This window comes from Stylophora pistillata, chromosome 5 (assembly GCF_964205215.1).
Source record: "Stylophora pistillata chromosome 5, jaStyPist1.2, whole genome shotgun sequence".
Taxonomy (NCBI): Eukaryota; Metazoa; Cnidaria; class Anthozoa; order Scleractinia; family Pocilloporidae; genus Stylophora; species Stylophora pistillata.
The window spans coordinates 7272101-7343813 of record NC_142523.1 but is presented as its reverse complement, the minus strand read 5'-3'; the positions used below and the strand labels follow the sequence as shown (position 1 = coordinate 7343813).

The window sequence follows — 71713 nt, the reverse complement described above, 5'->3', positions numbered from 1 at the left end:
TATATTTCGGCTGGCCAAACCAGCCTCCTTTAGTGGGGGACCTGAAGAAGGCTGGTTTGGCCAGCCGAAATAAAGTGCTCCGTCTTAAAACTTATCTACGTTGTATTGGTCTTGCCTCTATATGTAGATTGGTTGTGCACGTGTCCGCTGCACAAACCAGGATTAGGACCTAGACTCTTAAATTGGCGAAAATTAAACTTTGTACAAAGCAGCCTACGCTTCCAATCGCAGAAACACGGTGAAATTTAACGCAATGTTTTTTTCTGTCAAAGTTAGTCTTTAATAATTGAGTTCAATTCTCTCAAATGCACAAGCACATGCAAATACTTACCCTTGGTGGTTGAAAGGGGGGCCTTCTTCTTCATCGAATGATTCCCGCTCTATGAGTTGAGCAGCTCTTTCCTTCCCGCGTTTACCAACTAAAGAGAGATAAGAAAAAGACAACTTAAGGCTTTGCGTGAGTATTAGGTAAAACACAGCTGAATTCGTTTCCGAAGTTGTCTACTTTTAGCATCAACGAAAACGGGTAAAAGTATTTTCGCCTTCGATAAATCATGATTTCAAACTTCCCTCATTTTAATTTCTGTTATTGTCTTACCTTGGTATTTTGATCTACGATGTCGGGTGTATAGCACAAGTGTGAGCAGCACAAGGAGCAGCATAGCATTAAGAACCAACAAGGCAATAAACCAAGCACTCTGGAGTATCGGAGTATATGTTCTTTGGCCAGCTGTAGTGATCAAGAGAGAACAAGTTAGCACCAAATCATTCACAACTTCCTGTTGTCTCCTTCTTCTAAGGCGGGGGGGTGAGGGAAGGGGGATGAGGAAACGGGGGGCGAAAGAAGGGGGTGAGAGAAGGGGGTGAGGGAAGGGGGTGAGGGAAGAGGGGTGAGGGAAGGGGGGTGAGGAAACGGGGGATGGGGTAAGGGGGGTGAAAGAAGGGTGACGGAACGGGGGGTGAGAGAAGGGGGGTGAGGTAAGGGGGATGAGGGGATGATAGGAGCCTTTAGAGGAACAGAGGATGTCGGTCGATAAATTTCGTGGGAAGAGGAACTGTCAGGTTGTAACATTTCGAGTAGAGAAACCCGTATTCCCCGTCCCAAATCTCTCACAATGTTCCTATCATAACAGTGTTAAGGTCAACACTCGAGCTAAGAGGCGCAAACAACCGGAACATATCCCACCTTCGGTAGCACGAAGCAACTACAAGCAATTCTACAGCCCCTGCATGAGATGTCAGTCAATCGCAAGTGAACCCCTCCCACCCGCCATTTTGTTAGATTTCTCTGACAGTTCGCTGGTACCCAAGTCTCGAACCCGACTTCTTCTACATAAACACAAAGTATTAGTAGCACTTAACGGCCTCCCGGTTAGCTCAATGGATAGAGCGCTGGACTGATGTGCGGGAGGTCGAGGGTTCGAGCCCCGGCCGGACCAACACTCAAGGTCTTAAAATAATTGAGAAGAATATGCTGCCTTTCTATAACATCAAGAAATGGTTTAGATATCCTATTCTTCTCGGATAGGGATGAATAAATGGAGGTCCCGTCTCCTGCAGAGTTAGGGGTAAGAGACGTTAATTTCCCACGCACGAGAATACTGTGTGATGGATGCCCTCCCCTGGGGTGGGATGAGTGGGTTGTTGTCTTGCGTTTCATACATGAGCCTCTGGCTCGGGCAATATAGGTAACCATGCCCCACGTTAAGACATTAAACTTTGATTACTATTGATTACTATTACTTACCCAAAATTCCCGGCATGGGCCTGGCTTCAGTGATTTCACTCGGCGGACTTTCTCCCTGATCGTTTCTTGCGATGATTCTAAACTGGTATAAGGCAGACTCCAGACCACCAATCTCCAGATCAAATTCATCATTCAAGTAGTTGACCCACGATGAGTTAACAAACTCCTCATTTTCCACTAATAACAACAACAACAACAACATGAAGAAATCAGTCTATTATTCATGTAAAATGGAAGTACCTTTCTATGTGTTGCGATGGTAGAGGTGTAAAAAGACAATTTAGTTCATAATGTAAATTGGCCACCGTGTATAGTCTTCGAAGCTGACGTTTCGAGCGTTGGCCCCTCGACACTTAAGCAAATTCCCCCAGTCAGAATCCTAAAAAATTTGTATAAGGTAAACTGCGAAGAAGATACATACTAATGCATGGGTGCAACTTACATTTCTGTCGGTACTGAACAAGGAATTCATGAATGTATCCTCCACCAATACCAAAGTTGTAAATAACCCTGACTTTGTCAATTGCTGTTGGTTCAACTGTGATAGCTTTGGGCTTGGCAGGTGCTGTGGATGAAAAATATAAATAAGATTGTGTGAAGATGTTATCCCCGGGTTCAAACCATTTACTGCATTAAGATAAGTGTGTTCATCATCGTGCAAGTGCAGTCATTACTCCGCTCATGGACACGTAAGCGGACAGTTTTACTTACGGACAATTTAAATGCCTCTCAATCAAATTCTGTATCTACACAGGCGGACACTCTCTTGTGAACGGATGCAGTCATTTGTGAAATTTAAAATTGGTCTTTTCGTTTATTTAAGCTCTCTTCTCGTGAGCGTACACCCCATGGGTAATAATGAAAACTAGGCAATAAAATTTTTCTTGAATTTTCAAATCGACCTTATGACAAAGCAACACAACAGAGAGGATAGGTTTTGTCAAACCTCCATTTGCCCGCGAGAAAGCAAGCTCTCCGTTCCTTTGACATTAAAAAGAGTCAGACATATACTCTTCCGTAAGCGGACATCCACCTCTTTTTCTTTGGTGTCCGCTTATGGAAATAATTCTTGTAGACGGTCAGTTCTAGTAACGGACACTTTTTCCAATTCCTGAGGGTGTCCGCATACGAGAGGGTTGACTGTAATCGAAATAATTTTCCAAATTTGTCGTGACTTACCAGAAACTTTGACTGTTTTAGTGGGTATTCTCACACTTGCACCGTAACCCGCTTCGGTCTTGGCTTGTATTTCTACAACATAGTTTGTCAGCTCTTCTTGCTTTACTTCCTTGCCAATAAGGTACCTCCTCTTCGACGTTTCTAGCTCGGTCATCTCAACTGGAGTGTCTTTAGGCTCTGAACCCTTGAATTTAGCAGATCCCGCTTGGTAATTTTTAATGATTCCATTGGGTTCTACAGGCGGTTTCCACGTGACCAGGATGTACAACGCAAATGGGTACACTTTCACATCTGACGGAGGTCCAGGAACTAAAAATTAAACACACGCCAAGTTGCAACATAAGTAAAAAAAATAGTGAGATTTTAGTATTAGAAGTGGGTGCAGTAAAAACAAAGCAAAAGGGGTGCACCTATCCCGCGAGCAGGCCGACATTCTAACGCTTACAATGAAGGCACGGATTGAATACCTGCTCAAATGCGATTGGAAGCGGGGAACAAAGGAAGCAATTTCAATGCCTCTCTAGGCCTTCCAAGAACCCTCATTTGTAAAACCGCTGCATTGCATTTGCATTAGTTGACTTCAGTCTAATTTGACTTCACCTTTTCATTCGATGATCTTACGGTACCTAAAATTGAATAAATTCCCTTGTTCTGTTTCCTCATTCCAAATTCCAACAGTACCACTCAGATATATGTTAACTGTGCAGTCGCGCAGATGCAATGTAAACAAATTAAGCTACTGCAAGATTGTTTAAACATACCATCCTGCAGTGTGTCAAAATGTGTTACATAACTTGCTGGGCCTTTCCCTCCGCTGTTGAAAGCCTTTATTGCTACTGTGCAAGAGGTGTAAGGTTTCAGGTCTAAAACTGCCGTTGAAGAGGTAGTTCGCCCCTTTACATCGGTATAGTTCGCACAGCTTGGAATGGATCGTCTTCTTCTCCTTGTTTTCGCCGAAAGGATTGTGCACCAGTAAAAAATCTACAATTTTTGCACACAAGAAAAGATAAGAAACCTTCAGAGATTATCAGAGGAGCTCGACTCGACTCGACTTGACTCGACTTGACGTTTCGAGACTCAAAACACGATCCTAGTTACTTTCTCCACGGAAATACGATTATCGAGGCTTAAGTAGAGTTTACAAACGTTTGGAGCTGTTAGCTGTTTGAAACATCATCAAATCAAGATACAAAGTACAATTAACTTTTTCTCAGCCAAGAAAATTGAAGCTCGCAACTTAATCTTCGATTCTCGATTTTCTTCACAATCGAGGTTGGGGTTTTGAAGTCGACATTACCAAGTTACGTTTAAACAATACAGTAAATCTATGTGTCTATGAATCTGTATTTAAATTGTTTAAATTTGTTTTACTCTATCCACATCACCGCGCTCGTTCCGACGGTCACATATAGAAATGTTAGTTTATAGTTTGTTAAGTAGCTCGTCCCCGGCTTTCAGTTAGGAAAACGGGGCGAAATAGTGAACGGCGCAAAAAACTCAGATACGAGTCGACCGACCCAGAGCTCTCTCCCTTTTTTTACTTCTCCGCTTCAATCGCTCAGTGTACTAACGCGCTTCGTTTAACAAACTAAAAGACACCTGGACCATGCTAAGAGTAAGTTAGCCCCTGACTCCCATGAGTGACCAAGAGAGAATTTCTCCTTACAATATCAATACAATATCCAGCAGAAAAACTATGAGAATAAAGAAAAAATCAGGTGATTAACTGTCTAACGGACTATCAACTGATCCAGCTCCAAATTCTCCATACTAACACCATAAGAATTGTGTGGCAGACAGTAAGGAGAATTGCTAATGAGATCTTGGGAGTGAAAGAGTTAGGTCCCTTACCCTATATCCATCGACACTTCCTCTAGCCGGGGCATCAACAGGCTGCCATAAAAGCTCCACATTGCGCGCTTGTATTTTCCCCACCTTCACATCTTTCGGTTGGCCTTCAGGTGGTTCTTGGCCAGAACGGGATCGTTCGATGGCACTAAAGGGTCCTGGGCCCAAATTGTTCCCGGCGCGAATCCTAAACTCCCAAAGCTCATAGTGCCCAGGATTGTCGATTTTAAAGGAGGACCCTTCAGCAAGGATTCTGGTATCTTCCCATTTATCAGGAAAATCTTCATTCGCCGGTTCTACGACTTTTTTGTACTCCAAGAAATAGTGAAATCCGGGTCCGTTCCAGTACGCCTTTGGCAATTTCTGTCAAATTAAAAAAAATTCTTCAATCAATTCAAATGAAAATGGTCCAAATTCTACAGAGCGTTTTTCGATCCAATGTCGTCAAACTAAAACCAAAATTATCACAGCAGCCAGTCAGAAGAAAGGAAAATACGTCCAAGAGCCAATGAGAATTCAAATTAAAGATGATCACATGGCCGAGAGCGCGGGAAAACGCGGGCGACCAAGTCGTGACTGGTTTTAGGTTTGCATTTGATTGGTTGAGAAAGTGGCGGGAGTTTCCTGGACCAATCACAGAGCAAAGTAAAGCAATGCCAAAGCAATCCAGGATTATTTTTAAGTCACGTGGTGAGCTTCGGCAAATCAAAAGGTACTTACCGTCCAAGCAATAGCAAGTTCATTGGCCCCCTCTGGTACTCCACGCAAGCTCTCTGGGAATCTCTCTGGAGCTGTAAGGAATGCAGGCAGAAGTCACGAATAAGCTTTGTGTTCGAAAAATCTCGAGTTTTCCTTCTCCCTAGTTTTGTTTCCTTTTACGGATTTCTAAGGACGTTTCAATTTCTTTCGCTTATTTTGCGAGACAGAGTTGGTTCCTATGAAATGCAGGAAATTGGCGCATGGGCACCCAAAATTGATCCCCTCGCGCAAGCATTGCGTTTGACCGCTGTGTTCGCACACAGAAACACAAACACACCTGACTGAGATGTTCTACAAATTCCAGGCTCTGTGGATAAACTAGGACGACTTGGGCCAAAACTGTTTACAGCTCTCATGCGGAAGCGCAGAGTCGACCAGCCGGTAAGGTTAAGCAAGACGGATATTGCATTGGGGTTTGTCTCATTGTACAGGAGATAAAACACATCCGGTTCATGGTTCGATTCTTGTTCAACCAGGAAGTGCAAAATGGGAGCATCATCGGAGGGGATGGTAATCCATTCGAGTACTGTTGTCCGATCGATGCACGTTTTCTCGTTTACTTTCAGGCCCACTGGAGGGAACGGAACTCCTGAAGAAAAAAAAAAGGAAGATGCGGTTAAATACTGCAGATAAGTTAGTGAACAAGGGTTGACCTAATTAACCACTTGAGGACTGCGATTTGTTTCTCTCTTACTTCTATTTCTACTTCCAGATCTGTCAATAACTACCTCTTACAAGCTGTGTTCAAGTACCCACAATTGCAATGAGACGATCTTCAAAAAGTTCAAATGCTCGTTGGGGATGGGAGGGGAAAACGTTGAAACTTTGAATTACTCGATGAATTAATAAGAACAAACCTTTAACATAAACTTTAGCTGACGCCTGGTCTTCCGACTTCCTAGGCTCAGGCGTGTAAGCGACACAAGTGTAAATGCCAGCGTCGTTAACACTTATATCGGAGATTTTTAAAACGTTTTCTTCTTCCAACCACTCTATCTTTGAGTTGTACTGAACAACTGCATTATCTCTCCTCCAGTAATACTTCAGTTCCAGTCTTGAATCGGCCTCAGCCCGGCAACGAAGGTCAATATTAACGCGCTCGAGAACAATCTTGTCGTCTGGTTTAACTGTAATTCGTGTTTTTTCTGTGGCAAAGAAAACAATAGACAAACCCGCCCTTGACTCCCATAACTAACTTACACAGAATTTCTCCCTAATAACAAATTCTTAATACTAACATCTGAAGAATTGAATGGCATACAGTACGGGGATTTATTCATGAGATCTTGGGAGTGATATGGTTTTTAACTCCCATGAGTGACCAAGACAGAATTTCTTCTTGCGATATCAATACTATCAATCATTAATATCAAGCAGACAGTTGATGAGAATAAAGAAAAGCATCACTTAGGGGATTATTAGTTGGATCCAATACCAAATTCTTAAAACTACCATCGTGAGATCTTGGGAGTAATACAGTAAATCCAACAGAACCAAACAATGCTTTTATTCTTTCTATGGAGAGGATGTTCCTGTCTATACTATAAAATATGACTTTCTAACCAAAAACAGTTGCTGCCCCAACATCCTCGGTCGTGTTGAAGATGTTCCTGGCTTTACAACGATATTCGCCCCTATCATTCTCAGTAACAACATTGATCAACAAGACGCCATCTTTCTGAACTATGTAGCGTCCACCAGTTGTGATCTTTTCTCCATTTCTGAACCACTCAAATGTTGGAGGAGGAGCAGCTTCTGGTTCGCATTTTAGAACGCCTTGACTATTCTTGAACAAGTAAAAGGGACCCAGAGGATTGTTTAAAAACGTGGGTGCTTTAGCTGAAAAAACAAATGCAAATCACAATCACTAAAATGCACTAAGTTGTTTGAATTAACCCTTTGATCCTCTATGCGTGACTAGCATCTAATTTCTCCTTACAATATCACCCCTGAATCACACATTAAGGTCAGGAGAATCAAGGAAATGATCACCAACTAGACATGCTCTAGAATAAGAATAAGCAAGCTGACGCTAGGGTGTAAATGAGAAACACTTCAGTTACTCACCGCGGATATAGATCCAAGTGGATGACACAATCATTCCATGCTTGTTTTCTGCAACACACTGGTAAACACCATCCTCCCGCAGTCTAGCATTTTGGATCCTCAACTTCTCATCATCTATTACGACATATTGACTGTGGAATTTAAGATAGGGAATGATTTGACTTTTTTTTCCCAGCAATCTGATCACTTCTTCCTACGAGAATAGTCCAGTTCTATGCCTTAGGCCGAAAAAAAAGCCCCAGCAGAATGTCACCCACATTGCCAATTCGCATTAAAAAAAACAGAGTTACAAAATTGGCCGTTATAATGGTAGGGAATGTAATCTAGCAGCGCTATCACTGAGACAGAATTCAGGCTCTTACTGAAATATGAGCATTTATTAGAAGTATAGGAGTGCTTATTATAACATGACCAAAGTAAATTGCGCGCTCTGATTGGTCAATTCAGCGTCCACCATTTGCCCATGGGTGTTCGCTGCTGACGTGAGCAAACGGCAAAGACTAGTTTTCCGCGCGCTTGTTTTTTCTGGTCACACAAGATTTGTTTCATAAAATTAAAACTCTATTGCTACAATGTATCAATGTTATGTTATAAAACAAATGGTAAACGCCACAGTGTACACTATTGAGTTATGGATGCACTTGGGAGGTTTACTAAGCACTCAAGAAGCTAGAGTCGCTCTCGGCTACGGCCTCGCGAGACCCTTACGCTTCTTTCGTGCTTAGCAACCCCCCGCGTGCATCCATAACTCAATAGTGTACGCTATGGTGTTTACCATTAATTTTCTTAGTTGGGGTGAGGGTGCTGACTCAGTAGGGGCGCAAACTCAAGCAGGGTGCACACCAGAGAGAGAGAGTGCTTATTGTGATGTGGCTGCTAATCAAATCATTGCAGCATACTCCATATGTACCGGTTAGAGAGGCTCTACCTCTAGACAGTGCATGCTAATGAGTACAAAAGCCACCAGCTCAGCCAGTATTTACTTACTTTGATGAGAGAATTCTCTTTCCATCTTTGTACCACTTGAAATAGGGCACAGGATCAGCATATACATCGCAAAGCAACGAGCCATTCCCTAGAATGTCTACCTCCAACTTCCAAGTGGGAGCTTTGATTCGCCACCGCGGAGCGACTAGCCAAAAAAAAGGAAGATATTCTTTAGCTTACAGTACTGACAGAAATTTTCAACTTTCATGTCAGCATTAACCTTTTAGCCCCTAGGAGTGATTAACATCTAATTTTTCCTTGCAATCTCATCCCTGAATCACATATTAAGGTCAGGAGAATAAAGGAAACGATCAACAACTAAAGAAGCCTTTGATTGTTAGACAAATTCTCCTTGTCAGCACCTTAGGAAATGTATAGAGAACAGTATGGAGAATAAAGGCTGATAGTTTCGAAAGAAACTGTTTGGGGCTGCGTCGGTGGGGGTAACGAAATAATTTGGATATATCAACAAAGTTGAAATGGTAAATTGGCCACCGTAACGATTACAAAAGCCGACGTTTCGAGCGTTAGCCATTCGTCAGAGCGAATAGACGAATTGTGGGTTGTGTGTGCTTTTAAAGGCAGAAAATGGAGCTACGTTATTGGTGGGAACATGGCAACGAGAAAAACAAGTATAAATTAGTGGAATGAAAAGCGTTCGTTGATCCCTATGGGATTTAGACTGCCGGTTTGAAAGATGAGCTTTTGTTCAAGATTTTTACGGCTTTCCGTGCTACCTAAGTGTAAGGAAAGACCGCAGATTGCCATATGTTGCTTAGAATGATTAGGTAAATTAAAATGCCCAGCGACTGATTTCGATGTGTCCTTGTCATTCCTTTCCACGTCTCGAAGGTGTTCTCGGAATCTTAAAGTGTATCTTTTTGCAGTAATTGCAAGTTATCAGAAATTTCCCAGGTATATTTCAGAGTATGGAGAATATGCATACTGATGTTAAGTACTTTTTTTCTATGTTTCCAGGGCCTTGTTTAACTCTTTCACTCCTTGTGAGCACTTATGTCCAGAAATGCACACATTAACAAAAATGGCAGATTTGACAAAATTTAATCAAACCAAGTGAATGTTCATGGATTTGACGATTTTGGCAAATTGTTGTCGAATTTGTCACATCGAAATTTTGGCTCAAAATCTAAGGAGAATACTTATGTGTAAAAAAAAATGGTTAAACTCCAGAGGGGGGAGGAAAGGGGGTCCTAAAATTCTCAAAGGTATGCTCTCTACCCCCAATACATTTATATGCTTAGTTGTGCCTACAATACCTGTTGCTTACACTATTTTAAATGTTTAAGTCTAGTAAGTATTTACACATTCCTGTAAGCAGATAATCTCTCATGAGCCGGCAGACTGGGGCATTTCCGAAAGTAGAAATTGGATTTTTCTTTTGCTTATGCATGCTCTCTCATAAGCATGCAGACACACAATACATAATAATTTACTTTTGCACTGAAATTTGTTTTTAAATTTCCAATCAACAAAAATACCACCTCTCGCAGAACACAACAGTAGGGACTGTTTCTATCAAATTTCCACATCTCAGCAAAGCAAACTGTCCATTCATTTGGTATTATCAGTAGTCCAATATAACAGTGGTAGTGCCACATTTATTATAGCCACATTCATCATGGTGGACATCCAATTCCTAAGGGTGTCCCCCAGCAAAAGAGTTGACTTTACAGTCAAACATACATGTACCATGTACATTACCATGCTCACCTTCAACTTTCAGATTTATTTTGTGACTCAGAGGGTTCCCACTGTTCAGTGAATTCTCTGCCTCACATGTGTAATTGGTAGATTCATGTTTGTCTTTCTTTACGTCAATGATTTTGAACTGCCGTCCAAAGAAAATGTCTGGGATGTCATAGCTATTTTGCCCTTTTGCAATTTGCTGACCATCTTTCTTCCAAGTTATTTTTGGAGCAGGCCTAGGAGTTTTTAAAGATAAAGTATCAAGTATTAGAAATAGTAAGTCAATGGATACTTGTCCTCACCCTTAAACTATTGAGATCTGATTGTTACTTGTAATATTATTCTCCTCTCTAACTGTTAGACATTACTTTGTAGATAATTTCTACCTAGTAAGTACAAGTATTGTCATCACCTGTTCGATGGATAATTTTTGGATATTTAAGGGAGAATTTACATGTTCCATCACTTCTGGGACTTAAAGAGTTACGAACAGTATGGAAAAACTACACGATAAAGAGCACAAAAATCATGGACAATCATGTCAGAATAAAAGATGGATTCCTAAGGGGAAAGTGGTTCAGGTTAAATCAAATTACACCGTACGGCTCTCAATGTCAACAAAACAGAGAAATCCACCAAATTATTTCTGCATGATACTTTTTGTTCCACCTTTACCCGCAAACAAAAACAAAACGCAACCAATTCGAAAACTTCAACCCTGAAATAAGTGATTCACAAATCTGTCAGGAAAAAAAAAACATTCCGCAAAATTACATGTACAAGAACATACCAGTGCCAATGAGAGTACAAAATGATTGGATATAACCGATATCAAGATCTTGGGAGAGAAAGGGTTTCAATTTCTTTTGGCAAACCATCAATAACTAGATCACCTTCCAACAGCCAGGCAGTAAAGAGTCTTGTTTCTTCCCTCTACAGCTGTTTCAAGACTTTTCGACAGTGAATTTACTTCCCAGGAAGGTGCTCTTTGCATCCCAGGGTCAACTAAACATCAAACATAAAAGAAATAAAATACAATAATATAAACAGTAATAACACTAGACCTATACACATAGATGTACACATAAATGTATGCTGACAAATTTAATGATAGAAACTATGATCATAATAATTAGCGACAGTAATGATAATAACAATGACAAAAACAACAAAAACAACAATAACGTAAATGCTGATGTATTCAGAGAATAACACGGGCATGCTCAGAGAAAAAAGAATGCCAAGTGCTCCCAATAGGAATCAAACCTATACATGTACTGCGACCTTCTAATTGATACTTCAGATGCTCCACCACCTACTCCACAGGAGGCTCGTGGCAGGCTATAATTATATCAAGTGTTTGTTTCTTTCTCCATCATATGCTTTAAAAAATTATCCATTAATTGCTTAATATTAGTATAAATTAGCTTTACTGTAGTTTATGTATTTGTTAACGCAGCAATGTGGTTGTAACATAAGATACATATACAAGTACAGTACTGGCATCAGGAACAGCAGTATTACAGACTGACATGTTTTATGACTGTAAATGTGCCATATTGCATGCAATTGACATAAATTATGTGCATGTCATGTGCAAGTAAAAGAAATACACAAAAATATGTGTAAAAAATACATGGAAATTCTTCATAGTGCATGTGAAATTTTACTCGCAGAGTTTCGTGTAAAAGAGGACAGAGTATTTACCGCTGAACATCAATTACTAGCCAAAGTGGTAATAATTAAGTGGCTTTTTCTTGCAGAAAAATGTTGCATGTCTAACAGCACTGCTGGTTTTTGAAGAATGCATACAATTTCGACTTTGCATTTCAAAATTTCACAAAGAGGTTTTGTCATCTGAATATCACAAATTGGCTGGCTCACCTCATGTTTGGATTTGTTTACATTTCACTTTCATTTCGTGTTTAGTTTGAACAAGTGGAATTAATTCTGAAAATGATAAGGCTGCCACAAATCACCACTGCCAAAGCGACTATACCTATAAGTTACATGTAAGAGTAAAGACATACTACCCTGATTTTCATTCGTTTTCCTCTAACCATTTGAATTTTTGTTGGTGAATGAGCGCATTGCCAAATCTACTTTAGGATCATGCTAAAACGCATGATTGTGTGTTCGCCTTTTTCACCCGCCCCTTGATCTGAATGTAAGACCAAGACTTTTGTACCCACAGCATATTACCTTCATGGTAAAAGGCATCGATGTTTTTGCCCAAACAAACTTAAAATATCCTGCCAGCATCGATGAACAGTGTTGTGGTTTTAAAAACTTGCTACTTCATTCCACGCAGCATCCAGTTTCACCTTTAAACGCTTGATTTTTTATGTTTAACCAGAGAAAGATGTGTTTTAAATTCTCATGACACTTGCTGTTGAGTTTGTGTTTTACACACACCATAAGTACATGTATCACTTTTTAACATGTAATTTTTAGAATATTGAAAACATGTGGGTCTTACTTTACAGTAGTCCAGCTTTACTAAAAGTTTTACTTTGCTGTTGTTAAAATACAATTCTGTTGATCTTTACTGTAAATGCTGGCAGGGTAATATTTTTCACCAACTGCATTTTTAAAAATGTGAAAACAATCACGGGAACAGAATCCAAAATAACACACATTTGACCCTACATGCATGAAAGTGTGTAAAACTTCCTTCTTGAATATAAATATTGACATGTATACTTGAAGTACTCCCATTTACAGTGGAATCTAACCTTTTGCTTTTCTACTGCGTGCCATCGCTCAAACCGAGCTAGCATATTGAATGTCTAAATCAAAGCACCACAAGTTCTGATTTTGGTTATTTTTGGTTATGTCACATGATCTCAAGCATTTCCATCGATCGTTTGCTCATTACAGGTAAAACTTTTGATTTTTAATCAATCGAATCTGGGATACCCCCATAAAGGAAATTTCACTTAACGTGGTTTGAAATGAGGGGGAAAAGTTTAAAAGATGAAAGCAATCCGATGATAAAACGTCATTCTAAGAACACATATGCAAGGCTCAATTTCTTAAACATTAAAATACAGACTGAATGAGATTCTAACTTCCACTGTTAAATTCATGTTCACAGCTAGGTAGAAAATACACGCAAGCTGCATGTAATGGACATAGAAATTTTTACTTGACTAAAATTAAAGCAGACTGCGTGAACAAGTTATGTGAAATAGTTTGTGTAAAATTTTACACGCGCATAGCCTGCACATAAATCCGCCATCTTGCACGCAATTTATGCGTGTACAGGTGCTGCTATTCCTACAGCCAGTACTGTATGTATGCTCATCTGAGGCATCTGGGTCTGTAAACAGACTAGTTTAAAAACACCTCTGCTCTTTCTCTGAGATACTGACAGCTCCATGGTAAGCTAGGACACATTTTGTACATGACTTGTACATAGATTAAAGCACTGTGAGCATAAATAAAATTAGAAAGATGTAAAATATTATAATAACTATTTTCACCTTGACTGCTTCGAGTCACAGTCAGAAAGCCAGATTGGTAGATGGTATTTGCTGCAACAATGGTACAAGCAATTCCTTTCAATGCTGAGATTTTGTCCACATCAGTTTGATTGATGAACATGATGTGTAGTGTTCCAACTGGGGTAATGGCTATATGTTCATCTCTGTTAAGCTGGACGTTTTCCTTATTTGCCCAAGTATAAGAAGCACCATAACTGCCACCATGTGGTGGGCAATTGAAAGAAAAAGGATCCCCAAGATTCACTGTCTTTTCAATGTCTGTTTTATTGACAAAATCATCAACATCTAAAGGAAATGAAGAATATTAACATAAATTCCAAAATTAACAGATCCACAAAACAGTGCTGAAAATTTAAATTCTGATAACACTTGTTCAAAATAGTTCAACTTCAAGTTGTTTTGTGCAAGCTAGGATATAACCCTTTTCTCAAAAATTAATGTCTGGCAAACTTCATTGCAGGAAACAATAAAGAAAGTCTAAATTAGGATTGGTTTTAATTTTTAAAGATTATACCAGCTGTAACAAACTTTCAGAAGGTCTTAACAGAGGGTTCTTACTTCTGCTTAAGCTCTTAACATTTTCAAGTATAGAGTTGACCAATTAAGGCAGCAGTACATGAATGTCACATCAGCACTATTCAGGACAGTTCTTGTATTCATTTGTCAGTTTGACCAAAACCTTGAGTGATCAGGACCTCAATCAGATGCTTGGGCCTCAGCAAAACATTCCTCCCCCCCCCCCCCCTCCTCCTGCCTATATATTTTGAAAGCAGTTTTACCCGGTCACTCATTTGAGGCTGACAATTAATTAAGGTCCACCACCGGAGCAAACGATTGTCACTTACATGTTACTGCGACTTGCACCTTTCTACTGAATGTTTCTTTGTTGGTAATGGTGTCCTTGACAAAACACTGGTAATTTCCACTATCCTCAGCTGTCAGGAGACTTCCAGTTAACAAACCATAAGCACCAAGTGTGTACCGGGCATGTGGAAAAACAATATCAGTTTCATTATGCTGCCATCGCCACTCTAATGGGTTGCCAGGTCCCTGCGCATCACATAAGAGTCTGAAGCCCCAGTTTTTAGCAGCAGACTTAACTTCTTCTGGCTTTATCAAATTCCCTTTGAAGAAATCTACAATTCTAGGAGGGGCAGATTGTGGCTGTGAAACACCTTGACCTAGAATAATAAAAACACACACAAGTAGAACACAAAGATGTGATTTAAGAGCAAAAAAGTTATCTTCATCAAATACAAAATGGCTTTTTTTTCACTGTTGCCTTAATACATTAAATTCAATAATCATAACAACTTTTTTTTCCATTAGTTAGAGCACATAATAATGAAATACAGATCCGCTGCACAAGAATTATGCCACATGCACTGTAACTGTGCTGAATGCATTTAATGTTAACAGTTAACACAAAATCATTTGAGAATGTACTCTTATTCTTGCATAATATTGACTAAATAATATATATCATCGTTGAGTTTTATCTGTGGCTCATTAATATTCAAGACATATTTCATATTCAGACTACCGGGCCCACACCACTCCCCACAAGGTTCAATTGTAACCAACCATTCAGGACACAGTGTTCCACTTGCAGTAAAAGGTAAAGTCAGCACTGTTTACGAGCCTGTGGCCCATCAGTTTCCGGTGCTTAACTCCGGTTTCCATAGCATGAAGCGACTAGGAGTATTTCTACTCCCCCCTGGATGGGATGCTAGTCTATCGCAGGGTTACCCCCCAGCATTAATTACCGGTACCCATTTAAACACTTGGGTGAAGAGAGGCACTGTGAGAGTAAACTGTCTTACCTAAAAACATGACACAATATCTCCGGCTGGGGCTCGAACCCGGACCACTCGATCCGGAGTCGAGCGCACCAACCATGAGGCCACCGCGCCTCCCACCTCCATTTGCAGTACTATTTGATAATTGGCACAATAGAGACTTAAGGATTACAATTAGTCCACGAAACTCATAGGGATAATTGACACCTATCCCCATCACTGGAATAAAAAAGTGAAAGATAAAGGCTATCAAATCTACGCAAAAAAATGTTACATTATTACTGACAGTAATTGCAAATTTATCAAAATCAACAAAAATTACCCTTTGTCAGAGTTGCAATGCTAGAAATCCAAAATAATAAAGCCAATTGCCACATTGCGAGGAATTGATAACACTGCAGGCCTATAGAAGAAAATTAGTAACATTAACTATTAATAATGCTGAATTGTCATATACAGGTCAACCTAATGACAGAATATGACAAAATATGACAAAATATGACAGAATGTATGGCATGCCCCCCTTCTGGGTCTGTACATTTTGGTCATCTGGCACTGGGCAGCATCCCGCATAAACACCCTCAGACATTTTGTTCTTAAGTAACTTACTGCTAATGTTAACAAGTCCTCGGTATGTCGATTGTCTGTCTTGTTCACTAGAGGTTGATACATGCTCTGTTGGTCTTTCCATTTGAATTTGGTTGTGAATCTCAACCACTGGGTTCCTAGCTGTAGGATTAAAAATTGATTTAAAAAAACAATCAAAACAACAGTACTATAAACTTTATCATTCAGAAGCTATTTATGTCAATGTTAGATTCAACAGAACACTCATTTTTGGTTCTAGACTCTTACTATTTTCTTTTTCGAAAAAATCCTGCTGTTTCAAATCTAATAATCTTCAATCCTTTAACTGCAAAGATCTAATTCTTAATTCTCCCCTCTGAGCTGCCAGACATTTTCTTGTACATTTAAGTCACAAGAATTTAATGTTAGATCAAGATAACAATTTCTACCTGATAATAAGTGTAAGTGTTTTCATAACCTGATTACTGGATAATGCTACTTTGGATCTTACAGGAAGACGTTACATGACTGCACATGTTAGGAACCTGCAGGAGTTAAAGAGTTAATTGACTTTAATTAAAGCTTTTGTTAATCAACAACAGTCTGACTGGAAACATGATGCAATGGCCAATCTGAGAGCAAAAACTGTGGCTAATTTTGCATCAGGCATTTGAGACCCATAATGATGCAACAATCCACCTCTAGAACCTGAGGCATTCCTCCCAAGCCTGGCCTTGTATCAATGCAATGTTACCGTTTCCCTAAGAGCTTGCCTTTGCCCATTCACATGTAGGATGACATTCTTTCAACATGCATATATCCTTATGCTACTTGCGTAAAACTATTCTAATTACAAGCTGGGCATTAAATCATAGGCTTTGATTGCAATGCTTAATATTTGGAATAATTAATGTACATTGTACCTTAAAGTTTCAGGTTTATTTATAAAATATTTTTGAAATAAAGTGCAATGAAGATAAAACTAACCCTCTGGCTTTGTTTCTTGCTGACTGTTTTTCCTGAATGAGGAAATCGAATATAAAATATATTCAGAAAACATAGCTACATCTAAAAAAAACACGTGGCTGGAAACAGTTTTGTAATACACCTTATATAACACCTACACTTTCGCAGTCAAACTAATTTCACAAATATTTTGATGAAAGGATTAAATTTTAAAATAGCTGGCATGGCATGGCAATTACTAATATTATGTTTTTTATGGGGAAATTCCAACAAACAGTACTCAGGGATGGTCTCAGAAAATTCTTCATAGATTTTCTCACAACTGCAGGATTTCCTTTCTTAAGATATGGTCACCCTGCTGCAAATTTTAACAAATTAAATATAGCCCTTTCAAAATTGTAACACCATAAGGTGTACTCTTGACTTTTCAGCTTCTACAAGAAATATCACTTTCATTTTATGACTGGAACCACATGACAGCCACATTTAATTTGAAACTGACCACACAAAACATTAGACTTACAATTCCTTCCGCTTCCAAAATACAACAAGGACAATGAGAACAACTCCAAACATAACTCCACATTCCACTGCAATGACAATCCTGACACCAGAAAATCCACTGTAATCTCCATTTGATCGCGCATCTTTTTTGCCTATGATGGTGACAGATTCTGTCACAGTGACTGAAGTTGTCTGCAAGGCATTATGATCAAAATCAACGGCTGAATTTTTGTTAGTTAATTATTTTGCTAGATAGATGTACTTTGCTACTTCTACTCTGCTATTTATTGCAAGCATACAAAGCAGGCTCCATGATAATAGGTCCCTAAAATTCCAAATGCAATAAATCATCCATTGATACGCAAGACTCTTTGGTTATATGAAAATTGCCTTCTAACTGTAAAAGATTAAAGAAGTTGGGCTAAAGTTCGATTATAAACACATTTACAACACCCTAGACACAAAACCTTGAAAACTAGTTTCCCTTCTGATCTTTCCTCTTTGAAGATTTGCAGATATACCCTGGCCCACTTGTTTTCTGACAGATAATTGTAGTATATTGCATTTCCAGGGACATGACAGCCTTGACAGCCACTATCTGACCCAGTTTCCACATGTCCTTCATTTGCGAGGGTAACTGGTATCAGAAAAAAAGGCCACTCAGAGAAACAGGAGCAAACTGTAAAAAATGCAATTAAAAACACTTCAGTTAATCATTTTGAGGAAAGAATATTTGCAGTTCTAGACTTATAATCAACGCTGGAGTTAAAAGACTATTGCATAAGGTTTTGTGGGGACAGTGGTTGACACAAGTGTCTCCTTCTAAAAGTATCCATCAACCTGTTACAATCTCAGATCAGTATACGTATTCTCCATACTATCAGATGTCTATATATATATGTTGTAGTTCAATTTTATCCTTGGTTCAAATTATATTTTCCTTTGTTTCAAACGAGCATTATCATACATTAACATGACCGAGAACAAAGGAAAATAAAATTTGAACCTGTTGAAGTATAAAATTGAACTACAACATATACAATCAAGGGATGTTTTAGTTTGTTATCGTTTTCTTTATTCTCATGACCTTTATGTCTGCTTCTGCAGTGATATGGTAAGGAGAATTTAGATAGTTGTAACTCTTAGGAGTAAGGCGGGCAATCTATTAAAATCACTCACCAGCGCAGTCGCTACATCCATGCACTTCAACTCTGAGACACTTGCACCAAAGCCTGTTGTACTCTTTTCTGAGGAATCTTGTCTCAAATGCCCCTCTGAAGTAATTGTACGTTACTGTGTCACTATTTCCAATAAATTGCTGAAAGTGAATCATTGGTAATATAAAAATAATGGTAATAAGAATTACTAATAGTGAAAACAAACATGTTTTGATAGATCCCCATGATTATCATGATCAAAAAAGAACCAAAAAGAAACATTCAAAAAAAAATGCTAAGTACTAACTAATTATGTATTAAGTAAGGAGTTAATTTTTTTTGTATAAAAATATAAATTTAATGAAACTCAACTTCTATTTACATAAAAATTCATGAAATATTTCTTAGTATAATTTCAGAGCTGAGTAAAGAGTTTCCAGCAATCTGATTGGTCAAACGGTTCCTTATATGACGCTATATAAACCGCTCCACGCCGTTTAATTAAAATAAAATGTTAATAAATGTTACTAAAATGTTCTGATTTTAGAAATTTCTCTGTTGTTCAGCTCGGAAATTATACTAAAACAATTATTCGCCTCAGGTTCGGTGAATATTTTCGAATAATCCCCTCGACTTCGTCCCAGGGTTTATTCGACGATATTCATCTCGCCTTCAGCGAATAATTGTTAAATATAAACCCTAAAACACACAATCAAATTATTTTTGACATATTTTTAAAAGAAATTAAAAGCAAATGATCATTTGGTGAAGTAATGTTCCTGAAAGAATGAATATTTACATTATTGTGATTAAATATTCAGGTACCTTTTTTTTGTTATTTTCGTCTTGGTAACAAAGCCATGTTATGCCATCATAACTGTTCTTTATCTCACAAGTCCCAGCATAGTGATTCAAAATTCCTTGGTATCCTTCAGTGTCAATGGCCAAGACATGCCTGAGCTCCAGTAAGTCAATCTTAAGACATTGCCCATTTCCTCTGGTATACCAAGCCTTGCCACTATTCAGTCTTCCCATGGAAGGACTGAAATGAAATGCCTGTGATGGGCCATTTAGTAGTAGGGTATCCTCGATTTTCCCACTTTCCACACCTTCTAAGCAATCTACAAATTAAACAGAGGTGACAAATTAATTCAGTTCCGTGAGGGCTCGCACTCATGTTGGAAGAGAGAATCTTTAAGTTGGTGTCCTTATTAGGGACCTCATACGCAATCTCAACAGTGACAGCAGGAGTTAGACTAAAACAAAATTTCTCCTTACAATGTCAAAACCATACCAAGCACACAAGTGATGAGAATTCAGAGAAATATCAATTACTAGGGAATTACAAGTTGACCCAATCCAATACCAAACTCTCCAATCTAACATCATTTAATATAAGAGTTTTATGGTAGACAGCACTTAAAGAGAATTACACAATTTTACTAATGAGATCTCGGGAGTGAAAGAGTGAAGAACTTTGCTTTTGCTACAAGTTCTTTCCTGTGTATCATATGGTCAGTCTAACAGATCTCCCCTTCGTTCCAGTAAACCAGAATCTGGTGCATGGGACACGACAAAGAATCTTTAAGTTAATTTTCTAAATTTCTACTAAATGATTTGTTGCGTGTCACACTAGTTTTCATTCTGGGGATTTCTTTCACCCTGTTGTTTAGCGAACACGAGGAGAACTTGTTTGGGTGCTTTGCACAGCGAGATTGTTGTCACGACTTAACGTTTAAAACTTACACTTGATTGCTGATACTGAGATTGTTCTTATTGGCTTTTACTCAGATCGGATTGTAGCTTAGATCGGAGAGCGGCTCAAGCATCGGATCGGTCAGTTACGCCAGAGGTTTTGAGGATAAGGAAAGACGTCGAGCAAGCTGCATGTTTTGAATAACTGTTTGAACATTTTCGGAAAACGTAAATGCCAGTTTATGACCTCACTGGTAAGAGCTGTGTAATTTTCAAGCTATACCGCTCTCAGAATTTTCCGTGCATGACCAGTCTATCCACAATCGGCCAGCCTCGCTTTCAAGTCGCAATTTTACTCTGGAACTGACCTCGCCTCGATAGCCAATCAGACTGCAATAAGGGTTAAAGGAACGGACCATTATTTTTCCTGGAAGGGGGGCATGAGAAATATTGAATAAAATTGTTTTCAGGTTTTGAAAGGACAAAATAGATTGTTTGCAAACGTAATAGGGTAAAAAAAAATTTGCAGAGAAGTCAGGAAAGATATTAAAATATATTATTACCAAAACTGAAGTAAAAACAAAAATAGAATAACAAATTGAGGCACTAGTGTAAAAATTAACACAATTTGGGCACTAAAAAGTGGTCACTCTGTATTAAGCAAATAAAAAATCTCAAAATTGCTGAATATTTCTTGTAAAAATGGGAATTTATTGTTGTATGCTCTTTGCTTTATTTGCGTCGGTAGCTGCCAAAAACTTTGAAAAGGTGATTGGGGCGTATATCAACAAAATAGGCATCCTCGGAGACCCAGGAGCTGTGAGTCGATTTCAAGTTAAGGGCAGAAGAGCCCCTGGGGACATTGCCTTACAAGACTAGTTCCAAACGGTCGCAGTCGTTCTGCCATCTGATTGGTGCCAGAAAATCTTTGTGTTTTTCTGCCCAATCAGAGTGAAGTGTGCTTTAGAGTCCTTTCGTGTGTTGTAACACAGACATATACTAGTAGCTCACTTGCTCGTTACGTTTGTTTGGACCGTACGACGGAGATTTGCTTGAGGTGAAAAGTTTCAGTCTCAGCACACAATGTAAGAGAAATCGATCAGATTGTTCGCGAAAATCTTACCGGAAATTATACTGAATACTTTCGCAGGTATCACTAGAGAACATGTTTTAAAGTTTGCGAGGTTTGTATACAACACGATGGTTGCAGTCATTGATATGTCGCTTTAAACGTTAAACGAGATTTAAGCTTAAACCTTTCTAGATTTTTTGCATAATTTGCTGTGACTGAAACTTTGCCAATCCCGGGAAGTTATTTCGTCGCACGGGCCACGCAGGTATGTCGAGCAACTGGCGCTTTCGCCTACGTAGCTTTCTGCTTTCTGTGCGCGCCAAAATCTAATCTTAGTGGTAAAGTCGTTCACAATACGGCCAAGGTTGCAGAGAACGTTAAGTTCGTGGACGACCTCTAGCAAGTGCTAAGAGAAAGCTTAGCTGTGTTTCCGGTTAGCTAATTAAAATCTGAACAAAAACTTATTAACGAGAACATCATGGGAAGGAGAGATGTTTTCGGGCAGTTACCGAAGGGATTTGGAAAGAGTTTAATCTATCAACTGCTGCCTAGAGTGTTGAATTCTTGAGCTAGGAAGGCCACGGATTCTCTTCTTGTCCCTTGGTCATTGTCATTTCATCTCTTCTGTCGATTGTTGAAGACCAAGTTAAATACCTTTGATCATTGGGAATCGATCCGATGCTGTATTCAATGGGAAAAACAAAACCAAAGACCAAGAAATATTGGATGGAAAGGGCGGGTTTGTTTATTGTAAATGTCAGCTTAGTAGTACAGGGTCATCTACGCACATCTAATAAGCAAATGCTTCCACGCTTAGCTTTTCTTTTTTTTCAAGCGAAGATGAGATTAGATTTTGGCACGCACAGAAAGTTGCGCAAGTACCAGTTGCTCGACATACCTGCGTGGCCCGTGCGACGAAATAGCTTCCCGGGATTGGCAAAGTTTCAGTCACAGCAAATTATGCAAAAAATCTAGAAAGATTTAAGCTTAAATCTCGTTTAACGTTTAAAGCGACATATCAATGACTGCAACCATCGTGTTGTATACAGACCTCGCAAACTTTAAAACACGTTCTCTAGTGATACCTGCGAAAGTATTCAGTATAATTTCAGGTAAGATTTTCGCGGACATGATCGATTTCTCTTACATTGTGTGCTGAGACTGAAACTTTTCACCTCAAGCAAATCTCCGTCGCAAGGTCCAAACAAACATAGCGAGCAACTGAGCAACTAGTTTATGTCTGTGTTAAAACACACGAAAGGACTCTAAAGCACACTTCACTCTGATTGGGCAGAAAAAAACAAAGATTTTCTGGCACCAATCAGATGGCAGAACGACTGCGACCGTTTGGAACTAGTCCTGTAAGACAATAGGGAGCTTAAGCAACCACGACGACAGGGACGACGACGACGTCAAGTAATCGCGGAGGGTCTGGAACGAGGACGTCGTTTTTAGCGGGAAAATGAAACTTAAGCAGTGAAGTTTCTCAAGGACGACGACGTCTGAAATTTTTGTTTGTTCTCGTTTCGTCAGTTTAAGAAATGACATCGTTCAGAGACCTTCAAAACCTTCTCAGTCATGGATCAAATTTTCACCTATATCGGAAGTTCGAGAGTGGGTTATCAATTCTTGAACATCAAAAGTCCAAGGAATTATTAAGCTTTAGCTTTATTTACAATAATTTACGCATGATAAAAGTTTAAAATATATATTTTACGGAAGTTATTCGAGATTTAGATTCAGTTCTAAGTGTTGCTGGTATAAACAAACCTATTTTGCGCAAGGCTTGCCTGATTTTCAATGTGCTTTAGCCTGATATGTTCTACCTTTGATGCTCCTTCCTTTGGCGAGCAAACGACGCAAGTCTGTCAATTTTAATCAATGCTAGCTAGCGATCGGCACAGATCAGTCGCCGCGCTTCAAACAAGAATACTATTTTTTCCCGTGTGATTTTGTCGGAATAATTTTTATGGCTGTAAATCTAGATCTTTATCAAACATTTCGAAAATAGATTCGCAAAACCTGAGAGGTATTCGCGCTCATGTTGACACACCGATCTGAAAAATTCTTTGCTGTTTAAAGCGTCTCGACGGAAGAACAGCAACACGCAAAATTTTTTAGTAGCAATAAACCGACAGTTCCATTGACCACTTTTAAAAATGGCTGCCGGATTGATATTCTTTTGTTTAAATTTAAATTAGTCTGTCTCGCCTCGTTCTCCAGTTCAAAATTCAAAAGAAACATTATCTCAAGCGAGGCTAGTGAGGCTAATTTGAATTTAAACAAAGGAATATCAATCCGGCAGCCATTTATGAAAGTGGTGTATACACACAGCTTTTGACCGAACGCAGAGGTGTATTGCACTGCCATTTAAACCTTTTTATTCAATAAAAATGATAAACAGCACTTCTTTCATAAAATATACTCAAGTTTAAACCTAACGTGGTCGCTTTCACCGCTTGACTTGACATCTGTTGTGCAGAGGAAGGAAAATGAGTTAGTCGGTTTTCGAATTTTATTTGTTTAGAAAACTGAACAGGGAGGTTTAAATCAACCGAAGAAGCGAATACAAACTCCAACCGGCCGTAGACTGTAAAAACAATGACAATAAAACCGCACCTTTTGATGAGAAAAACTGCTTTGAAGTTCGAAAGTTTACGGCGACGTGAAACTGGTCCATCTCAAGTCGTCGACGATAAGACGACGACGGAATTCTTGGTTCGCGCTTGCGCAGTGACGTTCTCGCTACTTCCGGTCGTCGTCCTCCGTTCGTCGTCGTGGTTGCCTAAGCTCCCTAATGTCCCCAGGGGCTCTTCATGCCCTAACTTGAAATCGACTCAGCCCCTGGGTCTCCGAGGATGCAAAATAGGTTGCTATTGCCCTATTGATTACGTTTTTCGTAAAATAGTTCAATAAAGCAATGGTAATATCTATTACAAATAAAAAGAGTATTGAAAAAAACTGATGGAAAAAAATGTTTGCAGGAAGATGATGTATTGTTGGAAAAAAAATGGGAAAAAAATGTTCGTAGAAGAAAATTTCTCATACCCTCCAGAAAAATAATGATCCGTCCCTAACAGATGTTCAAAATTCCTAACAACGCCTTCGCGTTTCAGCTGTTAGACGTGAACATAAAAAGTTCAAAAGGAGAGCTATCCATTTAAATAAAGGAAAAGCGATTAACTTAAATGTGTGAAATGCTAAGAATATATGAAAATCGCTTATGAACTATTTTCACTACTGCTGAAGCATGACGAAACAAAAAACAATTGAAATACGAGTCGGAAGTAAGAGAAAACGCAACATGATAAGCTTAATGGTAGCCGAAAATTACTTGGATGACACAAATTGCCGAAGGCCACGTTTCCTAATGAAATTGTTTAGCAAAGGAAAGAAAAAGCCATTCGTTCGTTGGGTATCCGGTCTTTCGTCCAAGATTCTTTTTTTCCAAGTCTTTTCGTTTAAAGTCTAAGGTGCATTCGTTCAACATCAAGTCTTTTCGTCGAAGTTATAATATTGGTTTAAATGAAGTTGTAACACAATATATGTTATTGAATAGTGACAAAAATAAGGACTTCCCGTTTAATTGTTTCGCGCGAAAAAAATGGTAATATTAGGCTTGCTGTTTAGCGTCTGTTAGTGTAACAGATAACTACCGAGTATTTTCATGTAATTTTCAGTTTGGGAACTTGGCTTGACTAAGTTGCTAAGTTTGGGGTGCGTCTTGTGACCGAGTGCGTCTTATAACCGAGAAACTACCGTAAGTGTGACATCACTAAGTGGCCGACATAACCAACGACGTAGTCCAACATGATAAAGAAATTATCTAGGCCTTATCTAGCCTTCTAAAAGCTATTTACTTGCTTCGAGAAAAGACTTAACAATTAGACGAACAGACTTAAATAAAAAAACTTTTGGACGAATAGACTTTTGGACCAGAGTTAATAGATATCTATTAACTCTGTTTGAACGAAAAGACTTTTGGACAAAAAGACCGTAATTATTATCTTATCGTAACTTATCAATTATTTTCACTGCTGCTGCGAAGATCGTTCTCATATGCGTTTAAATGTGTGAAGCAAGACTAAACAAAAAAGAATTGGAACACGAATCGGGAGTTATAGGAAACGCAACTTAATAAGCTTAAGAATAGCCTAAAATTACTAAGATGACACAAATTGCCACAGACACGTTTTTTAATGAAATTGTCTGACAAAGGAAAGAAAAGGACATACGTTCGTTGATGTCCTAGGGGCACAAATTGTTTACAAGTCGTAGATACGGCTGGGTGGTGATTGAAACCAAAAAAATCGAGCTCCACGTGAAATAACGGGTTATTGTTAGAGATGCTTTCAGCTAGTAAATGTATTCTTAACCGAAATTGTCAATTTAATATCCTAACGAGGAAATATACTTTAACATTTCACTGAAAAACGACAAGACAAGAATTAAATGCATTTCAATAATCACGCACTTAAATAACCGATAGTTTCTATTCGTTCAGTTATTATAAAATAATTTTTATCTACTTCCAAAAAGAAATTTCTTTGTACCTGCTGTATCAGTAAAACTTCCTGTTTCCAGGAGGAAGAAAGGGGTGTCAGCCTTACACGAACAGCAACAAGATGCAGTATTGTTCACCCAGGTAGAAGTGTTCTGACAGACACCTTTGTGGTGTTTGTGGCGTTTGTGGCCAGTTTTGTAAATAACCTCGTATAAGTCGCTATCTTTCCATCCTCTCCTGGTAAGAACGTACTTATCAACCTCATCTGTATTTAAACTAGCTTTTACCGAAAAAGTCTTTAGAGTTGCAAGGCAAGACATCAAAACAGCGATTCTTGTTAAAAAATTGGTGGCCGGCGTCATTGATGGCATGTTCCTTTTCGCAAATTATGAGCCACAGCTTATTTTTGATTATACTATAAGAAATATAACTGAGCGTGTTTTTGATCGCGATATGAGCGCACACTGATGTTCAGACCTCTTCAGACGCCGTAATATTTAAGTTTATTACATCACTCGCAGCGCCTGGGGGTAGGATGAAGCGAATCCTGTGTTCTGATTGGTTACCCGAGCGGGCAAGATGGGGCCCATCTTGCCCGCTCGGGATTGCCCACATCGATCCCGCGCATAGAAAAAGTTGAATTAGAACTACGTTTGTAATTCTTGCACAATGTCGGCGATGGAAACGGAAAAAGCAGCAGAAGATAGTCAAAACAAAGAAAACAGAAACGACTCTCCTGAGTTTGTTGTGCTACAAACACAGTTGGCTTTCTTTCCCAACTCTCGAAGTAAACAAGTCATTCCTCAGTTTCTTATTAAAGCGAAATATTTTTCCAATGTAATAAATCATTTATCAACCAAGCTTGTTCGGTAAAGATGGCTGGATATAAGCCTCGTTCTTTTTTCTCTTTTTTATGAACCTCGACTTCGTCTCGGTCCATGAAAGTGCGAAAAAAGAACTCGGCCAATATCCAGCCATCTTTACCGAACAAGCTTGGTTAATAACCCATATTTATAACTAGTGCCAACTTCCTGTCAAAACGTCAAGTATGGTCAGACGAATCATGCTTGAATAATTGTGCATTTTGCTTTTGAGTGCTGTTGTTGTTGAGTTTTTAGGCAATTTAGTCATTATGCCGACGTTATGCTCGATGTTGTGGCATTATGCCCAAAGTCATGCCAACACACCAGTAATTTACCCGACCCTATTTCCAAGAATGATTTTTTTGTCATGGTATAACCCGTTGGTCCACATGGGTTTCTCTTGAAATCGTATGGATGATAAGCTAGTAGGAAAACTGGAAATAAATTTGGGTTAGAAACAGAAAAGTTCAGGCTTACTGTAGTAGGATCAACACTGTGCAGTATGAATTCGGAGTGGACCCCTCAAATAAGAAGTGAATGGGTTAATTTTTTATTTGATTGTAAACATCATTGACCGAATAGAAATATGGCGTTTAATTTGAATTGCCATTGTTCAGGACTTACTAGCCTCCTTTTGTGTTTCCACGTGAAGACGACGCTAGTAAGTTCAAAACAATGGTAATTCAAATTGGACGCCATATCTCGATTCGGTCAGTAAGTTGAAAGATTTTTAAAAAAGCGCAGGTGCATGCGATATGCAAATGACGACAACCTTTTAGTGTCCGGTTTACACGGCTGCAGGTGTGACTTTTGTATATGAAGTTTTGTTATTTTATTTTCGTGTGCTTACGGTTTTCGCAGTTTCGACTTCCCTACTGTTTGGTTCGGCGGGCGAAATTTGATCCAAGTAAAGAGACATGAAATGTTTATTTTGAAAGACTTGAACTATTTCCTGAGGCGAATGATGTCTGACAGAGCGCAGAAAATGCTACGACTACAGTTCTCGCAGCAGTCAATAAATGTTTGCTGCCGTAATGGTTTTTATAACACGCAAGAATACTCTTGACACGCTCTGAAATTTGTGCAATCTAGTTTGCTGGCTGTCTGCCAGACTTCTCGCATGCTCATACTTTCCCTCGGTCAAACGAGGGCCTGCTCGCCGAGTAACGAAATATTACGTCAAAGGTATACTGTCAACAACGCGGGCTCAAGCATGCGAAAATTGCAAAAATAATAAGGTGCTGGCATTTAAGACCAAGGCAATTTGTCGTCGTCTCAGGCATTTTCCTATTTCCAAAGTTTTAAAGGGAAGACTTAATTTTCGAAAAGTCTTAGGGGGTGTACAAAGTTTTTGGAAGTTGTTCTGTAAAAGAAAAATGGCAAGGAAAACAACTCCTCGAAGGAACAGAATAGGAAATCAACAATGCTAGCGACTGAAAATCCGTTTTTCCGTATCAAAATCTAGCGCGTGCGCACAGGTCATTCAGCTCTCTACCTGCTCGCAGGTTAGGGTAAATGGAACTCAAAGTCAGCCGACCCAAAGGAAAACCCACTCATGATAAAAATTGAATGATCGATCAACAAATATATTTATGACCAAACGAATCTTATATTCTACCATACAAAAGGTATTTTTTATCTACAATTCGTTGCATAAAAGTTCTATGTTTTACTGTGCAAAAAATTAGTATTTTAACACAATATTCAAGTCTATTACAAAAGTTAAAACAGTTTTCTCAAAGGTTTTTTTAACACAAATTCAAAATAACGTTTGAGAATTCTGCACGACAGTGTATACTTGAAGCTATAGCTACACGAAAATGATTTGACTTCTGCAAGTATCAAATTAAAGCGTAAAAAAATGTAAAAGACAATTTTCAACCATCACTATTTGACACATTGTTTTCGTCAAAACTCTTAATCAATTGAAAACCAGAGTTTCCCTTTTCATAGATAACTCTTAGGTCCCAACTTTGGATCGAATATGGCTTCTTTGTCTTCATCTTAAGACTCCAAGGCCGAACGTCTTCAGTACAATTCAGTTGTTTCTTTTGTTAAGGGGCTCATACAAATTTTGGCTATCGGACCCCTTTAGGGGCTCATAGGCAGATTCTGTTTGAGACCCAGGGCTGTACACTGATGCATATGGTGTGCCCCCTTCCAGGGTCTGCACGTTTTGGTAATCTGGTTCTTTAACTGATGTGGGTACATTTTGGTAAACTGATGCAGCTGAAATTGGTTTGTTCTTGTCCACACTTTGGTAAACATGACAGTAACCATTGTTATCTTCAGAATTGCTATATATACTTCCACCATTATTTTTCCCTACAGTGGATATAGAAAAAATGATTTCAAGTTTTCCCTCAAAAATGATCAAGATTAATACCCATCTAAAAACGATTCAGTGACTCTTTCTTGGGAAGTTTTACAGCTTCATAAATGTGGTATACTGACGCCATCCAGAATGTTTTCTCTACCATATCCATGGCATTCAACATTAAGATTTTCAATTCTGCTTTGTCTACTTGCTCAAAATACTGCTGGAGGACTTGTGGCTCGTTAACGTGATCACAACGATATCCCTAGGTATCTGAGAGTCCAAACTTGTCCCCAGGGCCTTCTCCCTTAGCTGAGGGTGGAGCAGGAAAAGGCCCACCCCCAACTCCACCCCCAACTAAGGAAAAAAGGCCCTGGGAACGAGGTTGCTGAGAGTGATCACATGTTTTGTGAGTGACTAGTGAAAACCAGTGATTCACAGTAGATCAAAGGACATGTGCTCCCGCAAAAACGAGAATCTCACCCCCAATCACACGTGTGTTATGTAATCACATTTTGATCATAAAATTTGTTTGATGGAGACCACCGAAAAAAACTTGAGAAACAGTTATTCTTTATCAACTTACCGCTGTTGTTAACAAGTCCTTGGTATGTCGATTGGCTGTCTTGTTCACTGGAGGTTGAACTGCGATCTATTGGTCTTTCAATTGGAATTTGATCGTAAATCTCAACCACTGGGTTCCTAGTTATAACTATATCAACAATAAATGTTAATAATCAATCAAAACAATTATTTAAACAGTTCTTCAAATCTTGTAGTCTTATTTCATTTAGAGAGGTTTTACTCAAGATCACATTCTTTCAACATACACGTGTTTGTGGATTTTAATAGCCCATTTCCGAATTACCCTTGGCCTCATTTTCAAAACGAATACTGGTGCTCACCTTTCATATGATAATAAGTTTTCATTCACATGCAAATTAAACTCATTTTCACAAGAATGGTTGAGTACCAGGCCTCGTTATGAAAAAGAGGCCAAGGGTAATTCGGAAATGGGCTATTGCAAGCTAAGCATTTATGTAACCATAGGCGTTGACAGCGATGCTTAATGTTTGGGCTCATTAACCCACATTGTACGTACCTAGATTCATGGCCCAATACATCTTACACCTACATTTTTTCGTAATAATTAACAAATGGTAAACACCAAAGCGTACACTATTAAGTTATGGTGCCCGCGGGAGGTTGCTAAGCACGAAAGAAGCGTAAGAGTCGCTCGAGGCGATAGCCGAGAGCGACTCTAGCTTCTTGAGTGTTTAGCAAACCTCCCAAGTGCATCCATAACTCAATAGTGTACGAGATACAATGAATATATGAAGATCATATATTTAACTGCGGTATTAGATACGTATGATGCACGATCCTCGCAGTAGATAGCGCTATTTATGCAATAGCGAAAATCAGACCTGAAAAAAATCAGGCCTGTACGGGACTCGAACCACTGACCTCTGCGATACTAGTGCAGCGCTCTACCAATTGAGCTAACAAGCCAACTGGGAGCAGGCCGTTAGGTTGATTCGTAATAAACCCGTGAAAGTGATAAATGAGATACAATGAATATATGAAGATCATATATTTGATATATATTCTAGATATATATATATATATATCCTTTTAGATATATAGATATATATCTAGATATATATTCAAATATATGATCTTCTTATATTCATTGTATCTCATTTATCACTTTCACGGGTTTATTACGAATCAACTTAACCGCCTGCTCCCAGTTGGCTTGTTAGCTCAATTGGTAGAGCGCTGCACTAGTATCGCAGAGGTCAGTGGTTCGAGTCCCGTACAGGCCTGATTTTTTTCAGGTCTGATTTTCGCTATTGCATAAATAGCGCTATCTACTGCGAGGATCGTGCATCATACGTATCAATAGTGTACGCTGTGTTGTTCACCATTTGCTTTATAACATAACATTGATACGTTGTAGCTAAAGAGTTCCCTTTTCTTTAACAAATCTTACGTGACCAGAAAAAACAAGCAAGCGCGGAAAAATAGTCTTTGCATTTGTTCACGTCAGCAGCGTACACCCATTGGGCAAATGGGGACGCTAAATTGACCAATCAGAGCGCGCGCTTTACTTTGGTTATGTTATAATAAGTATCTTGTAGCTTGGGGTTCATTCGTAGAACATTTTTGCAATCAGCCGCTGATGGAAAATGAATTTTACCTGCTGGCTTTGTTTCTTGCTGACTGTTTTTCCTGTGTTGGAAATTCGTATACACATTATACTCAGAACACATAGTTTACTTGTCAAAGTTCATGTTTCTGTATTATTATGTTGTGGAACTGTACTAACAGCTTGAGTGAGAAGAAAATTCAAGGAAAAATACTTAACCCTTGAACTCCCAAGATCTGATTGGCTCACCTCTAGTTGCTACACACTTCATTGCAAATTAGTCATGATAATTTGGTGTCAGTTTTAAATATCAACTTTGTCCTGATGAGTTTCAGTATTCTCGTCACTGGCTTACTGGACAATGTGTGGATATAATAGCGAGAAGTTACATGTTAATCATTTCTGGGAGTAAAAGGGCTACTTTGCTTAAAACTTAAATGCATAATAAATCTTACTCAACATTGGATCGGATCAAAAACGGTTGTGATGAGTCTAAAGACATGCATTTTTAGACATACTGGTAGCTGTTAAAAGTCTGTGTACCATGGAGTGATACTCGGAGTGAAGAAACAATGTGAATATACATTCAGTCAGTCAGTTTGTAATTTGACCATTTGAATCAGATTACTACGTGTAGTCATCTGATATAATGACCACTCAAAATTCTCATATTAGCCGAGTGTTTATGCGCACTTTTTGACCGTTCCTTGCTATATTCTCTTTGATGATTACTTCCCATAAGGTGGCTGGAAACAGTTTTCTGAGAAACCTGCATGTACCAACTATATTCAAAGCGCTCAAAAACCCACTTTCCCTCTTTGCAGTCAAACCAATTTCAGACATGTGTTTACCAATGGAATGAAGTTTCAAATAATGGGTGTGGCATGGTAATCGCTGTAATCGTGTTATGGGAAAAAACAGTTTTTGGGGATGGTCTTGGAAAATCCTCATTACATCTCCACACAACTTCAGGATTTCCAAATTAAATCTAGCCGTTTCAAAATTATGACACAGTGACCGTAAAGTTTACTTTTGATTTTTCGGCTTTTACGTGAAATGTACATTTTTGATAAGCTGCACATGGCAAAATAAAATTATATTATTACAAAATATCAGACTTACAATTTCTTACGGTTGCAAAATACAACAAGGACAATGAGAAAAATTCCAAACACGACTGCACATGCCACTGCAACGGCAATCATGACACCAGAAAATCCACTGTAATCTCCTTTTGTTTTCGCGTCTTTTTTGCCCGTGCTGGTGGAAGACTCTTTCACAGTGACTAGAGTTGTCTGCAAGGTATTATAATTAAAAACAAAGGTTAACTGTTTCTGGTTCATTGATGCTCTAAACATATGCATTGTAATCTGCTACCCTGGTAAATAAAAGTTATTTTATTCCAAGTATAAGCCTCTTCGACCGTGAGCCCTAAATTTCCAAATACGAAAAAGTATCCATAAAAAGACGCTTTGGTTCTACAAATTGCCTTCTAACCATCCAAGATTCAAACTTTAAGAAGTTGACAAACCCAGGGTGTTGTGTTTTTTTTTTTTGTGTTGCGGACATTACTATTCAGTTGATAGATTAAATCACACTGTCATTAACAGCACGAATCACATGAAGAACATTCCCATTTCAATGAATATCTTTGCCACTATTTCAACTTCAAGCCCCATTAATAACATATTCATTTTTAATAAAACCTTTAAATACAAGCGCAGCTGCTTTTGAAACGCAAAGTTTAACATTACTTGAAAAAGACCCTCCAAATATGAACCTCTAAACGAGGACATTTACAATTTAAAACAATCAAGCAAGGGCCAGACATGTTTTTATAATTTCGAGAAAAGAACTCAAGATCAAAGTGATAACGAATTCTTTAAGATTATCACAAAGTTTCGTGTGTGTTTACCTTACTCATTCAGATTATTCTTTAATCGTAAAGACAAAGAAAACTACAAATCAACCCAAGTTACGGTTTCAACTCACCACAAATACAGTGAAACCTTTGGAAAACAAAAAGAACAAATTTAAGCCATTATCATCACTGCCTACTGATAGTAAAACTGAGACTATTTGGCATACACCTTGGTCATTGGAGAAATATATGGTGTCGTCTTTGCTACAGAACTTGGCTTCACTAGTGAGTCCGGTTCAGATACAAAAGTGTCAGTCCCATCATCAGCAACATCTGAAATACCAGCGTACATTTATCAATGAAGGCTCAAAAATACCAAAATGTTTATATCATTTTTTTAACTTCACAGACCTGCTGCTTACACTGAAGAGGTTATCTTCATTTCTACAAGTTGACGTTGCTACTTGTATTTCCCTTTTTTTGAATAAGATGCTGTACAGGTTAAATTTATTTGAGATCAAGACAAGTATTTTACTGTTTTGTCTCATGGAAGCAGTCCTTGCTTTAGAAAGACGCAAGTAACCGCTGAAAACTCTGCCTAAAGAACATTGTTTGTGCTCTTGCAAGCCTACGTTAACAGGCTGAAAAATACTAACTTATAACTTAAAACAAACTTCACAATGGTATAACTCACAAGTGATTGGCCCTGCGGACTTGAAAATCAGACAAGCAGTTTTGGCTGGTCGAGATGCTAATACTGAATAGTTACAAGTGATCACTACTCGTACAATTCTTCCCAACAGGTTCTTGTCGGAACCATTTGCCCACTAGAAAAATAAAGCAACATGAACACAATATATATATATCTTATTAACCAAGCGCGAGGGCCGTACTGGGAGAATATCGGCCCGAGGTCTTGACAGTACGTACCGAGCGAAGCGAGGTCTGTACGAAAAAAGACCGAGGGCCGATATTCTTCCAGTACGGTCCCGAGCAAGCTTGGTTAATAAGAGATTTATTATACGACTGAAGTTCAAAGGGACCCAAGTGCGTTATCATTCGGGATCATTCGGGATAGTGCCCGGTCCAATACTGAGAGAATATTGACCGGCAATAGAGCACTTTGATTGGTTGATTTTAGTTATTGGCCCTCTGACTGCCCGAGTCGTGTAATAAATAATTAATTCAACACATGCACACTGTGGGCATAAATATTGACAGATGTAGCCAAAGGTTATGCCCAGATTTGATGATTCTCCAGTTGCTTCAGGAAATCATTGTTCCAATGTTAAATTTATTCATTAAATTCAACCATGCCACCTTAGAAAAAATAATCCAACCCAGCAATTAAGCGAGGACCTCTTGGAGCATCAAAAAGATCATCACAGACCTCTTGTCATTTTTTGGAGACTTCTCAATGGCTTTCCACAGTTTTTTCACAATGAACACATAAAATACGAAGAGATAACTTTGTGTGAGCTCCATTCTTAGAAATGGAATCAAACCCAGTGTCACCATAGCTTGTGGCTGTCAATCTCCCTCGTGGTCTGTGGTCCTTATAACCGCCAGAAGCGGTGAGGGGCTAAGCTGAAGCCCCTCCATGACCAAGAGCCCCATTAGGCTTGTGGTAAAGTTTAACCCTATGTTCATTAATCTATATATCGAGATCTAATAGCATGCCAGGACCATCATGTGTCTTGTGAAATAAGAGGCACCCCACTTAGCCGTCAGGTTGCATTTTGGGCTCAAGCTTGATTAACACATTTCTGTACAAACCCTCGATACGAAACCTTGAAAACTAATTCGCCTTGTGCTCTTTCCACTTTGAAGATATCCGGATGTACCATGGCCCACTTGCTTTCCAATAGATAATTGTAGTACGTTACACTTCCAGGTACAACTTGACATCTTTGATAGCTATTGGTTGATTTAATATTCTCTTGTCCTTCATTTGCAAGGTTAAGGGATTTCAGAAAAAAGGGCCACTCAAAGAAACTTGAGCAAACTGCAAAAAAATGCAGTTACAAACAGTTTGAACAATAGTTTTGAGGAAGAATGGCTCTAAATTCATAATCACCACAAGAGCATGCGCGAGGTTCTGAGGGAAAGTGGTGAATTCAGCTGTCTGCTTCTGTCTGCAATATATTTCATTTTACTTGTATTTTTACTGTCAACGCATCGTCCTCTAGAAAAACCCCAAGGTCAAAGTGGTTGTAACGAATAAATAGATTGATTATTTGAATTGTTATGTAAAACAAAAACTTCTGTATTGACGAGGATGCATGAGCCATCTTAATTTGGAGAAGTTTCAAAATAAACAAATCTAATTGAAAGAATCAGAAACTTCTTCTTTAAGTAAAAGAGCCATGTTAATTGTCAGAATTGTGCATGAAGCCAAACAGTCGGTATGTGAATAATTCTAACCTATTAACCACTGATTTTCCATGACTTGTACTAATGCGTTTAAAGCAAACATTTTACCACAATTTGCAGTAATGTCGCAATCTGACTGGCCAATTTATCGTTGTCGATAAGACTATAAACAACGCTGCTTGCGCCAAGGTGTCACGTCATGGACACGCACTGAAAGAATCGTTTTATCTGACATCGATATTGGGGTAAAAAAACAAATGGACAGTGGTTTGGCGTGGTACGGTGCTCTTATGGACAACAATATTCATCAACACAATGGCCAAAACTTGTTGCGGACTCAGGGGCTGCACCCTTTGTGTCCACAACATTTTGACCATTGTGATGACGAATATTGTTGTCGACGAGAGTACAGACCACGTTAAACCATTGTCCATTAATTTTGTTAAATCTATCGAGTTCACTCACCAGCATTGTCAGTACATCCATATACTTCCACTCTTAGACATCTATACCCACGTGTGTTATACTCTTTGGGATATATTCTAAAGAATCTTGTTTCAAAAGTTGCTTTGAAGTAGTTGTATTTTATGGTGTCTGTGTCACTATTTCCAGTAAACTTCTAAAAGTGAATATTAACAGCTGAGAATTAGTAAAAATGAAAACGAACATATTTTGATATACCCTCTACAGAAATGTCCTCTTGATCAAGGAAGAGCAAAAAACATTGAAAAAAAAAGGCTAAGTAAATATATGTGGCTGAAAGTCAAATTCTTTCAGATAAAAATCATTGAATTTCAACTCCATTTATATACGAATTCATGAAATATTTTGTACGGCCCCTCAACACAATCAAATTATTTTTGACATCTGTTTAGAGGTAAAGGAAATGATCATCTGGTTGAGTTATGCTTCTGAAAGAATGAATATTTACCTGCCTGGATCATAATTAAATATTCAAGTACCTTTTTATTGTTATTTTTATCTTTGTAATCAAACCATGTTTCACCATCATAACTGTACTTTATCTCAAATGTTTTGACATAGTTATGGAAGTTTCCTTTGAATCCTTGAGTTGCAATGGCTGAGACATGCCTGACCTCTACTAAGTCAATCTCAAAATAATGCCCCATTGTTACAGTGCACCAGGCCTTCTCATTATTCAGTCTCCCTCTCGAAGAATCATAGCCTGGGAAACTATGTGAGGAATTTAGTTGCGAATCATTGATTTTCCCACTTTCCAAACCAAGCGCTTCTGAGCAATCTACGATGAAAGTAACCAAAGAAGACAAATCTAAAATTTATAGTATGATAGTAATCAAAATTGGTGTAAATAATCAAAATTGCAATAATCAAAATTGTTGTAAATCAATGAATTGTTGTTAATTGTTGTTGGACTCCGCAACTTGAGAAATGATCAATTAATCGCGCAATCGGGAGTAGCAAATAATAATTGATAGAGATCATTTTTTAAGGTGGTGTCCTACAGGACCTTACCCGTTTACCTTTAACAATCATTCACGTTCGCTACACAGACAGTCTGCCAGCTGCCATCTTGTCTTCGCAGCCTATAAGACTACTACTTTTCAAGCTTCGTATTTTGTTTGTATCATAAAATTGAGGAATAAAAAAAGTATCCGCTGGCCTCGGGGCTATCCGACGCATCAGAAGCTTGGTTCCTCGTGAGACTCTTATTATGATTTATAAAGCTCTCGTCCAACATTACTTTGATTATTGCAGCTCCGTCTAGGGCTGCATAGGTATATGTCAATCTGTGAGACTCCAAAAACTACAAAATAGAGCTGCACGCTTAATTACCTTTTCTGACTTAAATATTAGATCCTACACTTTACTCAGTGAACTCGGTTGGGATTCCTTGGAGCGGAGGCGTTCTAAGCAACTAGCAGTCATTTTGTTTAAGACTCTCCATAACCCTGCTCCGACTCGTTTAAACAATCTTTTAAAATCTATCTCCAGTGTTCACTCGCATAATCTAAGAAAGTCAAAACACAGCCTTTTCGTTTCTAGACCGAGTATTGAAGCAGGTAAGCGAAGTTTCCAATATCGTGGTTCCGTTCTATGGAACAGCCTGCCCTTGAGCGCTAAGCTCAGTACAGCCAATTCTTCGTTCCTTTAAGTCATGTATTTGATTAATATTGGTACAATGAAATATATGAGGTTCATATTTATTTTCGCTATTGCTTTAATAGCGCTATCTACTGCGAGGATCGTGCATCATACGTATTGATTAATATTGATAAGTAGCTATAAGTAATGAAATCATTTTTATAGTATAGTATATGAAACCGTTTTTACAGTCGTTTTAAAACCTTGTACAGATAATTAATTTAGTTAGATATATTATTAGTTAATTAATTAATTTGTATTTAGAACACGGCTCGATGGAAGAGCGTGTAATATGAATTGATACCGTGTAAAAATAAAATTTTACTACTACTTCTACTAATAATAATAATTTATGCGAAGCGGCCTTGCCCAGTAATGTTATCTCTCCGGGTTCTTTTAAATCATACGTATAAGTCCGTTTATTAAAAACTGGATCATTGGATAATGCAATTCAAGACTTTTTATTGGCTCAGCCATTATGGTATATGAGCCAATATACCATGATCTAATTTCTGTACATTGTTAAATCCGGTTTCTTCTCACAAAATAAAGTCGAGAAGATTTGTCTAATAGTTTGGGGGCGTTTTTTTAATAACACAATTATTCCACTCGCGTTTGTTGGATATGAGATGATTATAGCCAACTCGGCGCTACGCGCCTCGTTGGCTATCTATCATCTCATATCCAACGCGCGCTGGTGGAATAATTGTTAATTAGGTTTTGATGCAGACTCCTGGTATGCTCGGGGTCCACTTCACGGGATTCGGTCCAGGTCACCATCGTCTATCTGATTTCTTATTTTGTTTATATCTGTATATCTATTTTTTTTTTTTTTAAAAAAAAAAAAAACCTCAATTGTCTATGGTATGCATCTTCCATGGGTCTTAGTATCCCGTGCGTACGTTTCCTTTTTGGATTTTTATTCCCTCTGATTATTCCATTTATTCCTTCTTCTCCAGTAACTATTATTTCTTAGGCCAATATAAATTTAGAGATTTACGCAGTCATGAAGGTGACACTAAGAACAATATTGATTAAAAATGATCTCACTTTTGCCCTTGTCTCAATGTCTTTGCTTTGTATTATAAGGTCAGACATTCGCTTCAGTTTAGCATGAAAAAGTACTATCAAGTTCGAACGACAACTGAAAGTAAATGATTTGCTGTGAGAGTTTCCACTCTGAGAATTCGGAAGTATTTTTTCAGTAATTGAACACGCGCATAGCTTGTAAGATTTCTCAATGCACAGTGAGGTTGTTAACACGACTTCACTTTCAGAACTTACGCTTAATTGCTGCTGCCAAGATTGTTCAAAACTCCAGCCAGATTGCGGCACCTTGGTTGGTGTAACATCAGATCGATCAGCTAAGCCGAAGTTTTCGAAGATGAGCAAGGACTTCGAGAAGGCTGCATGTTTTGTGTAAATTTATTTTTTCACCTTTTTGGAAGGACTTCCACAGTTTATGACCTCGCTGATAAGAGCTGTTAACTTTTCTACACAGATAAAAATTAACACTTGAGCTTCATTCCCCAAGTGCGGCTTCCAGGTGGTTTTCTGTCCATTCTATAATATCAGACTACAATAATTTGCGTTTTTAAGGTGGCTCAAAAATGTTCTTTCATTTTTTCACTAGTCAAGGAAGAATTCTTTAGTGCGTTAGCATGCGCATTTTAGACTATCAGTATATATCTAACTAGACGCACAGCTGCGTGAACTCGGGCTTTCTAAGAAAAGATTGATAAATATCGACTTGCTATATGCTTCAATTTAATTATCCTTGGATATAACCTCACAGAACAATTCAACAAATACTTCTTCTCATATTATGTAACTTTACTTAATCTTACCCTCTACCGGGTTGCTAGAGACCTATGAAGGTAAATGCGTTGCAAACTGAAATAGCAAATATAGGATCCCACCCTGGAAATGCACATTTACATTTCGATGACCTCTCTTCATTCATTCACTATCAAATAACTTTACTTACTTCCAAACAGAGAGTTCTTTACACTTGCTGTGTCACCACAACTTCCTAATTCCGGAAGGAAGGTTGGAGTTTCGCTTATACATATGCAGCCGCATGCTGTGCTACTGTCCACCCAAGCCGAGGCGTTAGCACAAACATCTGAAGGGCATTCAAAGCCAGTTTTGTAAATAATCCTGAACGAATCGGTATCATATCTACCTCTTCTCGAAATATTGTACTCCTCCACGCCGTCCCTACTTAAAGAAGCTTGTAACAGAGGAAGCCGTAGAGTCGCTACGGAAAACATTAAAACAACAATTCCTGTTATAGAGTTGATAGCCGGTGTCGTCGATGGCATATTTTTTACGCAAATTGTGAGCCACAGCTTCCTTCTCGATTATATTGTAGTAGATATAGCTAAGCGTGTTTCCGACCGCGATAAGAGCGCACACCGATGTTCAAACTGAAATATCTAGAATTATAAATGGTGCCAACTTCCTGTCCAAACACCTATGACGTCAAAAAGTTGATACTACTTAATAGGATCAGAAAAATCATGCCTAAAAATATATGAGCATCATGCTTTTGGATGTCGCGCTAGACAACATAGCAACGGGGGAGGGAGCGTTGCGTGACGAGCCCAAACAACGGCTGCGAAGGAGACTACAGGTAACACGGCATTATGGCGAAAATCACTCATATTTATTTTTCATAATGTTTAATACAATAGTTTGAAATAACAACCTCCCCTCCCTCTCCATTCACTATCCGACTAATAGGTAAATCTTGATAAGAGTAAATGACTTACCAAAGTTCAAAACACAACATTGTACTCGATCAAATTCCTAAACTACAAGCAAGAAAAGCAGGCTCACTTTTGACATGACTCGGGCTACATCGCATGTTGAACTGTAACACCAAAGAATTTTGACGACGTTTGATTATTATGACGACGTTATGGTAGATATTCTGATTACAGCATTGTGCCCAAAGTTATGCCACCATTCCAGTAATTTACCGACCCTACTCCGAAGAAAGATTTTTTTTGTAGCCCGTTAGTTCATAGAGATTGCTCATGAAATCTTATGGATATAGTGATTCCGAGAATCTTCAGGTCAGCTCGTAGGAAAAATGGGAATAAGTATGGGTTAGAAACAGAAATACTCGGGCTCACTGTAAAAAGGATAAACACAGTGCAGTATAAAGAATCTGGAGTTGACTGCGCAACCAGGAAGTGAATGGGTTAATTTACTGTTTGCTTATACTGTAAACATACGTCAGTGTTGTCGTTTCTTTAGGGATTTAAACACGCAGGGGCATGTGATGAGCAAATGGCTGAAACCTCTCAGAGTCGTGTTTACATAGGCTGCTGTTGGGACTTTCATGGAATAATTCCCGGGCTATATTACCTATCGACAAGAACAGGACGGATATGGTTTTTAACCCTGTTAAATTCGTAGATACGTTGATCTCTGCGTGATTCTGCTTCCGTTTTTGTTTTGTTATTTTGTTTTCGCACGACTGCGTTTTTCGTAGTTTCGACTTCCCTTCTGTTCGGTTCCGCGGGGAAATTTATCCAAGCGAAGAGGCACTTGATGTTTATTTTAAGAGAATTAAGGCGAATGATATCGGACAGAGTACAGCAGATACTACAGCGGCCGTTCTGGAAGCAGTTAACAAACGTACCGTGGCCACAGTGATTTATGTGACACGCATGAATACTTACGGCGCGCTCTGAAATTTGCCCATACGATTTACCGGCTGTCTGGTACTGACCCGCTGTAGACCTCTTGCAGGCTCATACTTTCCACAAGCAAGTAATCCCTCACGGTGCTGAAGCGCTGATAACAGGCGCCGCTCTCAGGTTAGGGTAAAATAAAACTCATGAGCAAAATGGAAAACTCTGATGAAAAAAAAACAATTACATACTCATTTATTTTAAAAAATTAAATAATCGATCAAGGAATAGATTTGACCTCTCTACGAGAACGTCTTTATAATAATTCCCTAGAAGTTACATAAATTGTAAAGTTTCCTCTTACTGAGATAACAAAAGTCCGCTGACCGATACGAACGACTGCTCATTTCCATATAATGTCATGCCTCTTCCTATATCCCTATCAAGCGCGTGCACTATGATTGGACGATCTCGTAGGCCGTATTTGATTGGACGGCCTGCTAAATTCAAAATGTTTTTTTGAAGTGAAATCTGTCCGCTTTCTTTGAACCTAGAGATATAATAAAAAAAAATCTTACCAACCTCGTTTTCTCGGTCGGTACTGAAAGTTGTGGAACGATCGACGTTTCTGTTCGAATTTATAACCCACGCACGTTAAAAATAAAATAAAATAAAATAAAATGCCGTCCGTACCTTCCAGTACAGATCTTAAACTCGGTTAGTACGAGGTACTTACTACATACGACATGGCGACAAGTGAATAGCATAGCGTGGCATGCAAGCTGCCGGGAGTAAATGTGTAGTAACAAAAGTATAAAATAGTTGGTCTAAATAATTCTATGCCCTACCTAATAAGAGGTTCTTAATAGGGTTAGCCGTTAGCCGTCAAACAGCAAAGAAATTTATATTAGTCGTTAAGCGTAAAAACTGACAAATTTTAACCGTGGCTCGCAAAAGAAAATAATAATAATCATAGAAATTTTTCCGATGTTTAAAGCCAATTTGGGTAAACCGTTAGCCGCAAAATGGTCAAAACTTTCACCGTTAGCCGAAAAAGCCGTCACCCTACGGAAACCCTCTAATGATGTGTAAATCCAACGAAGACTTGGTCAAATTTTTTTTCCACTATTGGCATACGTTCAAAGTAATTTCAAAGTAACTTCATAGAGTTTGAAACAGTTCTATGTAACTGTAACTAAAATTTTACAATGCCTGCCTGATTCGGATAACCGTTGCAGTTTCTTTGTTCTCATTTGAAAAAAAAAGCAAAATTAAAGGAAACTACGGTAGATTTCTCCTAATTGGAAACTTCTGGAGAAATTGAGTGCGAATTTCCTGATAACTAAAAAAATGCTAAAAAAACACTAGAAAAAAGTACTTTAAAGGATATGGCTTCACTACTGCGAGTTAAAGGGCAGTTCAGGCTCATTCAGGTTTGAGTAAGCGAGTACTAAACTTAGCACTAAATTTATTTATTGGCAGCAATTTCTTTGACTACGCTCTAAAGCTTAGAACTTAAGTTACTTTTAAAGGCTGGTACATGTCATCGCCATCACCGCCTCTCAAAGCCTCATACACTGTTCCGTTTCCGGAACTGCTTCTGTCATAAGATACATCAAACCCCAGAGTTTGCTCATAGGATGGGTTGCCGTTACGGCCACCTGGGGAAAGGGGCTCTCTTGGAGCAGCATACTCTTCCTCACCACTATTTGGTCCGGCACCTGAATCTGGCCTCTCAAGCACATTATACAGGTTTTCATTATTTGCACCATCTTTAAAAGATCCACCATCAGCACCAGGGCCATTATCTAGTACATTATAAAGAGGTTCTTGTTGGTGCTGTTTGGGGCCGGGCCTCTCAAGCACATCATAACTGCATTCATCATTTACACCATCTTCAAAGGCTCCACCATTAGTATCAGGGCCGTTATCTAGGACATTATAAAGAGGTTCCTGTTGGTCCTGCTTAGGATTGGGCCCCTCAAGCACATTATACACAGGGTTTTCCACTTGCGGTACCTGGCAGCTCCTAAAAGTGGGAGGCCTCTCAAGTACACTATAAAGGGAGCCCTGATCATTTTCTTGTGAAATATCAAGGACGTTATAGACAGCTTCAGTTACTGCACTTGATTGTTCCGTTGCAGCACGTGTTAGTTGCCCTGTGGGATGTTGTCCTCTGTTTAAGGTGTGGTGCCCTGGTGTCTGCAAAACGTTTTCGTCCAGGCTTTGGTGAGCACGGTTTTCATATCTGTTTACTTCAGGTGCGCTGTAGATCGCTCCTCCATACCTTGGTTCTGGTTAGGATGATTGTGAATCAAGAGCACATTTAGTTGAAAACAACGAAATCGTTCATATCAATTCTAACCACATTGGGCATTCTCATAGACTTTGAATGACCACAGGACGAGCCATCCTCTCTAGCTACTTCACATTTCCTTGTTAATTTATTAAGAAAATTTATATCAACATAACAATCTCTACCTGATAAGTTTGAATATTCTTATTATCTGTTTGCTGGAGAGCGTATGGATGTCACACGGAGAAGTTACATGTTAATCACTTCCAGGAGTTCAAGGGTTCAACCATACAGGCAGGTGTAGTCAAGACACACCACTCTTACTCACCACTGTCTTTGACAACATCCTGGTAGGTTGGTTGACTTTCTTGATCACTAAAAGATGTGAAATGATTTCCCGCTGTTGTTCTCACTGAAATTAGATAAAATATAACAATGCTGAACTGAATTTACATCCGAAACCTAGAAAAATTTGAAAATTAGTTTCATTGAATTATCGGAGAAAATACATGGTTTGGAATAATCCACTATTGTTATTTTCTTCTACCACGCAAAACTCTCATCTTTTTCATCTCATAGGCAATGACGCAAAAAAAAAATGTTCGTTTATTTCATGACATTTATTCCAAGACAAATTGCTGCACTATACAATGTAAATAACTGCTGATAAAATGATAGTTTACCTGATGACGGTGTTCCTTGCTGACTGTTTTTCCTAGGTGAGAATTCCAACATACAAAATATTTAGAATGGAAAATTGTTCAGTTGAAACGGACTCATCATATTTCTGTTTTAGTAAAGTTTTTAAAAGAATTGTTTGTTAAGATAATTTAGGGTAAAATCTTTGCTACGAAACTGTGTACAAACAATCCTCTCAATCAATGGGTCAAAAAAATTTGTTAGTGATAAGTACAGAGATTAAAAAATGTATTGGCAAAATTGTCAAAAAGACTACTACAAAAAGCGATCAACTATTTGACAGAGGATACCTTTAAAGGATAATAAACAATAATTATCACAAATTTATAGGGCATTGCGGCACATTCTGCGAGCTAAAATAAAGATTTTGGTGAGGTTCAAATATATCTTAATCTGCTGGCACGCTCCCATAATTGTTCGGACTGTTATGTTGTCATTATTTTAAGTTTTTATTTTCTCAATTCCCTTCAGGTGATAATATTAGTAAAACAGTTTAAGTTCTTGGGCACATATATGTTTTGGGTCCTTCTCAAAGTCATCTTAGTCCTTGATTCTGAGTCGCGCCGAAAACAATTTTAAGCCTGTGAACATAAACTCTATTACTTATTAGAAATATCTCGATGGCTTAAAATCTTGAGAATTTGGTTACATGTGCATGTATTCATGTAGATGGTCAGACTTACGATCTTCTCCTCTTGCAAAACACAACAAGAACAATGAGAGCAATTGCAAACACAACTGCACATGCCACAGCAACACCAATCAAAACTCCAGATCCACTGTTGTTCTCATTCGTTCTTGCGTCTTTGTTCCCTGAGTTTCCAAAAGGTTCGGTCACTAAAGATGTCTGCAAGGAACACCATCTGTTAGTATAAACTAAAAACAGTGGATAGAGTTGAAGGCGCGCTCTGATTGGTTAGACAAACTCTGAATATCCTTTGCTGTTCACTTCTGAACAAAGTGCGCAAGGTCTTTGCCAGAAAGTATTGTTATCGTTGCCGCAATAAATGAGTTAAAATCATCTTTTTGTGCTATATTGCCACTGTATAAGTATATACTATGACAGTTATTCACCTCGGGGCATGAGGTGGCTAGAGGTGGATATGTAGATATCCACCGCTAACCACCTACGCTTTGGTGGATAGTTGTTAGTTGTTTTTGGTTTACTAAATTGATCACTTGTATAACCCCGCTTGGCTTATAACTATTTATGAAATAGCTGACATATTACGAGAACCATGATCGGTAAAAAAAAAATGCTCTTCAGTGTTTATCACAGCGGTAAACAAATAGCAAATTGAGACAATTCAAGTTTATTGCTGCCTCAGCGGAGCGAGCCTGAAGCGAGGGAAGCAAGACAGCGATATTAATTCAGTCAATATGAATATTGGAAGCAAAATTCGAGATTTTTTCTGACCACAATGCAGTTTGCCGCGGCAAAGAACAATGATTTTCTTCGCTTTAGCTATCCCAGAATGCACCTCTTCAATTTTAGCACAAAGCTTCGCAAACTTATGGACTGCGTGCTCTTCCTGTTGAAGACCTGTTTGCTGGTGCTGGGGCGGACCCAGGGGTGGTTCGGGTGGTTGGGTCGAACCCCCTAAATTTTCCCTCAGAACGCTGGAAATCATGTTTCCGAAGACCTAATTTTGAAAATCTTGAACCCCTCAGAAGGGGAACAATTCTCCGAACCCACCTTGACTAAATCCTGGATCCGCCCCAGTGGTGAGTTATTGTGTTTCTCCCTCTCAACTATTTCAACTACAACCTCATTGCCATTACAATTACAACATTATTACGATGTTTTTACACCCGATCCATCATATTTGACGATTGCTTTGCCTTTCTTATCTCTTAGCATACAATTTTGTGTCAAACAATATTACCGTAAACAAGGCGAGCTTTCCTCTTAATCTACCTTCTCGACTGTGAGCTTCACGAGATTTATGCTAAAATCACACTTCAAACATTGTTTTGGAACAATTTTTTCCTTTATTATTCTTCGGTATTAACCTTGAAGACGCCATTAAATTTCCCAGTAAGAAATTAGCTTTCTGATGACCGAGTGCCATGTGCTTGAAAGTGTGAAAACCTTCTTTGCCAGTAGTTATCTTTGATTTACCATGCCTTACTTCTTGATTTGCTCTTCTTCCTAGCAGACCTATTTTTACATCGCTTAAAAAAGTTCAAGCTTTCTCGTTCTGAGTTAAAGGAATGTTTTTGAGAAGATATGTCGAGCTATGTGCTTTTTAAGTGTTCTTTGGGAGGTAAAATGTAATTCGCCAAGTGCTTCGTGGTGTGAAAACCTTTGACTTAAGCGATTATGAAATCATGGTGATGATCCTCACAGTGCCACAATGCCACCATTGTTTACAATGACAAGCTCACCGTAGTTACAGTTAAAGCATAATTAGTTGAAACAAACAATTAAAAGCCTTTAGAGTGATTTTCATAAATCCATGAAATAAATAGTGTCTTTTTCACTCAAATTCTTTTCTTTTTTTGGAATACTTAATGTTATTCAGTACTAATTCATACCATTTGTTTTTGGGTTTATGAAAATCATTCTAATGCTTATTTAAAAAATTTAACAGTTATATTTCACAGGAAGAGTTACTCTGATGCAGATAAGTTTATTTTACATGTTCCAGTTCATTCCCATCTATGTTTATCGTATTCTTTGACAATGACATTTGACGATGCAATTTTGATTTCCAATTATTAAACAATTAAGTAACTTGACTGCAATCATATTTCCAGAAGTTTTAGAATTATATTTAAATGAAATCGTACATTTCAAAGCAACTAAGTAATTTTGCAGTAGCACAGTTACACATAAGTTTATATTAATGTTCCAGTTCATTCTTATCTACAGTTTATCATATTCGTTGACAATGACATTTGAACATGCAATTATGATTTTCAATTATTAAACAATTAAGTAACTTGACTGCAATCATATTTCCAGAAGTTTTAGAATTATATTTAAATGAAATCGTACATTTCAAAGCAACTAAGTAATTTTGCAGTAGCACAGTTACACATAAGTTTATATTAATGTTCCAGTTCATTCTTATCTACAGTTTATCATATTCGTTGACAATGACATTTGATGATAAAAATTAACGGTAAAAAACTACGACGTTTCGAAGTCTGCATGACCTCATTATCAAGTAAAATGTTAAAACTGATGTAAAATTGTAGCTCAGAGATTATATACAAATAAAATGTGATAACTTCATTAGAATAATGAGCGTTCATTGTTATTGGTGTCAGATCGTGCAGTATATGTTTAAATAAATACTTTTGCACGTATTGAGTCAGACTGCGTGTTTAACTTTGGTTTTTGTTCGCGAATGAATAACATTTCGTGGATTAGGCAGTCCATTTTCCCGCGGCATTTCTTGAGAACGGAAAACATTTTCCCCAGGCCAGCGGACGCTACACCGTGGGCCTCCCTCAGATGCTTGCCAATGACAGAAGCTTTATGTTCTTCTATGCGTTGATGAAGATGGCGTGTGGTATAACCGATATAATCCGCATCGCACGAATCACATTTAAAAGTGTAAACAACGCATTGGTGGTTAATTAAAGCGGGCTTCTCTTCTTGTATCTTGTCACGAAACCCCAACTGAACTTGACGCGGCTACACAAAAACCTGTCAGAATAACTTTACCATTTAAAGACCAAAAATCGGCCGACACAGTAAGACATCAGCTGAAAGATCTTGGCCGGAAAATCGGAACTGACCTACAACCAGTTTTCACGAGTCGTAAGATCGAGGGAAAGCTCAAGATACAAGAAGAGAAGCCCGCTTTAATTAACCACCAATGCGTTGTTTACACTTTTAAATGTGATTCGTGCGATGCGGATTATATCGGTTATACCACACGCCATCTTCATCAACGCATAGAAGAACATAAAGCTTCTGTCATTGGCAAGCATCTGAGGGAGGCCCACGGTGTAGCGTCCGCTGGCCTGGGGAAAATGTTTTCCGTTCTCAAGAAATGCCGCGGGAAAATGGACTGCCTAATCCACGAAATGTTATTCATTCGCGAACAAAAACCAAAGTTAAACACGCAGTCTGACTCAATACGTGCAAAAGTATTTATTTAAACATATACTGCACGATCTGACACCAATAACAATGAACGCTCATTATTCTAATGAAGTTATCACATTTTATTTGTATATAATCTCTGAGCTACAATTTTACATCAGTTTTAACATTTTACTTGATAATGAGGTCATGCAGACTTCGAAACGTCGTAGTTTTTTACCGTTAATTTTTATCATCAAATGTATTTCTAAAAATGACATTTGAACATGCAATTATGATTTTCAATTATTAAACAATTAATTAACTTTACTGTAATCAAATATTTAGAAGTTTTGGTCTTACAGTTAAAGGAAATCGTACATTCATAGCAATTATGTGAGCTTTAAATATGACGGCACATGTCAATTATGCTTTATACTTAATACAAGTTGTTTTATTATAAAATAAAATTTTGTTACAAATGAATTTCACTTTCTACTTACTTTAAATGGTATTGTTTGTTTCAATAATATTTAGCAGTTTCGATTTCACGACCATACAGTTTGTACATTCTTTCTTTCTCGTTTTCTTTTTTGCTTTCTCCCTTTCTTTTTTGTTTTCTTTAAACCGTTCTTTCTTTTCAGCTTTTTTGCATTCTTTCTTTTTTCTTCAGAATCCCACAAAAATAAGGCAGCACTCACCAAATGTGAATTAGGCTAGTTTTTAATAAAAGTAATATTTCTATCACGGTTCAATGAGTAAATCACAAGTCGGAGGTGAGCGATTTACAAACTTTTCAAGTTAACGTCAACAACAGCCTTTTAACGATGTAAACTATTTGGCACACACCTTAGAAGGTTCTGTTGGTTCTGTAGAAACAGTTACTGAGATCTTTGGAGAAATGTATGGTGTTGTCTTTGGCACAGTGCCCAGCATCACTAAAATGTCAAAGATACATCATGTCAGCAATGGATCGAAAGTTCTTAATTTTTGTTTTTGTTTTACCATTATTTGTTACAGTAATGTAACACAGCAGTGCTTATCCCTTTCAATAAGATGCCAGTCCATTTCATGCTACCCAGGCCCCACCAGTAATTAACAAGATATCCAGCTAAAAAGTGATCTGCCACAGCTGATCTGCTTTCAGACCTGGTAATCGAAAAAATCTGGGTTTGAGCCCAGCAGGCCAGCATCATCAGGGTGGCACTCTAAGGGGAAGACACTTAACTCCCACCATGCCTTTCTCTCCTCGCAAGAGTACACAAATGAATACTGCTAAGGTAGCACGATAATAAAGGGGTAAGTTTCTAGGAAACTGTGATGCTGCGTCAGTGGGGGAATATAACAAGGTAACTGATTTTCGTTTAATCATTGGAGTTGATAATAGAGAAATTTAGCACTGCGTTTACGCAAAACGGAAAACGTCAGCTTGTCCTTTCACATTTCTAATGCTCAAAACTTCAGCTTTGAAACTCTTCACGGGGGGGCCAGTTTGCATTGTCAACTCCGTTGATACAACCGAAGTCACCTTGTAGCACTGCATCCTATGTAGTGAGAGTGTAAAATACTCCAACTTGCCGGATGCTGTGGAAACCAGTGTTTCATCTTCACCCATACAAACTTTATCATCGTGCAGGTTAATAGTTTTAGCCTTGACAACTATTTATTAAATGATGGATTACTGGGATAAACACCCTTTGGAGTTATCACTTACCTCAAACTGAGAATACTAAATTTTAAAAGACAATTCTTGTACTGCTTCCATACTCTCGTGCACCACAGATTAAAAGCTATGAATTCCTAAAAATTTCAAGGAAAACATACTCACATGTGATTTGTCCTGAGGTCTTGAAAATCAGACAAGCAGTTTTTGCTGGTCCAGATACAGATGCCGAATAATTGCAAGTGACATTTACACGAACAATTCTTCCCAAGTGGTTCTTCTCTGTGGTATCTGCCCACTAATTAAAGGCAAGCAAAACGAATTTGATGTAAATTTAAAGAGCCCTATGCTCAGTAACAGTTAGGGGTGGGTTAAGCCCAAAACTGAAAGTACTGGAATCATTTTAAGAAACATTTTTAGACACATTTAACCTTACCTATATTAAATTGCCTGTTTAGGTTTAGTGTTTTTTTGTCTTTGTGTTGTATCAGGCATCCATTTAAACTAGCTCTGCTAAATTTGATCAGAGTTAGTAGAGTTCCCTCTATTAATTCTGATTTGATGCCCCTGGATAAATATGGGTATTTAAAAAATCTTACCCTGCAATTTAAGACTATTTAAAACAGGCATCTTTCTAATTTTTCAGATGTCCATGTACTTACTTTCCATGCTCTTTCCACAATTAGTCCACAAATCACTACACTTCTTAAACCCTCGTATGATACTTTTAAAAAAACTGAGTATTTCAAAAAGGTGGCCCAGCTGCCAACAACCCCATTGATTGCAGAAACAGGTGCAGAAACACCTGTGGTCCACCTCACAGATTACAGCCCTGAGTTCTCCTGCCCACTCCATGACCCACTGCCCAAGCCCCTGCAACCTGAGCCTAAGGCCCATTTTAAGCCTGTTTGGTAAGGGGACCTTATATGCCCATACCAAGATCATGAGCTTTGTGAGATCTGGATTACGATTCATGACAGACTATGATAAACCTCTGCGCCACCCCTTTTTAGAACATCTCTTTCATTTGCAATGTTTGCAACACTTAACTTGCTGTGAAATTAAAGATGCAGACTGCTGGGTGGTGAGATTTAGGTTGGAGGCTGTGAATCACAGGCAATTGGCAGCTGGCATGCATGCTATTAACAAATCTATCAATTTACAAACTCCAGATACAGAACCTTGAAAACTTGATTGCTTTGTTTTTTTTCCACACTGAAGATGTCTGCGTTTATCCCCACCCATTTGTTTTCCAGTTGATAATCGTAGTATGCTGCACCTCCAGGAACAACTTGACAGCTTTGATAGCTATCATCTGAAACAATATTCACTTTTCCTTTATTTGCCAGGTTGAGGGATTGCAGGAAAAAGTCCCACTCAAAGAAACGAGAGCAAACTGAAAAAAAAATTCAAATTTGAGCACATCAGCCATTTATGTTAAGGAATAAAAAGTTATAGCCTTATAGTCACCATTAACTTGGATTACAGAGTTTTAATAAGGCATCTCATGTGCTCTGAATGCCCCAAATCAGCCCTGCCAAGGGTCACCCTCCAAAGGACTTTAGACTGTGGACAAAAGAGAGCCCCTCTCCCCCTTCCCCAAGGAAACTTGGAGGAGAACCATAGAGAGAGAAAGGAGTGACAGAGGTTCAACTGACAAGCCATGGACAGAAATCGATGGTTTTCTCTGGCCAAGGCTTGACTTGCATGGACCCACAAAGAAGACCAACTAACTAATATGGGGTTTGGTGAAAGCAGTTGTAAGTCGAACTATCCAATTCTGAATGTTTCCACTATATCTCATTGTAATTATATCTTTAGGTACATCACCTCCAAAAAAAGCCAAAGTACTTTGGAACTCTAGTTTCTGGAAGTTAGTATCTAAGTTAGTTTGTAAAGTTCGCGAAGGGTTTTTGCAAAAGACTCAGAGAATTTCGAAGCGACGTGGAGCGACGTAGGTAGAGAGGCTGATTTACGAGACTGTGGAACTCTGAAGAAAAAAGGAATTAAACGTGGCATTTACTATGACCTTATGTTAATTTGGAGAGTTAGTTATAAACTATTGAATGCCTTTCATTACAGAACTTGAATACTGGTGTACAACAACATACAAATAAAAAAGCTGTAGTCTGAAATTATGTACTGTATGTAAAGGATCCATGTTAGATGCATTTATAGCATAACAGTTGGAGTGTGAGCAATTTGTACCTCCTAACTATTTTCACTGACATATTCTATGACTTATACAGTAACAATTACAGCAGGCAGCTATTGAAATCACTCACCACTATTATCAGTACATCCATATAGTTCAACTCTGAGACACTTGTACCCTGGTTCATTATGCTCTTTAGGATATATTCTGAGGACTCTTGTTTCAAAAGTTCCTTTGAAATAATTGTATTTTATGGTGTCTGTGTCTTTATTTCCTGTAAATTGCTGAAAGTGGACATTGAGTGAAACATTTATTTATAACAAATAAAAAGGAATTGAAAATGCAGAATGTCTTAATGGCCAGTGATACCTAATTTTTTTCCTATTAATACTTGTTTGACTGCTTTGGTTTGCAAACATAGTATATAACATAATATCTTTGTATTTGCAATTCTCCAAATGCTGTTTAAAACTGATGAAGTTTGTAAGGCATCCAAAGCAGAATCAATTTTAATTAATTAACATTTTGTTTAGTAGCAAAGCAGATGTCTGACCTAATTGTACACTTGAAAGAACGAATATTTATATCCATCATAATTTAATGTTCAGTACCTTTTTTTTACCATTTTCATCTTTGTAATCAAACCATGTTACATCATCATAGCTGTACTTTATCTCAAACATCTTAACAAAGTTAGCAAAATTTCCTTGGTATCCTTGAGTAGCAAAGGCTGAGACATGCCTGACCTCCAGCAAGTCAATCTCAAAGAAATTCCCATTTTTTCCGGTACACCAGGCTTTCTTATTATTCAGTCTCCCTTCTGAAGAATGAAATCCCCTGATACTAGTTTTGGACCTGATTTGGGAATCACTTATTTTCCCACTTTCCAAACCAAGTGCTTTTGAGCAATCTACAAAGTAACCAGAGGTTACAAATAAATTTAATTAAATAGCTGATGTTAAAAAACTTGGCCATCACTTTCAACAGAAGAAAGAATCTTTTATGTCAAAGCACGCAACTTAATAACAAACAAGGCAGGCAACAAGACTGGTTAATTCCCTAAATCGTTAATAATAAGTTTAGAAGGCATCTCTTATAATTAAAAATTATAAAATTCATACAAGAGATAAGAGCTATAAAGTCTCAAACATTAAGTGCTCGAATCGAGCTGACAATTCAATCTAATGCTCTCACATTGATGTATTTATGGTTTCTGATTATGTTGTGGCTAAATGACCGGCAGCCGGTCAAGGTTTTTAAATCATTATTTTTTTAAATAATGGCGGAATACCTGATATTTTGCTCAAATTTAAGGAATTGAAGAAACCTCTCCAATTCAAACTGTCATATATCGATTTAGAACTGCCAAGCGATCCAGGAAAGCTTTAAAGATCGAAAGTCTATCGCTTGGTTTACGCTCGGCTCAGAGAGCGAAACCATGATTTGTGACACTTAGATCATGTTTTTTTTTTCAGGTACACTGCCGGTCACAGTTTTCAAATCACTAAATGACTGGCAGTCTGATATATTGTTCAAATTTAAGGAATCGAAGAAATCCATCCAAATCAAACTATCATATGTCGATTAAGAACTGCCAAAAAAAGTATTCAGGCTAAAAATGCTTGCTGCATAAAAATGATGTTGTTTAAAGGAGTATTCTCTCGTCGGATTTTTATCAGCCACTTCTGGAGATGATCTTTGTTTGATAGTGAAAACTTCAGCTCGTACAACCAAAGGCTATACAATATCTAACCCTCATGTTTTACCTAAACTTTCACAACGTCTTAACTTTTTTCATATTTCTTTTAGTCAGATGTGCTTGACCCGAGAGCCTCACTTTCGCGTACGCTAATACAGGGAACCGCTGTCCAACTAATCCCCGCACGCTGATCTGGAATAAGAGCTATTCAAGGAAGCTTTATAGATCGCAAGTCTAACGCTTGGTTTTACGCACGGCTCACTTTTTTAAGGTCGACTGCCGGTCACAGTTTTCGAATCACTGAATGACAGGCACTACGTTACCTTTCTCAAATCTAACGAATCGAACCGGTCATATCCAAACTATGATTTGTCGAATAAGAAGTACAAAGCCATCCTGCAGATTTTTATAGACCATAAGTTCAGTTAACTCTTGTGTCACAAGATGATTTACAGTTAATTACATGAAAAATATGAAATGATTGTAAATGAGACTTAAAGGCAACTAGAGCCAGAAAAACTTCTAGAAACTTCTATCATCGTCAAATATGAAACCGTTTCCAAAAAAATGAAGTAGTACTAATTGAATATATATCTTAAGTATTTCTTACAATGAAAGCAATATATCTGTAGCTACTATACTCCACTGAGGCATGGGCAGCGCCCATTTGTGCACTGCCTATGGAAAATGCAGCGTATAGAAAATCCCATATGTTATTACTTTGATTAGTAAACAGGTAATCTTAGAAGTAGAGGTAAACTGAAAATAATCTCGTATAAGTTGTTATGATTATTTAATTCTGCAAGATTTGCAGAACCAGTTTCTGTTCTTTGGTGGACTTTTTAATGAAGTGCATGCAAAGTGAGTCCAAAGGAGACACAAGCAATGCTGTCGTCACTTTCGTCGTTTATCATTTTTGCGCAAACAGAACAAACAAAGTCTACGCGGATCTTCTACTTTGTTGATTTAAGAACCGACAACCACGCATCTTTTTCAAAGTAATTTTCAACGCGGAGAAAGTCCACGGTTTCTTCAATTCCTTAAATTTGGGCAAAATATCGGACTGGCGGTTATTTAGTGATTTGAAAACCGTGACCGGCAGTCGACTTAAAAAAAAAAACGTGACCTGAGTGTCACAAACCAGGGTTTCGCTCTCTCAGCCGAGCGTAAACAAAGCGTTAGACTTGCGATCTATAAAGCTTTCCTGGATCGCTTGGCAGTTGTTAATCGAGATATGATAGTTTTGAACCGGATGGGTTTCTTTGATTCCTTAAATTTGAGCAAAATACCAGACTGCCGGTTATTTAGGGATTTTAAAACCTTGACCGGCTGCCGGTCATTTAGCCACAGCGTTCTGATTATGCTGTTGATTTGACTTAAAACTTTTGACGATAAAAATGAACGGTAAAACACGACGTTTCGACCGTGCTTCGGTCATTGTCAAGTGAATGGAATGAAATACATTAAATATATGTATATATACACGTACGAAATATAAATAAATTTTTTGCAGGTGTAAACAAACAATAAAACTACAAAGAAAGTGCTAGTAAAAAGCTAATTAAAAACCTTAGCACGAATTGAATCAGACTGTACATTGAGAGCAGGTCTTAGCTTGTGAATAAAAAACATCTCATAGACGAGACAGTCAAATTTGTTCGTGCACTTCATTAAGTGCACGAACAAGTGCACTTAATGTGAACAAATTAAGTGAACAAATTTGACTCTCTCGTCTATGAGATGTTTTTTATTCACAAGCTAAGACTTGCTCTCAATGTACAGTCTGATTCAATTCGTGCTAAGGTTTTTAATTAGCTTTTTACTAGCACTTTCTTTGTAGTTTTATTTTTTGTTTACACCTGCAAAAATTTTTTATATTTCGTACGTGTATATATACATATATTTACTGTATCTCATTCCATTCACTTGACAATGACCGAAGCACGGTCGAAACGTCGTGTTTTACCGTTCATTTTTATCGTCAAAAGTTTTAAGAAACCCTTGCTTATAAGGATTTGACTTAAGAATCATAAAAAACCTTTATACTGTAATCAGTAGAAACACCACAGCAACTAAAATTTTAGATCTGTCAAATGATGTGAGTCATTTAACATGGAGGCAAAACAGTATTTCAAAAAACCTGTGAGTTTTTGGCAGAACTTATTACACAGTCACTTGATGTATTTGCAGATCTTACCCTACTTCTGGGCTAGGGAATGGAGTTTAAGTTTCAAAGCCTGCATTTTTCCCAGGTACGATATTGTAAAATTTTTCGACTAAACAAAATGATTACAGAACGTGTATGGTATCCTTGATTGTAAGTCTCTTTTTTTCTGTTTGTTTGTTTGTTTTTTTGTTGTTGTTGTTGTTGTTGTTGTTTGACTGATCATGCGATCATTTTATAAATACAAGGAAATTCAAATAAGTAGTAACCCCCTGACCGTAATAATGATAATATCACTTCATATTCTTGTTTAACGCCTTCAATATCAATTCATTTACTTACTTCCAAAGAGAGACTTTTTTATACTTGTTGTATCACCACAACTTCCCAACTCTGGGAGGAAGGTTTGAGTTTCACGTTTACACGAACAGCTACACGGTGTGGTTATGTTCACCAAAGCCGAGACGTTCGCACAAACATTTGAAGGGCATTCGAAGCCAGTTTTGTACACCACCTTGAACACGTCAGTATCATATCTACTTCTTCTCGTAATAACGTACTTCTCAATGCCTTCTACATTTAAAGTAGCAAGCAAGGAAGTAGGTTGAAGTGTAGTTACATACAACACCAAAATCACGATTCTTGTTAAACAGCAAGTTGCCAGCTTCGCCGATCGCATGTTCCTTAATTAGTTTCCGCAAACAAGCCAGAACTGTCTCCGTTTACACTTTGCGATTGGCCTTTCGCTTTTTATCTCTGAAGGATCCGGCAGGAACCGAAAGAATTACCTTTAACGGCGGGTTTGCTTGATTATACTCCGAAACATAATCTTTTTGCAATTCCAGTAAGCCTGAGAGTGAACGAGTGCCGAACTTTTATCCACTTAAGAGACTGAAATATTTGATACTGGAATCGTAGGTCAGCTACGTCAAGCTACATGCGTCGGTGACGTCAAAAAGTAAATACCGGGTTTTTCAGCACGGAAAAAGGCATAATATCCGTAAACACCTTTTGGTTTATTTATTTTTATCGTCCTTGAGAAATGATTCTCACAAACTGTCATACTCAGCTAACAGGGAAAGAGGGAAGAAATAGGAAACGAGATCGATATGAGCGCAAGATGCCGACTGCATATGCTTACTTTTGAGGAATTGAGAAATACCAAGTGGAGTTTCAGAATTTTTAGCCGGCAAGTGGGTTTCTTCGCCTTCAAATCACGATCTACGGTTCTTTAACCTTTCAGTTTCAAAACTGTGGGTTTGACTGTTCCACTATATAAAGATTAGACAAGAAATCGAAAGAACAACAATGGCTAGAGAGGCCAAAAACAAATAGTAGCTTCTTATATAAATATAAAATCGCTCAGTGACGTGAATACTGTATCATCCTGACTGTAATAAACTAAAGGGACGATGATATAATTTGTGGACTGACTTAGAGTTAAAAATCATCATCTTTTTATCTTAATGGTAGTAAATGGGAAGGAAAGTCATCTATGCGTGAAAACCGTGCATGATCGCGTCACGGACCATTAACGGAACCACTTCAGCGGTGCTCATCATGGTTTGGATATTTAACAAATGTTTTGTTAACTCCTGATACAAAGTTTACTCATGATGACTGTGAACATTACGGAGATGCCAGTGAAACCAAAAATGATACAAACGTGCGTTAAAGTGCCCCTGAGATCAAAATTTGCGTATATCAATTTTTTCCATTTTCGTGTTCAGTGTGTCTCCCTCACCTACTCTGCCAAATTTCAGTTTAGACCGACCACCAGAAATATCTTTTTTCGGGCCGTTAAATTCACGATCTCGCGTCCGCCATTATTTGATCATGTTCCGGTAGTTGATCCCAGGACTCAGAGGAAGTGACGTCAAAGGCTCAACGCGAAAATCTCACATGGCAACATGTCAAGCAAACATAACAGAGTGCTTTACTCTATTCTTACAAAAACTAAACAAAAATGACTGGGCATCGATGCGTAATTCAAAGCTGAAGTAACCGTGCAGACCATGCTGCAGGTATTTCTCTGTATTGGAGCCTTGCAAATAGATCAGAGCGTGAAAAACGGATGCGATTTGTGCGACCTCGCCGAGTAAACTTCAATCCTACAGAAATATTTGTGATATACTCCGAACTCCGAACACTTCTCGGAGGACTGTTTCGAGAGATCTGTGTACTTTGAAGGATCTAGGCGAAGAATTCTGTCGGGCTCAGTGCCTACCGTTCAAGAAGAGAAGGGACAAGAAAAACCGTCCTCAGTGCGATCTCGACGCCGGAAAGCGAAGTCTACGAACCTCCACGGATTTTGTCACCTTAGCTTTACATATGAGCTGATCAATATCCACCTTTAACAACTTTCTGGCAGAATACCTTACACAAAGGAAAGTACTCGGTGAACATTGTAAATAAGAATGATTAAATAGCCGAATTGAGGATTGAGATTTCTGACCTCAAAGAGCTCACTCTAATACAAAAGAGATGAAAAATATAATTGTGTGCTCTGATTCTAAAAAAAGCTGGCTTTAATATCAGCAAGAGCAGAACAAACAGCTTAAGACACAAAGCGTAGAAACACTTTAAAATGTAGGCTTGCAGCCAAAAAACCGAGAAAATGAAAATTCTTTAAAAACCTGTCAAACTATCAACATCTGACAGCCAAGTCAGCGTACCATCAAAGGAACTCTAATTCATCCCAACGCCCGTGACAAACGAATTTAAAATCAGGCCAACTTTTGCGAGATTTATTCTCAAGACGAATGCGCCTCCGTTACACCTTTTACGGAAAAAACAAAAAACCACTTCTGTTTCATATCAAACTGAATACCACCGGATTAGTCTTCTATCGCCCTTCAGAGCTACTTGGAAAATTGTCATAACGCTACTTGCAGACTGCCGTCTAAGCCAAAAAATATTTGTAACGCAATGAGGTCACGGCGCTAAAAGAGTTGAAACAAACTCTGCTTTAACCTCGCCGAAGCAACACAACAATAGTCATCATGAATAAGACAGAAAAGACAAAAGATGCCAAAGTGCAACTCAACAACAGAGTTCACTTCAAACCTCACAAAGCGCAGATAGTAAAAAACACGTAGGAAAGGGTTAATGAGACCAAATGCTTCGGGAAAACACATTGATGGCTTAGAAATGGCTTTCACAAACTCCCAATATCCGCCTTCGGATACACAATTAGCCATTGCCGACAACTTTTACTAATCACCCGATCATTTCTTACAAAAAAGGAAAATCCCTTTCGACAAGCAAAAATACGGTTCGAAGGCGATAAAGCGATGCCACCACAAAAGCCACATGGGGAGTCTGTGCCGTTCTGTGTTTATCTTTCTTCGCATGGCAAAAATTCATCGTTTGTCGGCGCAAAACTATCCACAGAAGCTTCAGATGATTTCTGGGGCAATTCATCGTCTGAAAAAGTCGACATTTTCCCGACTGACAACGAAACAGTTCTCAAAAAAGTAAAATGTGTGATTCTCTGTGCAGCGAACAAAAAGAGTTGTGACAAAGCAAAGCATAAGTTTGTTGAGCCTTTGACGTCATGATGACGTTTTTGCGAGCTCGGCTGGAACATGTTTTCAGCTATGGTGGACGATTTTTGGACGACTTTCAAGCGGTAAAAATTGGTCATCGAAGGTTTGTTTTGAGTTTTTAATGGAAAAAAGGGTCATAACTTGACCCAATTCGTGAGGGCCACAAGTTTATTAGCTATGCTATTATGTGTTACCCTCGTAAAATAAAGTCTTTATTATTATTATTATTATTATTATTATTGTGTAAACAGTTTAGGCCAAAATAAAATAGTCAATTTTCGTCTCAGGGGCACTTTAAAGAACGGAAACGAAAACTGTAAAAAACAACCACATAAAAATGAAATGGAAGAAACAGGATGTGGCGGTTTCTTGTTTGGCAAGTTTCAAGTAAGTTGTTTACTTGCGGTTTTTGCTACCATGATGTGCCATTACGCAACTCGTCATAAGACATATTGACACGTAGTCTCCCCACCCCTCCCAGCCCTCCTCGGTCAGCAAAAAGGTGCAGTATCTGACAACATTCAAATAAAGTTATCTTAGAGGAAACACTGCACTGAGTTACTCAACAGTGTGACAGGGACGAATCACAGGAAGCAGTAGCCTGCTCCTGCATAACAGGCATGATTTATCTAATTTTTAATTGGCTAGCGCTATTTTGTGTATGACAATGGTGGGGGGGGGGGGGGGAGAGCGAAAAAACATGAAAAATGCTATTTTCACGCTCCACCTCTCGCATGTCGTCCTTCGCACTTACTTGGAGCCTGCATATTCTCGTCTGAAAAACGCCCTAATATTCCGCACCGAGATGGACAGCAGAAGTGAATCTTTTGCAAAGAGCATCGGCGTCATTTATTTTCTCTGACTTACACAGTTGTTTCAGTTCCATATAAGTACTATTAGCATTGAAGTTACTATATAGTTAATCGTAAACTTTCGGGCCTCTTTGCAATGACTTTCGTAAAACCAAACTATGTCACCACGATAGCCAATGAGAACAAAGGAACATGCTACAAGAAGCCAGTGAGAACTCATCACCGCTGCTGTGGTGTCCCTGACATTCTTTTTTTTTTTTCTTTTTTTTTCTTTTTGTAATCAATTTATTTTTTATTGTTGTTGCTTGGCGAAGTTAATAAATAAATAAGTCAGTACACGTCACCGGCCTAAAGCGCGAAAAAACTGTTTGAGAGGATGGTTCGGGCTTCCCTGAGCCAATAAGGAGGACTCAAAGTCAGTTCAAGTCACCGGCATAAAGCGCGGGAAAATGTAAAGAAACCTATCGCAACTGGTTTCAACTTTTGGATCTGATTGGTTGAGAGGATGGCGTGGGCTTCCCTGAGCCAATTACACAGCAAAGTTCAGACAAACCAATCAAAATTGAAAATTACTCGAACAATAAAATCTGTTTGGATATTCTGCACGAGTTCCGATCAATGGCTGAAAACTTTTAAGTTAAAACTGCTGTAGCTACTTACAGTCATTTCTACAATAATTTTTACATTTTTTCCTTTTGTAAACAGCTAGGGACATTGTTTAGAGAGACATTTGTTTCTTAATACATAAACAATCTTTCCTTACAGAGACTAACTGTAATGCTAAAAGTCATTTTTTTTCTTACTATTTCGCAGAAAACCTTGAACAATTTAAAAAAATCCCTCTTTGTCAATTTTAAACTTTTTGTTAACAAAACTGTATACAATGTATCGATGCCATCCGAATTAACCCTAACAATATTTAAAAGGTTTGGTAAAATAGCAATCAACACTTGTCGACACAAAAGTTATCGACACTGAATTGCAAGAATAACGGTTCAACCACAAGAAAAATTAAAACAAGTACTTATTTAGTAATCTCTGGATTAGACTCATACCTTAAGATACCAGTCGCTTAGACAAACAACATTATAACATACTGCGGATGCAAGTCCTACTTAATATTCCTCAGGAGCTATTTAACAATTATACCACGAGCGCGCGTTGGATATGAGATGATAGATAGCCAACGAGGCGCGTAGCGCCGAGTTGGCTATAATCATCACATATCCAACAAGCGCGAGTGGAATAATTGTTTTATTAAAAACGCCCCCAAGAAATTATTATTTTGTAAGAAGAAACTGGATTTCTTAGCTCCCTTTTGATTTTAAGCTGACGCGTACGCTTACCATATTTGTAGATTATGGTATATTGGCTGATATACCATAATGGCTAAGCCAATAAAAAGTCTTGAATTGCATTATCCGATGATCCAGTTTTTAACAATATGGTTTAATCTCTATGTACGCGCAGCCAACACAATATTCAACACAACTCTACGTAACTTTCTGGTCGTAAATTCTAGTAGCTAACAATTCAAGCATGGTAAATTTACTACACGGGTCTCGTAAACTGCGGGAAAAAATTGTTTTCGCTTCGCTTTTCGAACGGTGAGTATCATTTTTGACGTGTTTATATTATTCTCTGAAGGCTCAGTGAATAATGTTAAATAATCTCCCCGTACGGGGTCGAGGGATTTATTGAGGCGAATAATTGTCATAGTATAATTGTACAAGTGCTTTCAAATACCCTGTAAATTCTGTAAATAAATAAAGCATTCGAAATATTTTTCCCAATTGTGGTGATTACTTGTATCAGGATGAGAGAGCAGTTTTAACAGGTTTATTTAAATCTGTCAGCACAAACCTCACATCCTTCCTTTGAAAAGTATTCCGCAAACTCAATAGCATCGTTTGTGGTCATTGCCATTTAATTTTGTTCTGTCGTGATTATTACTTCCTCGGGAACATTGACAAAACGCGAGGCAGTCAATTTGAGGCTTAGCGCACCTGCTATAATCACCTCGCACGATATGATTATGGCAAGATAACGGACGCAACCCTTGACCAATCAGAGTGCGTGAATCTCTATGATCACCTGAGCAATTATACTAATTCAAAATATTCAAGATATTCAAGACAAGAAATTTCAAGATATTTTACCGAGACTGATTCAATTCCTTTCTATTCCTATTTTTTAAGTTTTAAAATTATGCACATACTTGACTATATCCTCAATATGGGGAATAGAAGCTAAACAAAGATTAAGTGTTCTCAAAAGACCCAACTGGAGGGAGACATTCCACTTGGCTATATACAAAGCGCAGCCAGTGTGTTGAACTCGGGGCAACCATGAACAAATCCGGCCGGAACCCACCAGATTACAACTCCAGTGCCCCAACCACCCGAACACACTGCCTTCACCAGAAAATAAAAACACAGCCTGATTTCCCTTGGCAGCCCTCTTTCTTGGAGACCGTTCGGTCAGTTGACCTCCAATAAGAATCTCCCCTCGGTAGATGTAAAAAAGTTTACATTTATGTTTCAATCTCTGAATCTAGGAAAACTTCAATATGATCATCTGCTTTCGATGATTCATTCGCTCTATGTCTTGAGAGGGCGCTTCTGAAGAAGCCCTTAGTCATCTAAGTGAATTTGGTCCGTGGAGTTGTAGATACTGATGACGAAGGAACATCAGCATCTCTCTCTGATTTTACGTTCCCCTCTCTGAATCTGGGAGAACGTCGATATAACCATCTGCTTGTAATGAATTATTACACTTATTGTCTTGCGAGGGGCCCTTTGAAGATGCTCCTGGTGATCTAGGCAAATTTGGTCTTTGAACAATTGTGGATATTGATGACGAAGGAATATCAACTTCTCTAACTTCAAAAAAGCTCTCTTCATCACAGGTAGCCCAAGCTCTCTATATGAACCACACAAGGAACACAATATGGCATACTGATTTTGAAGGATTTGTATGGGATTTTCTACTAGATATCCATGGAGGTAGTTAAAAGTGAAAATATTCAATAAAAAACGGCTTACATTATTCCATACGTGTGCCGTTTGCTCCTGGTGTCTTTATTTTACCAATTTAACTTGATTTAAGCGATTTATTTTTAAATCCTGGTTTTCTCTTAAAAACCCTGTAAACAACCTGCATTTTATCACGTCTTTCGCACATAGAGGGCAAAGTCCAAATGGCCGACAATCAATTAAGGAGCCCAAGTTGTCTTGATTTGCAAAATGATTTTTTTCTCTTCGTTCAATCTATTTTCACTCGTTCCAAGAATGGAGAGCGGAAAATATCTTTATCCAGAGGCTGTAAGAGATAAAGTAGAGCTTTCCACTACAAAATCCTATGGAAGAATATTTTGACGTGATTAACTGTTACTGAACAAGGGGCTGTACTGAGCCTATAATCTGGCCGGATTTGCGGTTCAGAGGGAACGAATTGAAGGCTTTGCTGTTTTAGTAAAATCGCAGTTGAGTGCTTTTCATTGTTTGTTAACATGGAGAGTTACGGAGAATAAGACTTTGGAACAATTTGACGCCATCCATGACGATTTGGAAATACTAAAATCGCTAGAGGAAATGCGGGTCGCTCAATAGAAATTTGCATTTGAACGGGATTATCTTTGTGTACAAGAATTTCTCCCGCTTATATCTATAACAAACCTCTGAAGTTTTTTGCCACAGAGCGATATATCACAGAAGGCATACTGCTGCTGAAATTTCCCCTTCATTATGCAGGCTCTTCAACATGTCGCTGTCTACGGGTTCTTTTCCAGTAAATTGGAAGCGCGCGAACATTGCACCCGCCTTTAAAAAGGGCGATCCTACCCTAGCGGAGAACTACAGGCCAATTTCTCTTTTATACATTGTCTCCAAAGTTATGGAACGATGCGAGTTTAATCACTGCTACCCTCATTTACCGTCTTTTCTTCACCAACTCCAGCATGGCTTCCAGCCAGGAAAATCCACAGAAACGCAACTACTTGAGGTGTATCACGAAATTTGAGACAAACTAGCCAATGGCCAAGAAGTGGACGTAATTCATCTTGACCGGTGAAAGGCATTTGATAAGGTTCCACACAGGCTACTCCTCTCGAAGCTTCAGCTCCTTGGTATATCCGGTCCAGTTTTGTTGTGGTTCTCAAGCAATCTCTCTGACAGATACCAACGAGTTGTTGTTGACGGCATATCCTCAGACTGGCTCCCAGTCACATCAGGAGTACCTCAGGGCTCCATCCTGGGTCCGCTTTTATTTCTGGTCTTCATTAATGACATGTCGTGCTCCATTACTCACCGAAGTAAACTTGGCCTCTTTGCGGACGATAGCAAGCTTTATCGCCCTATTGTTTCCAGTAGATGTGCCTCCCTGCTGCAAGCTGACTTGGACAACTCCAAAACCTGGTGTGACGACAACGGTATGTCTTTCAGCGCAAACAAATGTAAAAGTTCTACACATGTCAAAGAGAACCTCGTGCCAAAGAGAGAAGCATACATACCATTTAGACGGCCAGACCTTGGACTCGCCTCCTGACACCAAGGATTTAGGCGTAACTGTCACTACTCCACTATCACACTATCATGGACGACGCACATCGAAGAGATATGTGCCAAGTGTAACAAAGTTCTTGGTCTTGTAAAGCGTGTATGCGGTAGAGACATTGTTAACGTATCAACTAGGAAAATGATGTACACTGCGTTCGTTCGCCCAATCGTCGAGTACGTATCCTCTGTATGATCTCCTTACACAGCAAAGCATCGTACGCTAATCGAAAATATACAACGACGGGCTACCAAATTTATACTAAACTACCCAGATAGGAAAACCAGCTACACTGCGAGACTGAAAACTCTTAGCCTACTGCCGCTTGAATTCAGAAGAGAAGTCCATGATCTTGTCATTTTATAAAAATTAGGTCAGGTCTTATCAACGCTAGCTTTGACCATCTCCTGCTTCCTGCTAACCATACATACGCAACCCGGCGTCATCATCCTGCAAACATCCGCCCTTTATTTACTCATACTCAGCGGTATTTTACAAACTCTTTCTTTCTTCGCACAATTAAATTATGGAACGATTTACCGAGCAACATTAAGAAAGCGAGCTCTTTACATAACTTTAAAGCCTTAGTTAAGCGGTTTTATACAGAAAAGCTCACGCTTTATACTCCGCCCTAACTAAGTGTCGCAGTTGGTCTATAGTGTCGCAGTTTATTCTATAGACAAAGTACATAAGTGCATATGTAACCTATGTTTTTCTATTCTTTGTATTTTGTAAGGGGACAAATGTCAATTGGGGCTCGCCCTGTATTTTTCTCCTGCCATTATATTTTTGTTTATTTATTGCGTGTCTCTGTTCATGTATTTACTTGTAAATTGTATTTTTCAGCGGCAAATCTCAATAAACTAAACTAAACTAAGGCATTTCATGGACTGCAAATTTTTTGACTGATTGAAATTAAATGTATGTGGCAGTGACTTCCACAAGTTTTGATTGGCAGAAAAGTGTGCTTGTTTTGTTCGCAATAGTTATCTCTAATTAGTGGATCCAATCGCTAATATTTATATAAGATAATTACATTAACTAATTAAATTTTAAACAATCAGCCAATGAACTTTTATTATTTTGCCCTCACTACTCAACCAGACACACAAGAGTTGATATCTGGACAGGTTGGCCAGCCAAGCCACCGTTTATTTAACGCTAAATCGATATGCTAACAGAAGTCCATTGCAATTGAAGTAAACTAAATGTACCAAAGCCGGACACGAAAACCCCTAAAAACCAGCAGGTGGAAACAACGGGGAACATGTACCCCGACCAAGGCAGCAGTGCCACCCTTTGGGTTTTAGGGTATCCTATGAATGACAAGCATTTTCACATAGTTACTTAAGGTAATATGCAAGTACCGCTCCAAATTTATACAAAAGACGAAAACGAAAAGCTACACACGGTAAAGGCTGACCGTAGAATGCCTTGCCCTACTAACGACCTCTACTTACAAACCACGATCCCAGAACTCTCTGCGTACCTCGCAGCCACCCGTAGTCCTCCGATACGTGCCGGCAAAATATTAATTTATGCTTGTTAGGATTACCACAAATTACATGTTCCCACGCTTCTTCCGTTTCATCAGTACGTTAACAATAAAAGTGATTCACAGTATTCAAATAAATATTTTTAAGTTCACTCGAAAGATGGGTACGCGCGGCCCAGCACTTCAAGCCTGACTGACACTCCTGCCAAATCTCAGCCTCGTTCCCAGGCTATGTCCATCACATTGCTTTACGCCAATTAAAAACTCCAACGTAACGCCTATTGTGCATTTTCTTACACAGGAAAAACCAAACGGAATTTCTGATTCTGGCCTTTTATGGTCAGAGTAATAATAAGGACTTTGTCTCTGGCGAAGAAACGGCAATAAGCACAATTATAACCTACGAGCAGGTCGTTGTTTGGTCTCGTCATGCAACGTTGGAGAGAGAGCGTTGCGTGACGAGTACAGCTAAGGGCTTTGGAGGGGACTGCAGGAAGCGTGGTACCAATTGATACAGTTTATTCTTGCCAACAATTATTCAGACACCAGCATCAGTTACTTAGCAAAAGAATAATAAGAAAAATTTACTATAAAAGTAATGAAAATAATCTATAATAATCTAAATCAGTTACCCAGTGTCCCACTCAACCCACACATCCAAAAAAATAACTCCTGCATGCGTAGCACGCCTATCTTTTGTTGTAGCCCGTTGCAATTGATTCACACGGATTTCTCATGAAATCTTACGGATGTAGTGATTCTGAGAATCTTCAGGTTAGCTCGTAGGAAAAGTGGGAATAAGTAGGGGTTAGAAACAGAAAAGCTCGGGCTCACTGTAAAAAGGACCAACACAGTGCAATATAAAGAATCTGGAGTTGACTCCGCAATCAGGAAGTGAATGGTTAATTTGCTGTTTGTACTATTCAAGGGGTGGAGGAAGCAGAGAAGTAAGCTCAACTTCAACAAGTTCAATAGGGGAGATCCTAGAGTGTACCAAGAAATTGTTTTTTCCTGATGGTGTCTCAGAGTCAGGCAGAGACAGTGAAATGACTTTTAATGTTGGAAACTTCAAGGAGGAAATCATAACTGACATAAAAGATGGCCCAAACATTATAAACATAAGTTGTGTTGTCGTTTCTTTAGGGATTTAAACACGCAGGGGCGTGCGATCAGTAAATGGCTGAAACTTTTCAGGGTTTTGTTTACATTGGCCGTTGTCGTGACTTTCATGGAATAATACGGGGGCTAAGACATCTATCGACGAGGAAAGGATAGATGGCTTTTAACCCTGTTAAATTCCTAGAAATGTTGTTCTCTGCGTGATTCCTCCTACACCGTTCTTGTTTTGTTATTTTGTTTCCGCACGACTGTGTTTAGGGCAGTTTCGACTTCCCTTCTGTTCGGTTCCGCGGGTAAATTTTATCCAAGCGAAGAGACAGTTAATGTTTATTTCAGAGACTTAAAACTATTCCTTGAGGCGAATGATATCGGACAGAGTAAAGCAGATGCTACAGATGCTACAGCTGCGGTTCCGGAAGCAGTCAACAAACGTATCGTGGCCTCAATGATTTCTGTGACGGCTCATGAATACTTACGGCGCGCTCCGACATTTGTCTAATCGATTTACCGGCTGTCTGGAACTGACCCGCTGTAGACCTCTCGCGGACTTACACTTTCCAACAAGCAAGTAATCGCTCGTTCTGAAGCGCTAATAACAGGCGCCTGCTCGCAGGTTAGGGTAAAATGGAACTCATAAGCAAAATGGAAACCTCTAATAAAAAATTATAAATTCATTTATTTTAAAAAAATTGAATAATCGATCAAAGAATAAATTTAAGACTCCTCCAAGAGAACGTCTCTATAATAATTCCCTAAAAGTTACATGAATTATACGGTTTCCTCTGATTGAGATAACGAAAGTCGCTGACCGAGACGAATGATTGCTCACTTTCATATAATGTCAAGCCTCTTCCTCTATCTCCAATCTAGCGCGTGCACTATGATTGGACAATCTCGTAGGCCGTATTTGATGGGACGGCCTGTTAAATTCAAAATGTTTTTTTGAAGTGAAATCTTTCCGCTCTGTTTGAACCCAGAGATATAACAAGAAACATCTTACTGACCTCGTTTTCTTGGTCGGTACTGTATAAGTCATGGAACATTGATTTTTCTGCTCCGATTTATAGGTGGTTTGCACGTTACGTCATAGACCACTTTCACAAATGGCTGCCGTATAAATATTCTTTTGTTTAAATTTAAATTAGCCCTTCTGGCCTCGCTTGAGATAATGTTTCTTTTGAATTTTGTACTGGAGAACGAGGCCAGTAGGGCTAATTTAAATTTAAACAAAAGAATATTAATCCCGCAGCCACTTACGAAAGTGGTCTATACCCGCCATGTTGGTGGACGTAAACAATAGATATCTCATTGGGTTCTTTTGTTCGTGCACCAGCATTTGTACCTTTCACCACCGTTACCCGTGTCTCTAGAGATTGGTTGCAAACCACCTAAAGCCCGCGACGTTACAAAAAAATGCCGTCCGTAACTTCCAGTACGGACCTTAAACTCGGTTAGTGCGAGGCATTTACAACATACTACAAGTGAATAACATAGGCTGGCTTGCAGGCTGCCAGAAGTAAATGAGTAATAACAAAAGTGTGTGATAGTTGGTCTAAATATTTCTATACTCTACTTTATAAGACGTTCTCAATAGGGTTAGCCGTTAGCCGTCAAACAGCAAAGAAATTTAGTCGTTAAGCTTAAAAATTGACAAATGTTAACCGTTAGTCGCAAAAAAAAAATAAATAATCGTAAAAATTTTTCCAATGTTCAATGCCATTTTGGGTAAACGGTTATCCGCAAAATGGTCAAAACTTTCACTGTTAGCCGAAAAACCTGTCACCCTCTAATAAAATGTAAATCTAACGAAGACTTGGTCAAAATATTGTTTTTTTCTACACTTGGCATACGTTCTAAGTATTTTCAAAGTAACCTCATCGAATTTCAAACAGTTCTATGTAACTGTAACTAACATTTTACGATGCCTGCCTAATTCGGATAATCGTTGCAGTTTCTATGTTCTCATTTGAAAAAAAAAGTAAAAATAAAGTAAATTACGGTAGAATTACCCTAATTGGAAACTGCTGGAGAAATTGAAGAGTGCAAGTTTTCTGTTAACTAAAATTATAACATGACCAAAGTAAAGCGCGCGCTCCGATAGGTCAATCCAGCGTCCACCATTTGCCCATGAGTGTACGCTGCTGACGTGAGAAAGTGCAAAGACTAGTTTTCGGCGCGCACTTGTTTTTTCTGGTCACGTAAGATTCGTTAAATAAAAGAAAACTCTTTTCCTACAATGTATCAATGCTATGTTTTGTTAAAAAGGCTAAAAAACTAGAAAAAAGTAGTTCAAGGGATATGGCTTTGCTACTGCGAGTTAAAGAGCAGTTCAGGCTCATTCAGGTTTGAGTAAGCGAGTACTAAATTTAGCACTAAATTTATCTATTCGCAGCAATTTCTTTGACTACGCTCTAAAGCTTAGAACTTAAGTTACTTTTAAAGGCTGGTACATGTCATCGCCATCACCGCCTCTCAAAGCCTCATACACTGTTCCGTTTCCGGACCTGCTTCTCTCATAAGATACATCAAACCCCAGAGTTTGCTCATAGGATGGGTTGTTACGGCCACCTGGGGAAAGGGGCTCTCTTGGAGCAGCATACTCTTCCTCACCACTATTTGGTCCGGTACCTGAATCTGGCCTCTCAAGCACATTATACAGGTTTTCATTATTTACACCATCTTTAAAAGATCCACCATCGGCACCAGGGCCATTATCTAGTACATTATAAAGAGGCTCTTGTGGGTGCTGTTGGGGGCCGGGCCTCTCAAGCACATCATAACTGTATTCATCATTTACACCATCTTCAAAGGCTCCACCATTAGTATCAGGGCCGTTATCTAGGACATTATAAAGAGGTTCCTGTTGGTCCTGCTTAGGATTGGGCCCCTCAAGCACATTATACACAGGGTTTTCCACTTGCGGTACCTGGCAGCTCCTAAGTGTGGGAGGCCTCTCAAGTACATTATAAAGGCATCCCTGATCATTTTCTTGTGAAATATCAGGTTTTTTAAGGACGTTATAGACAGCTTCAGTTACTGCACTTGATTGTTCCGTTGCATCACGTTCTGGTTGCCCTGTGGGATGCTGTCCTCTGTTTAAGGTCTGGTACCCTGGTGTCTCATGCAAAACGTTTTCGTCCAGGCTTTGGTAAACACGGTTTTCATATCTGTTTACTTCAGGTGCGCTGTAGATCGCTCCTCCATACCTTGGTTCTGGTGAGGATGATTGTGAATCAAGAGCACATTTAGTTTAAAACAACAAAATTATTCCTATCAATTCTAACATCATTGGGCATTCTCATAGACTTTGAATGACCACAGGACGAGCTATCCTCTTTAGCTACTTCACATTTCCTTCTAAATTTATTACGAGAATTCATATCAATATAACAATTTCTACCTGATAAGTGTGAATATTCTAAATAATAATAATAATAATAATAATAATATCAATTAATATCAATGTTCTAATGCGCTTTACAACACTGTGCGGGGGACTTTTTCCAGACTGCCAGCGGCTGTTTATAATTAATAATGAAGATGTTTTACAGATGCCCCCTCCCCCCAATTCCTAATAAACAGGCTAGACCACCTCACAGTAATCTCGTGAAGTGGGTTCTTTAACGTACCCTGCCTAACCAAATTAACTGACAGATGCAGGATACGGGACCTCTGGCTTTACGTCCTATCCGAGAAGACGAAGCAATGTGAGTGAACCGTCTTGCTTAAGGACACAACGTCGAGCCCCTGCCAGGACTTGAACCCGGGCCGTGTGACCTGGAGTCCAGCGCACTGACCACTGAACTACTCACGCCTCACTTATATTCTTATTATCTGTTTGCTGGATAACGTATGGATGTCATAGGGAGAAGTTACATGTTAATCACTTCTGGGAGGGTGAAACCATACAGGCGGGTGTAGTCAGGACACATCACTTTTACTCACCACTGTCTTTGACAACATCCTGGTAGGTTGGTTGACTTTCTTGATCAGTAAAAGATGTCACTTGTTTTCCCGTTTTTGTTCTCACTGAAATTAAATAAAATGTTCAATGCTGAACTAAGTTTACATC

The 71713-nt window shown here is 38.6% G+C and overlaps 4 protein-coding genes and 1 long non-coding RNA gene across 11 annotated transcripts in view; 1 reads left to right on the top strand and 4 right to left on the bottom strand.

Annotated features, from left to right (window-relative positions):
• LOC148730045 (fibronectin type III domain-containing protein-like) overlaps nt 1-26532 on the bottom strand; it is a 28968-nt gene extending 2436 nt beyond the window's left edge. Inside the window, exons 1-25 of one of the 5 annotated variants that reach the window (XM_088759784.1) lie at nt 26114-26532; nt 19619-19914; nt 18816-18954; nt 18104-18315; nt 17656-17828; nt 17154-17185; nt 16209-16328; nt 15922-16002; nt 14646-14981; nt 13780-14085; nt 11188-11299; nt 10319-10530; nt 8588-8732; nt 7601-7731; nt 7097-7372; nt 6391-6678; nt 5811-6122; nt 5495-5565; nt 4778-5137; nt 3688-3907; nt 2927-3235; nt 2190-2312; nt 1748-1924; nt 599-730; nt 332-419 (exon numbers count right to left, since the gene is read on the bottom strand). In XM_088759784.1, coding sequence (XP_088615910.1) covers nt 332-419; nt 599-730; nt 1748-1924; nt 2190-2312; nt 2927-3235; nt 3688-3907; nt 4778-5137; nt 5495-5565; nt 5811-6122; nt 6391-6678; nt 7097-7372; nt 7601-7731; nt 8588-8732; nt 10319-10530; nt 11188-11299; nt 13780-14085; nt 14646-14981; nt 15922-16002; nt 16209-16328; nt 17154-17185; nt 17656-17828; nt 18104-18315; nt 18816-18954; nt 19619-19914; nt 26114-26435 — 4973 coding nt within the window. In that variant the 5' untranslated portion in view covers nt 26436-26532. Of the gene's footprint in view, nt 1-331; nt 420-598; nt 731-1747; nt 1925-2189; nt 2313-2926; nt 3236-3687; nt 3908-4777; nt 5138-5494; nt 5566-5810; nt 6123-6390; nt 6679-7096; nt 7373-7600; nt 7732-8587; nt 8733-10318; nt 10531-11187; nt 11300-13779; nt 14086-14645; nt 14982-15921; nt 16003-16208; nt 16329-16677; nt 16712-17153; nt 17186-17655; nt 17829-18103; nt 18316-18815; nt 18955-19618; nt 19915-20539; nt 20807-26113 lie in introns of those variants that run through there. The other 4 variants (XM_088759785.1, XM_088759786.1, XM_088759787.1 and 1 more) reach the window with 4 other exon arrangements.
• Nucleotides 26533-28497: 1965 nt separating this feature from the next.
• Nucleotides 28498-40244, bottom strand: LOC111346049 (uncharacterized). Its single transcript, XM_022953337.2, has 10 exons — nt 39742-40244; nt 36593-36891; nt 36096-36249; nt 35048-35262; nt 33952-34084; nt 33487-33590; nt 32519-32691; nt 31448-31479; nt 29831-29956; nt 28498-29252 (listed from the first exon to the last, which is right to left on the bottom strand). The coding sequence occupies exons 1-10, from the start codon at nt 40076-40078 to the stop codon at nt 28966-28968; spliced, it is 1860 nt and encodes a 619-aa protein (XP_022809072.2). The 5' UTR covers nt 40079-40244; the 3' UTR covers nt 28498-28965.
• A 21-nt stretch (nt 40245-40265) lies between these two features.
• Nucleotides 40266-41986, top strand: LOC148730044 (uncharacterized). Its single transcript, XR_016001106.1, has 2 exons — nt 40266-40389; nt 41019-41986. It is a non-coding gene; the product is annotated as an uncharacterized LOC148730044 (long non-coding RNA).
• LOC111346051 (uncharacterized) lies at nt 41628-57031 on the bottom strand. The gene is made up of 10 exons (XM_022953342.2): nt 56456-57031; nt 52862-53160; nt 52381-52534; nt 51277-51491; nt 50261-50393; nt 49282-49370; nt 45077-45240; nt 44378-44409; nt 44023-44106; nt 41628-43692 (listed from the first exon to the last, which is right to left on the bottom strand). The coding sequence occupies exons 1-10, from the start codon at nt 56790-56792 to the stop codon at nt 42914-42916; spliced, it is 2286 nt and encodes a 761-aa protein (XP_022809077.2). The 5' UTR covers nt 56793-57031; the 3' UTR covers nt 41628-42913.
• Nucleotides 57032-68297: 11266 nt separating this feature from the next.
• LOC111346052 (uncharacterized) overlaps nt 68298-71713 on the bottom strand; it is a 91715-nt gene continuing 88299 nt past the window's right edge. For all 3 annotated transcript variants that reach the window (XM_088759400.1, XM_088759398.1, XM_088759399.1), the window contains 2 exons: nt 71587-71670; nt 68298-70854 (listed from right to left, as the gene is read on the bottom strand). In XM_088759400.1, coding sequence (XP_088615526.1) covers nt 70067-70854; nt 71587-71670 — 872 coding nt within the window. In that variant the 3' untranslated portion in view covers nt 68298-70066. The remainder of the gene's footprint in view (nt 70855-71586; nt 71671-71713) is intronic.

Coding starts and splice junctions, on each gene's coding strand:
- LOC111346049 (XM_022953337.2), bottom strand. CDS start 40,078: ATGCCATCGACGACACCGGCTATCAACTCTATAACAGGAATTGTTGTT. Junction 33,591..33,951: donor GTCCGCAGGGCCAATCACTT/GTGAGTTATACC, acceptor CTGGTATTTCAG/ATGTTGCTGATGATGGGACT. Junction 32,692..33,486: donor ATATTTCTCCAATGACCAAG/GTGTATGCCAAA, acceptor AATACCTTGCAG/ACAACTCTAGTCACTGTGAA.
- LOC111346051 (XM_022953342.2), bottom strand. CDS start 56,792: ATGCGATCGGCGAAGCTGGCAACTTGCTGTTTAACAAGAATCGTGATT. Junction 49,371..50,260: donor GACCTCAGGACAAATCACAT/GTGAGTATGTTT, acceptor TTGACATTTTAG/TGATGCTGGGCACTGTGCCA. Junction 45,241..49,281: donor AACCAACAGAACCTTCTAAG/GTGTGTGCCAAA, acceptor TGTTCCTTGCAG/ACATCTTTAGTGACCGAACC.